This window comes from Aegilops tauschii, chromosome 2 (genome assembly GCF_002575655.3).
Source record: "Aegilops tauschii subsp. strangulata cultivar AL8/78 chromosome 2, Aet v6.0, whole genome shotgun sequence".
In the NCBI taxonomy this organism is placed as follows: Eukaryota; Viridiplantae; Streptophyta; class Magnoliopsida; order Poales; family Poaceae; genus Aegilops; species Aegilops tauschii.
Window position 1 is genome coordinate 173,158,100 of NC_053036.3, and position 71,529 is coordinate 173,229,628.

Sequence of the window (71,529 nt, forward strand, 5' to 3'; positions counted from 1 at the left end):
CTGTAAGCCTCTGTAGCCATGAGAAACCAATCTAGACCCCGTTGCGGCACCCTGTCGGAGGGGGGAATCATCATCGGCGGCCATCTTCATCATCCTGGCGCCCACCATGATGAGGAGGAAGTAGTTCACCCTCGGGGCTGAGGGTTTGTACCAGTAGTTGTGTGTTTAATCTCTCTCTCTCTCGTATTCTTGAGATGTCACGATCTTGACGTATCGTGGACTTTGTTAATATAGTTGGATCATATGGTGTTTTCCCCTCTCTATCTTGTTGTGATGAATCGAGTTTTCCCTTTGAGATTTCGTTTTATCGGATTGAATACTTTTATGGATTTGAGAACACTTGATGTATGTCTTGCGTATGAATACTCGTGATGACAATGGGGTATCATATTGATTCACTTGATATGTGTTTTGGCACTCAACTTGCGGATTCCCGAGGTGACATTGGGGTAATCTATGCATAGGGGTTGATGCACGTTCTTGTCTTTGTTTCTCCGGTAGAAATCTTGGGTCACTCTTTGAAGTTCTTTGTGTTGGATTGAATATTATGAATCTGAATTTGCTTTGGTGTTATTTTAGTACGAACTCTTGGTTAGATCGATCGGAAAGAATAGCTTGGTGTTATTTAGTACGAACTCTAGGATAGATTGATCAGAAAGAATAGTTTTGAGGTGGTTTCGTACCCTACAAACGATTCCGTCTTTTGTTCTCTGCTAGATAAGAACTTTGGAGTGATTCTTCATCGCACTTTGAGGGATGGTTATATGATCCAATTATATTAGTATTGTTGAGAGATTGCACTAGCGAAAGTACGGACCATATGCCTCATTTCCAAGCATTGCAATATAGTTTGTGCTCACTTTTATCATTCATTACCTTGCTGTTTTTATTTATTCAGATTATAAAAATATATTTCTACCATCCATATTACACTTTTATCACCATCTCTTCGCCGAACTAGTGCACCTATACAATTTGCCATTGTATTGGGTGTGTTGGGGACACAAGAGATTTCTTGTATTTGGTTGCAGTGTTGTTTGAGATAGACCATCTTCATCCTACACCTCCCACGGATTGATAAACCTTAGGTCATCCACTTGAGGGAAAATTTCTACTGTCCTACAAAACTCTGTGCTTGGAGGCCCAACACGGGTCTACAATAATAAAGTTGCGTAGTAGACGTCAGAGCCCTACCCAACAATTTTTCTCGAGGATTCGTCCTCGTCCGACGACTCGGGCGTGGAGTCCATGCTCGAGCGCCATCGGTAGTAGATGGTGGTGGTGGTCCTGACCGTGAAGGAGGTCAAGGATCGAACCCGCAAGAGACAGCGAGGATCGACCGCCGGCCGTCTTTGCACCCCTCGCAACCGCATTCTCGAGAACGAGATGTTGATGTAGGACTACTTCGCGGACAATCCTACCTATCCGCCACACCTCTTCCGGAGAAGGTATCGAATGAGCGGACCCCTCTTCGTAAAAATTATGCAAGCTTGCGAGGCCAATTCTCGGTTTTTTACTTAAAGGTGAAACGTCGCGGGCTTGTTGGGTTTTAGTGCATATCAAAAAGTCTCCGCAGCCATGCGGATGATTGCATATGGAATTCCAGCTGACTATGCCGACGAGTATCTTCGCATTGGCAATGATACTATAATTGAGTCTGTGCGCAGGTTCGCCAAAGTGATCATCCGCGTCTTTGGTCCTGTCTATTTTCGTGCACCCAACGAGAAGACACCAAAAACTTGATGGCAGCAAATGAGAAACGAGGTTGGCCTCCATGCTAGGAAGTATTGACTGCATGCATTGGACTTGGAAAAACTGCCCGAAGGCATGGCACGGGCAGTATTGTGGCAAGTCTCGTGATGCAACAATTGTTCTAGAGGCCGTTGCATCTCAGGATTTATGGATTTCGCATTGCTTTTTTGGTATGCCGGGTACTCTCAACGATATCAATGTGTTGCAACGGTCTCATTTGTTTGCTAGATTTGCTAGTGGTGATGCTCTTGCTTGCAACTTCACGGTGAATGGGCATGAGTACACAAAAGGGTACTATCTTGCAGATGGTATTTACCCTTCTTGGTGTACATTTGTGAAGAGCATCAAAAAGCCCAAAACTAGAAAGCATATTGAATTTGCAAAGGTACAAGAGGCTGCCCGAAAAGATATTTAAAGAGCCTTCTGGGTTTTGCAGTCTAGATTTGCCATTGTTCGTGGTCCTGCTCGTTTTTGGGACAAGCCAACCTTGAAGAACATCATGACATGTTGTGTGATTCGTCACAACATGATCATCGAAGATGAGAGGGACGTGAACTTGGAGTTCTTCTATCACTAATGTCGGTAGCCGTGTCAAACCAGCCAGAGACCCTGATCGCATACAAGCATTCCTTCAGACATACCGACAAATTGAAGATGCAAACACCCACCATCAGCTTCAGGAGGATCTCATTGAGCACCATTGGCATAGGCATGGTCAAAGGAATTGAGCACAATTGACAAAGGCACCGACCAATTTTACATTCAATTCATTTAATTCTTGTGTGATCGGTATCATTGTTGTAATCTAGACAATTGTTGTATTGAATTATTAGTTTACTTCGGTGTTTGAATAATTATTGTAATTTGGATTCATAACATTCACATTTTATGTTATTTAAAATCATATTTATGTGTGACATTTGAGCTATGTGTCAATTTCAGAAAATGTGTTTTGCAGGCTCGCGCGGGCTGCGGTGGAACAGACCCCGCTCATACGTCCATTTTGCATCATGTTTTCCTACTGTTATTTATGATGTTTTATGCATAATAATGCTTTTTGGAGTAATTCTAATGCCTTTTCTCTCATAATTTGCAAGGTACACACAAAGAGAGAGAATTCCGGCAGCTGGAAATCTGGACCTGGAAAAGCTACGTTAGGCTACCTATTCTGCACAACTCCAAACAAGCTGAAACTTCACAGAGAATTTTTATGGAATATTTGATGAATATTGGAGCAAATAAGTACCAGGGGAGGCCCACCAGGTGGGCACAACCCACCTGGGCGCGCCAGGGAGCCCAGGCGCGCCCTGGTGGGTTGTGCTCACCCAGACCCACCTCCAGTGCCCATCTTCTGGTATATAAGTCATTTTGACCTAAAAAAGGAGAGGACTTTCGGGATGGAGCGCCGCCGTCTTGAGGCGGAACTTGCGCAGGAGCACTTTTGCCCTCCGGCGGAGCGATTCCGCCGGGGGAACTTCCCTCCCGGAGGGGGAAATCATCGTCATCATCATCACCAACAACTCTCCCATCTTGGGGAGGGCTATCTCCATCAACATCTTCAACATCACCATCTCATCTCAAACCCTAGTTCATCTCTTGTGTTCAATCTTGTTACCGGAACTATAGGTTGGTGCTTGTGGGTGACTAGTAGTGTTGATTACATCTTGTAGTTGATTACTATATGGTTTATTTGGTGGAAGATTATATGTTTAGATCCAATATGCTATTTAATACCCCTCTGATCTTGAGCATGATTATCATTTGTGAGTAGTTACTTTTGTTCTTGAGGTCACGGGACAAATCATGTTGCAAGTAATCATGTGAAATTGATATGTGTTTGATATTTTGATAGTATGTGTGTTGTGATTCCCTTAGTGGTGTCATGTGAACGTCGACTACATGACACTTCACCATATTTGCTCCTAAGGGAATGCATTGTGGAGTAGCAATTAGATGATGGGTTGCGAGAGTGACAGAAGCTTAAACCCTAGTTTATGCGTTATTCCGTAATGGACCGATTGGATCCAAAAGTTTAATGGTATGGTTAGAATTTATTCTTAATACTTTTCTCGCAGTTGCGGATGCTTGTGGGAGGGTTAATCATAAGTAGGAGGTTTTTTCAAGTAAGAACGGCACCTAAGCACCGGTCCACCCACATATCAGATTATCAAAGTAGCGAGCACAAATCGAATCAACATGATGAAAGTGACTAGATGAAATTCCTATGTACCCTCAAGAACGCTTTGTTTATTATAAGAGACCATTTTGGCATGTCCTTTGCCTCAAAGGATTGGGCTACCTTGCTGCACTTTTGTTACTATTATCATTACTTGCTCGTTAAAAATTATCTTGCTATCAAACTACTCTGCTACTTATAATTTCAGCACTTGCCGACATTACCTTGCTGAAAACCACTTGTCATTTCCTTCTGCTCCTTGCTGGGTCCGACACTCGTACTTATCGAAAAGATCTACAATTAATCCCCTATACTTGTGGGTCATCAGCAAAGAGCAACGAGTCGGTGGCCGGCGCCTCCGCGTCCGCCGCCATCACCAAGGAGAAGTAGAACATGGGAGTCCGCCACCGCTTGGGTCCCATGAAGGCCACCGCCTAGGCGACACCGGCGTACACAGCCGTTGCCTTGCCCGGTTCTTCTCTTTCGAGGACCTCTGTCGATCCCACATGGGCTTCACGGAAGCGGAGGTGTCGCCTTCCCCTCCCGCTGAAGCATCAGCCGGGGATTCCACTCCGATGAGTGGCGGGGAAGCGAGTCGTCCTTTGCGCTGAAGCATATAACTCCGGGGCTCCCGACAGTCCGATGATCGGGATGCCATACATGAGGAAGACAAAGGGATCCGCAGGCGGCGATTTAGACTAGGTATTAATTATACCTTCAGAGCCGGACTAGCATCGTTGATGTAAATGCACTGAAATCCGTCATGTTTATATGAAAATTTGGCTTTTTACATGAAATCCGTCATGTTTGCATGAAATCCAGCCGTGTTTGCACGAATTTCGTCCGGTTGGTTTGAGTTCTTGTGAAAATGTATGCGGTTAGTGTTGGCTGGCTACCTCCCGCATCCGTGTCCGCGGACTGCCCCCCCCCCCCCCCCCAAGATGCGGGAGGTTTTTCACGGGTTGCCATTGGAGACGCCCTAACCCCCAAACCGTCGTCGCTTCCCCGCCTGGCCAGTAAGTTGCTCGGACCCGTCCTCCGCCGCGATTCACCCAAGCTGACTGGATCTTGCGCCAAACCTTTGTGGGAGGAAATGGGCTGGAGCATGGCGACAATGACTGCCTTCTCCATGGCTCCCCGACCGCGCCACTTCCAGCAGTCTCGTGTCTCCTTCATCCTCTGCACCCTCTATGTAGCCGCTCCTCATGTTCAAAATCTGACGGTGGAGCTTAGATCCGGTTGGCGTCCTCAAGATCAAAAAAGTGATTTTCCCAAAGTGCCTAAAAAGGTTATTTTTTACTCTGAAGTACCTCAAATCAAAATCTAATACTGCCGGTGCATCGGCGGTGTTCTTGCGATTTCAACTACCACAAGAACATCGACAACGTAGTTCGAATGAGGAAATTAGGAGCATTTTATCAGAGGAGGTCAGAAACAAAAGACGACCTCCAGTACGGCCAAAAATAGTCGTGCCGGTGGTCGTACCAGGTGGAGTCGGCCTGAAAGTAGCCTCTCTAAACGAGATTCTTCACCGATTTCACCTTCGTTTGTTCCCTCATGATCCTTGGCTGATAAGGATAGTTTGGGAGAGTATTTGGCTCATTTTGAGCCCCTAGATGAAGGAGGAGGACCCACATCTATGGAGGGGACTTTAGGAGGCCTCCTATATATGCACCTCCAATCCTAGCAACTGCCACAATCATTTACATCATTCTTCTACACATCCATCCCATCTGCATTGCTACTCCAAGACCACATCCATAGAGAGAAGAAGGGCCAAATCAAGAGGACGAAGAGGAGGCATCGCCACCACGCGCACTGGCTCGAACCATCTCCATCACCGGCGCCGCCTCCATTATCATCGCTACCATGCTTCTCTCCTCCACCGGCTCTGTGCCGGCTTGTAACTTGCATCCCCCTCTATGATGTTTGAGTAGTTGTATTAGTTCTCAAGGATTTGGTTGAACCTTTGCATGATTAGCACTTAATGTTTAATAACCGGTCCAAGTATCTCCTTTATTTTTGTTGTTGATATCCTCATGGTTTTGTTGAGAGCGCTCACTCAACATTAGCCCCTTGTGGACTCGGGGGAATTAATATTGGTGTGAAGGTGGGATGCGGAGGTCGGTAGTGACAATACTTGTCTCCCTACCTTCACAGATCATTGCAACAGGGAGTAACGGATAACCCTAAAGCTTTATGTCGTGTTCAGGAGGAAACCCTTAATCATCGTTGTGGTAATTGAAGCGGGGATGCAACGGTGGTGGCACAAGCGATACGTGGCAACCGAAGTGGGATGCTACTTGTGATAGTGTTGGGATTCTCCGAAGAGGAAGGGTGATGTAGTATACTAGCAGATGTTATTTCCCTCAGTTAAGAACCAAGATTTATCTAACCAGAAGGAGATGACACACAAACAAACGTAAGCTGTAGCTACACAGACACAAAGCAAATGTTTGCACCCAACGAAGGCAAGAGGGTTGTCAATACCCTTGTTTTCCCCAATTGCAAGGATATGATAGTGATACATATGTAAATAAAATAAAATGACATCAAAACAACGAGCAATTTTAGGTTTTTAATAATAATGGAGAATGGACTCGGGGGCCATAGGTTCATTAAGGACTGTTGGGAAACGTTGCATGGAAAACAAAAATATTCTACGCACACGCAAGATCTATCCATGGAGATGCATAGCAACGAGGGGGAGAGTGTGTCTACGTACACTCATAGACCGTAAGTGGAAGCGTTTGTCAACGCGGTTGATGTAGTCGAACTTCTTCGCGATCCAACCGATCGAGTACCGAACATACGGCACCTCCGCGTTCAACACACGTTCAGCTTGGTGACGTCCTCGCCTTCTTGATCCATCAAGACGGCGAAGTAGTGGATGAGTTCTGGCAGGGCGACGGCATGGTGACGGTGGTGGTGATGCTATCTCTGCAAGGCTTCGCCTAAGCACTACGAAAATATTACCGAGGGACTAAACTGTGGAGGGGGCGCTGCACACGGCTAAGCAATTATCGTGGTTATGTGTGGCGCCCCCTCCCATATATATATATATATATATATATATATATATATATATATAGGTGGGGGGAGAGGGGAGAGGCCAAGAGGTGTCCCAAGTAGGACCGAAACCGACTTGGGCTCCTGCCCTTGCCCCCCCCCCCCTCCATATTTGCTTCCAGGAGAAAGGAAAGGGGGGAGAGAACGGAAGGGGGAGGCCGAATCCCCCCATTTCCTTTCCTCCCCTAGGTCGGCTGCCATAGGGAGGGGCGTGGAAGCCCCTTGTGGGCTGGTGTGCTCCCCTCTTTTGGCCCATATGGCCCATATACTTCATGGGGTTGCTCGGAACCCCTTCTGGTGATCCGATAACTACCCGGTGCACTCCGAAACTCTTCCGGAGTCCGAATATCATCGTCCTATATATCAATCTTTACCTCCGGACCATTCCAGAGCTCCTCGTCATGTCCGTGATCTCATCCGGGACTCCGAACAACATTCGGACACCAAATCATATAACTCATATAACACTATATCATCAACGAACGTTAAGCGTGCGGACCCTACGGGTTCATGAACTATGTAGACATGACCGAGACACCTCTCCGGTCAATAACCAATAGCGGAACCTGGATGCCCATACTGGCTCCTACATATTCTATGAAGATCTTTATTAGTCGAACCTTATGACAACATACGTAATTCCCTTTGTCCATAGGTATGTTACTTGCCCGAGATTCGATCGTCAGTATCTTCATACCTAGTTCCATCTCGTTACGGGCAAGTCTCTTTACTCGTTCCGTAATACATCATCTTGCAACTAACTCCTTAGTCACTTTGCTTACAAGCTTCTTATGATGTGTATTACCGAGAGGGCCCAGAGATACCTCTCCGATACACGGAGTGACAAATCCCAATCTCGATCAATGCCAACTCAACAGACACCTTTGGTGATACCTGTAGAGCCTCTTTGTAATCACCTAGTTACGTTGTGATGTTTGATAGCACACAAGGCATACCTCCGGTATCCGGGAGTTGCATGATCTCATAGTCGAAGGAATATGTATTTGACATTAACAAAGCAATAGCAATAAACTTGAACAATCATATGCTAAGCTAACGGATGGGTCTTGTCCATCACATCATTCTCCTAATGATGTGATCCCGTTATCAAATGACAACTCATGTCTATGGTTAGGAAACCTTAACCATCTTTTGATCAATGACTAGTCTAGTAGAGGCTCACTAGGGACACGGTATTTGTTTATGTATCCACACATGTATTTAAGTTTTAGGTCAATAAAATTCTAGCATGAATAATAAACCTTTATCATGATTAAGGAAATATAATAATAACCATTTTATTATTGCCTCTAGGGCATATTTCCATCAGTCTCCCACTTGCACTAGAGTCAATAATCTAGTTCACGTTGCCATGTGATTAACACCCATAGTTCACATCGCCATGTGACGAACACCCAAAGAGTTTACTAGAGTCAATAATATAGTTCACATCGCCGTGTGGTTAACACCCAAAGAGTATCAAGGTGTGATCATGTTTTGCTTGTGAGAGAAGTTTAGTCAACGGGTCTGCCACATTCAGATCCGTATGTATTTTGCAAATTTCTATGTCTACAATGCTCTGCATGGAGCTACTCTAGCTAATTGCTCCCACTTTCAATATGTATCCAAATAAAGGCTCAAAGTCAGCCGAATCAGTGTCAAAGCTTGCATCAACGTAACCCTTTACGACGAACTCTTTATCACCTCCATAACAGAGAAATATCTCCTTAGTCCTTCTTAGGTAACTAAGGATAATTTTGACCGTTGTCTAGTGATCTACTCCTGGATCACTATTGTACCCCCTTGCCAAAGTCATGTCAAGGTACACAATAGGTGTGGTACATAGCATGGCATACTTTATAGAACCTATGGCCGAGGCATAGGGATGACTTTCATTCTCTCTCTATCTTCAGTCGTGGTCGGGGTTTGAGTCTTACTCAACTTCACACCTTGTAACACAGGCAAGAACCCTTTCTTTGACTGATCCATTTTGAACTTCTTCAAAACCTTGTCAAGGTATGTGCTTTGTGAAAGTCCTATTAAGCGTCTCGATCTATTCCTATAGGTCTTGATGCCCAATATATAAGCAGCTTCACCGAGGTCTTTCATTGAAAAATTCTTATTCAAGTATCCTTTTATGCTATCCAGAAATTCTATATCATTTTCAATCAACAATATGTCATCCACATATAATATTAGAAATGCTACAGAGCTCCCACTCACTTTCTTGTAAATATAGGCTTCACCGTAAGTTAGTATAAAACCATATGCTTTGATCACCTCATCAAAGCGTATATTCCAACTCCGAGATGCTTGCACCAGTCCATAGATGGGTCGCTGGAGCTTGCACACTTTGTTAGCACCTTTAGGATCGACAAAACCTTCTAGTTGCATCATATACAACTCTTCTTTAAGAAATCCATTAAGGAATGCAGTTTTGACATCCATTTGCCAGATTTCATAATTATAAAATGCGGCAATTGCTAACATGATTCGGATAGACTTAAGCATCGCTATGGGTGAGAAGGCCTCATCGTAGTCAACCCCTTGAACTTGTCGAAAACCTTTTGCGACAACTCGAGCTTTGTAGATAGTAACATTACCATCAGCGTCAGTCTTCTTCTTGAAGATCCATTTATTCTCAATGGCTTGCCGATCATCGGGCAAGTCCACCAAAGTACATACTTTGTTCTCATAGATGGATCCTATCTCAGATTTCATGGGCTCAAGCCATTTATTGGAATCTGGGCTCATCATAGCTTCTTCATAGTTCGTAGGTTCGCCATGGTCTAATAACATGACTTCCAGGACAAGATTACCGTACCACTCTGGTGCAGATCGTGCTCTGGTCGACCTACGAAGTTCTATAGTGACTTGATCTGAAGTTTCACGGTCGTCATCATTAGCTTCCTTTCTAGTTGGTGTAGGCATCACGGGAACGGTCTTTTCTGATATGCTACTTTCCAATTCGAGAGAAGGTACAGTTACCTCATCAAGTTCTACTTTCCTCCCACTCACTTCTTTCGAGAGAAACTCCTTCTCCAGAAATGACCTATTCTTGGCAACAAAGATATTGCCTTCGGATCTGTGGTAGAAGGTGTACCAATAGTTTCCTTAGGGTATCCTATGAAGACACACTTCTCCGGTTTAGGTTCGAGCTTATCTGGCTGAAGCCTTTTGACATAAGCATCACATCCCCAAACTTTAAGAAACGACAGCTTAGGTTTCTTGCCAAACCATAGTACATACGGCGCCGCCTCCACAAATTTAGATGGTGCCCTATTTAACATGAATGCGGCTGTCTCTAATGCATAATTCCAAAACGATAGTGGTAAATCGGTAAGAGGCATCATAGAACGCACCATATCTAATAAAGTACGGTTACGACGTTCGGACACACCATTACGCTGTGGTGTTCCAGGTGGCGTGAGTTGTGAAGTAATTCCACATTGTTTTAAATGAAGGCCAAACTCGTACCTCAAATATTCGCCTCCTTGAACAGATCGTAGAAACTTTATTTTCTTGTTACAATGATTCTTCACTTCACAATGAAATTCTTTGAACTTTTCAAATGTTTCAGGCTTGTGTTTCATTCATTCGTCATCGTTCTCTTGCGTCTGCCATGGCCTGCGTGAGTTCCGGGTCGAGAGATTGCCACCAGGGAGAGGCGAGCCTGGAAGCGGAAGCACGAGAGATGTCCCGCCTCGCCGCGAAAGCAGCCAACATGTCCTGTCGCGCGGTCGTAGCAGCAGAGAGGTCCCGCCGCGCCGTCGATGCAGCAGACTGGTCCGGCCGCGCCTCGGAAGCAGAAGAGATGTCCCGCCGCGCCGCGAATGCAACAGAGATGTCCTCCCGCGCCGCGGCGGCCTGGGAAAATGCCTTGCGGGCAGGCGAGGACTCTTACAGGCGCATGTGTGCCCTCGTCCTTAGGCAGATGGATCAGATCTCCAGGTGGGCGAGGTTGCAGGATGACCTGAAAGCCTCGTTTGAACAGTCTACCGGCGTCATCCGGCAACTAAATGAGAGCAATGCGAAGCTCCAGGCCTAGCGCGACCTATTGAGGGCGAAGATCGTTGGAAGTGCGGAGCAGCAGGAGCAGACCACTGCCTTGTTGAAGAGGACCGAGGTCATCGTCGAGAAACTTATGGACGAGAATGCCATGCTGGTGGAGGAATCCGTGGATGCTCTCAAGCAGCATCTTGAGGACAAGAAATAGCTCATCGCCGCTCGCCGCGGAGACTAGTTCCCACGGCCTGCAGCAACGCATCAACAAAGTAGAGATCAGCGAGCCAGATCGTTGTCTTCTTTCTTCTTTTGCCCCTGTGTATTTCGGGCGTTGCCGCATGTGGCTTTTTTTTAATTATGTTCCTAAATATGTAAGACAATTATTATCCACTGTCATCGTCCTTATATTCATCATGCTTGTTATAAGTCGCAGTCGATGCTATATAGGTCCGTCAATCTTACATCAAGATCCGTGCAAAACTTTCTTTTCAGAGTTTCATTCTCTCTTAAATCTCAGTCCAGTGAGACATATAGCCACGCCATAGAACAGGTGCTCGAGCGCCATTAATGGAGACGTTGGGAGGGAGGTGCGCGGCGGGTAGCGGTCAAAGGGCTCTCCTCCCGATGAGCACGCGCAGGGGTCTGATCGCACGCCTCCCTTACTCAAATAGCTACCCTGCACGGCACCTCCTAGCCAATGAAAAAGGGGACGCATGGTGGCACGTAATTGGTAAGTAGAACGCCCACGGTTTCAATAATACTTGTGTTTCCGATTTGTAACGTGACAACACTTGTTCCAAAATGACTTTGTTGATTGTTAATGTGTGCGCCTTGGCAAATCGGACAGAAAAATTTGTTGGGGAATGTAGTAATTTCAAAAAAATTCCTACGCACACACAGGATCATGGTGATGCATAGCAACGAGAGGGGAGAGTGTTGTCCATGTACCCTCGTAGACCGAAAGCGGAAGCGTTAGCACAACGCGGTTGATGTAGTCGTACGTCTTCACGATCCGACCGATCAAGTACCGAACGCACAACACCTCCGAGTTCAGCACACGTTCAGCTCGATGACGTCCCTCGAACTCCAATCTAGCCGAGCTTTGAGGGAGAGTTCCGTCAGCACGACGGCGTGGTGACGATGATGATGTTCTACCGACGCAGGGCTTCGCCTAAGCACCGCTACTATATTATCGAGCTGGATTATGGTGGAGGGGGCACCGCACACGGCTAAGAGATCAAGAGATCAATTGTTGTGTCTATGGGGTGCCCCCTGCCCCCGTACATAAAGGATCAAGGGAGGGAGAGGCGGCCGACCAGGAGGAGGCACGCCAGGAGGAGGCACGCCAGGAGGAGTCCTACTCCCACCGGGAGTAGGACTCCCTCCTTTTCTAGTTGGAGTAGGAGAAGGGGGAAGGAGGAGGGAGAGAGGAAGGAAAGGGGGGCGCAGCCTGCCCTGGCCGCCCCTCCTCTTCTCCACTAAGGCCCATGTAGGCCCATTAAACCCCCGGGGGGTTCCGGTAACCCCCGGTACTCCGGTAAAATCCCGATTTCACCCAGAACACTTCCGATATCCAAATATAGGCTTCCAATATATCAATCTTTATGTCTCGACCACTTCGAGACTCCTCGTCATGTCCGTGATCACATCTGGGACTCCGAACTATCTTCGGTACATCAAAACACATAAACTCAATATAACCGTCATCAAACTTTAAGCGTGCGGACCCTACGGGTTCGAGAACTATGTAGACATAACCGAGACACGTCTCCGGTCAATAACCAATAGCGGAACCTGGATGCTCATATTGGCTCCCACATATTCTACGAAGATCTTTATCGGTCAGACCGCATAACAACATACGTTGTTCCCTTTGTCATCGGTATGTTACTTGCCCGAGATTCGATCATCGGTATCTCAATACCTAGTTCAATCTCGTTACCGGCAAGTCTCTTTACTCGTTCTGTAATACATCATTCCGCAACTAACTCATTAGTTGCAATGCTTGCAAGGCTTATAGTGATGTGTATTACCGAGTGGGCCCAGAGATACCTCTCCGACAATCGGAGTGACAAATCCTAATCTCGAAATACGCCAACCCAACAAGTACCTTGTGAGACACCTGTAGAGCACCTTTATAATCACCCAGTTACGTTGTGATGTTTGATAACACACAAAGTGTTCCTCCGGTAAACGGGAGTTGCATAATCTCATAGTCATAGGAACATGTATAAGTCATGAAGAAAGCAATAGCAGAATACTAAACGATCGTGTGCTAAGCTAACGGAATGGGTCAAGTCAATCACATCATTCTCCCAATGATGTGATCCCGTTAATCAAATGACAACTCATGTCAATGGCTAGGAAACATAACCATCTTTGATCAACGAGCTAGTCAAGTAGAGGCATACTAGTGACACTCTGTTTGTCTACGTATTCACACAAGTATTATGTTTCCGGTTAATACAATTCTAGCATGAATAATAAACATTTATCATGATATAAGGAAATAAATAATAACTTTATTATTGCCTCTAGGGCATATTTCCTTCAAAATTACCACAACATGTTGGTGCCATGTCATGACACCATGCCAAGTTTCATGATTTTCAGGCATGTTTTGGATTTACAGCAATTAAAAATCCAAGTTTCTCAATCTTTCCGGCCGAGCCACGACGCCCAGATGTTTGAATTTCATTCCTATCTCTTGCATGGGACCTATAAATTCACCCAAGGACACACATGTGGTTTTTTCAAACAACTTTGGTGCACTGGAGCTTGTGCTTGTAGTTCAAATTTGAATTATGCACATTAAATGCGCAGAGACTCAATTAATGTATAAAAAAGGCCAAACGAACCCGGAATAATTCCAAAATTTAGCACGATACTTCTATTTGGTCTAATCTGCCTGTGTAAAAAAATTAAGGCGGGAGAAGGCAATGTACGTATGTCATTTCGCACGCGGAGGTGACACGTTCCCTCTCGGAACCACGAGCCTTCTTGACGGAAGCTCCGGTTTGCAAGAAGCTTACACCAAAGCTTGTCCCAATTCGGCCAAAAAAAATACCACTGCATGTTGGTGCCATGTCATGACACCATGTAAAGTTTCATGATTTTCAGGCGTGTTTTGGATTTAGAGGAATTAGAAAACCAAGTTTCTCAATCTTTTCGGGCGAGCCACGATGCCTAGATGTTTGAATTTCATTCCCATCTCTTGCATGGGACCTATAAATTCACTCAAGGACACACACGTGGTTTTTCAAACAACTTTGGTGCACTGGAGCCTGTGCTTGTAGTTCAAATTTGAATTATGCACATTAAATGCGCAGAAACTCAATTAATGTATAAGAAAGGCCAAACGAACCCGGAATAATTCCAAAATTTAGCATGATACTTCTATTTGGTCTAATTTGCCTGCGTAAAAAAATTAAGCCGGGAGAAGGCAGTGTACGTATGTCGTTTCGCACACGGAGGTGGCACGTTCCCTCTCGGAACCATGAGCCTTCTCGAGGGAAGCTCCGGTTTGCAAGAAGCTTACACCAAAGCTTGTCCCAATTCGGCCAAAAAAATTACCGCAACATGTTGGTGCCATGTCATGACACCATGTAAAGTTTCATGATTTTCAGGCGTGTTTTGGATTTAGAGGAATTAAAAAACCAAGTTTCTCAATCTTTTCGGGCGAGCCACGATGCCTAGACGTTTGAATTTCATTCCCATCTCTTGCATGGGACCTATAAATTCACCCAAGGACACACATGTGGTTTTTCAAACAACTTTGGTGCACTGGAGCCTGTGCTTGTAGTTCAGATTTGAATTATGCAAATTAAATGTACAGAAACTCAATTAATGTATAAAAAAGGCCAAACGAACCCGGAATAGTTTTAAAATTTAGCACGATACTTCTATTTGGTCTAATCTGCCTTTGTAAAAAACTTAAGCCGGGAGAAGACAGTGTACGTATGTCGTTTCGCACACGGAGGTGGCACGTTCCCTGTCGGAACCACGAGCCTTCTTGAGGGGAAGCTCCGGTTTGCAAGAAGCTTACACCGAAGCTTGTCCCAATTCGGCCAAAAAAAATACGGCAGCACGTTGGTGCCATGTCATGACACCATGCCAAGTTTCATGATTTTCAGGCGTGTTTTGGATTTACAGCAATTAAAAAACCAAGTTTCTCAATCTTTCCGGCCGAGCCACGACGCCCAGATGTTTGAATTTCACTCCCATCTCTTGCATGGGACCTAGAAATTCACCCAAGGACACACATGTGATTTTTTAAACAACTTTGGTGCACTGGAGCCTGTGCTTGTAGTTCAAATTTGAATTATGCACATTAAATGCACAGAAACTCAATTAATGTATAAAAAGGCCAAACGAACCCGGAATAATTCCAAAATTTAGCACGATACTTCTATTTGGTCTAATCTGCCTGTGTAAAAAAATTAAGGCGGGAGAAGGCAGTATACGTATCTCGTTTCGCACATGGAGGTGACATGTTCCCTATCGGAACCACGAGCTTTCTTGAGGGAAGCTCCGGTTTGCAAGAAGCTTACACCAAAGCTTGTCCCAATTTGGCCAAAAAAATCTACCGAAGCATGTTGGTGCCATGTCATGACACCATGCCAAGTTTCATGATTTTCACGCATGTTTTGGATATACAGGAATTAAAAAACCAAGTTTCTCAATTTTTCCGGGCGAGCTACAACGCCCAGATGTTTGAATTTCATTCCCATCTCTTGCATGGGACCTATAAATTCACCCAAGGACACACAAGTGATTTTTCAAACAATTTTGGTGCACTGGAGCATGTGCTTGTAGTTCAAATTTGAATTATGCACATTAAATGCCTATAAACTCAATTAATGCATAAAAATGCCAAACGAACCCGGAATAATTCCAAAATTTAGCACGATACTTCTATTTGGTCTAATCTGCCTATGTAAAAAAAGTAAGGCGGGAGAAGGTAGTATATGTATCTCGTTTCACACACGGAGGTGACATGTTCCCTCTCGTAACCACGAGCCTTCTTGAGGGAAGCTCTGGTTTGCAAGAAGCTTACACCAAAGCTTGTCCCAACTCGGCCAAAAAATTTACCACAGCATTTTGGTGCCATGTCATGACACCATGCCAAGTTTCACGATTTTCAGGCGTGTTTTGGATTTACAGGAATTAAAAATCCAAGTCTCTCAATCTTTCCGGGCGAGCCACGATGCCCAGATGTTTGAATTTCATTCTCATCTCTTGCATGGGACCTATAAATTCACCCAAGGACACACATGTGATTTTTCAAACAACTTTGGTGCACTGAAGCATGTGCTTGTAGTTCAAATTTAAATTATGCACATTAATTGCCAAAAAATCAATTAATGCATAAAAATGCCAAACGAACCTGGAATAATTCCAAAATTTAGCACGATACTTCTATTTGGTCTAATCTGCATGTGTAAAAAAATTAAGGCGGGAGAAGGCAATATACGTATCTCGTTTCGCACACGGAGGTGACACGTTCCCTCTCGGAACCATGAGCCTTCTTGAGAGAAGCTCCGGTTTGCAAGAAGCTTACACCAAAGCTTGTCCCATTTCGGCCAAAAAAATTACCGCAGCATGTTGGTGCCATGTCATGAAACCATGCCAAGTTTCATGATTTTCAGGCGTGTTTTGGATTTACAGGAATTAAAAAACCAAGTTTCTCGATCTTTCTGGCCGAGCCACGACGCCCAGATGTTTGAATTTCATTCCTATTTCTTGCATGGGACCTATAAATTCACCCAAAGACACACATGTGATTTTTCAACCAACTTTGGTGCACTGGAGCATGTGCTTGTAGTTCAAATTTGAATTATGCACATTAAATGCCTAGAAACTCAATTAATGCATAAAAATGCCAAACGAACCCGGAATAATTCCAAAGTTAAACACGACACTCATGTACTAGTTGCATGTTCACTGTACGTAAATGTTCTAGCAATTCAAACACCATCCTTTCCCTCCGTAACACCATTTTGTCTTTCAAAACATAATGAAAAAATCAGGTATACCACAAACAGTTTACTAGAAAGAATTGTGTGGGATGCCATATAAAATATCTTGGCGCACCGTCTTGTCCGGCTTTCGCAGGAAGCTTCGTCGTCTACAGTCCACCGCCCCGCTTGAACCACATTTGCGCGCCAGTTTCTCGCGGCACCGAATGAAATTTTTTTGCCACCGCGGAAATATCTATCTCCCCGCCCCCTCCCTCCTACCAAAAGCCACATTTCCACTGTTCCTCCTTGCTTTCCAAGTTCAAAGCTTCACTGCTGCTTACTGGCGACTCAGCCTCCTCGCCGGCGACCCTTCTTCTTGCAGCGTTGCCTCCTCGCTGGCTACCCTTCTTCTTGCAGCGCCGCCTCCTCGCCGGCGACCCTTCTTCTTGCAGCACCGCCTCCTCGCCGGCGACCCTACTTCTTGCTGCGTGGCCTCCTCGCCGCCGACCCTTCTTCTTGCTGCGCGGCCTCGTCGATATGGTCAGGTAATCCACACCCCACCCACACCATCCTCCTCCTTTCCCATCCCACATGCCCCGACCGATGGAGCGACACCTTCCACCGAAATCACTGCCCCCCTCCTCCAATTAAGCGCCGCCCATAGCCATTTTGCATGTAGTATAACGTGGAGCTCAGTAGCATGCGACCGCACGCGCGAACGAGGTTGCTATGGCTGCCATGCGTGTCGACCGCCAGATCTTGGAGGAGCACCTCGTCTTCGAGGCCACCGTCGACACCGCCATGCGGCTGTCTACTTTAAAATACAGTTCGTGATGTTTTCTCGAGGTCATCGCCAGTGCCTTCTAGTGATTTGTCCTCTGTAATGTTAATATGCAATCTGATGTTCAGTTAATAGTTTGGTCCTCTGAAATGTAATGTTCAGTTAACACTTTGGTCCAACAATTGCTACATTTCGTAGTACTGTTCTCAACCATTCATTGTTTTGTTAACTGTCTTATCTTCTAGTACATGTTTCTATTCTGCAATGTCGTGCTCAGTTAACTATTTTGGTTCATTTGGTCTGCTGTCCATTTAACTGTTTGGTTCAGTTCTGCAATTTGATTTTCATTTGTTGTGGGTACAATTTTGTATTGTTATGCACGTGACACCAATCGAATTTGGTTGTACTCAATACATATTCTACTGATAGTATGACAACTCTCAGTTAACCTGATCAAGATCTTCCTTATGTGTGTTGCAGGGAAACAATGGGAGACACTGCGGTTTACCATCGAGGTTTGTTCAAGCAGGGTCCTTTGGCTAATAGCACATTATTGTGCAGTTGTAGGAATCATTCTAATATTTAGGTTTCTTACAATTTGGTTTGCACATGTAGGTCCTGCTGTCAGAGGCTTAGACCCACTGTTCGACCCATTTTGCATATGGGGAAATGAGATGTCCATGAATATCAGTCAAGTCAAGAAACTCAGAAAGATTGTTAGGATGAAGAAACTTGCGACGAATAACAACAAGATCTTTGTTTGCACAATGAAGAAGACATCAGTCAACTATAGGATGGTACCAACTCTTTTACCTTGTTTTTACCCCTTGCGCCATTTCAAAATTTACAACAGCAATTTATGCATAGCTTTGTTTTTTCAGTACTTTTCAAAGCAGTTCACCGATGATTACCTCTCAAACCACCTGCATGGTCAAGAGGCGAGGAAGGTATTCATTCAACACCCATGGTATAATATTGAAGTCTTGCTGAAGAGGACGAAGGTTGGGCGGGCAATTATCCATAGCCACTGGCCTAAAGTTGCAAGGACATTCAACATCACTGAAGGCTCAATATTTGCCTTCCGCTTCTGCAGTTTCCCAGATGAGATTCATCCGTCTATTTACCGTGTATGATGCTACTTTCTAAAGGTTTTTTATGCTGCATGTGAAACTTGGTGTTGTTGTGTAATGGCGTAACTGAGTGCCGAAGCTATCTGATGTAATTCGATTATGAAATCCTGGTTGCTTTTATACGGATATGAAATATCTGGCGTGTTTTATAAGAAATATCAGTTTGATTAGTACATGGATTATCAATAATAGGCTAATTACACTGTTTATTGGGGTTTTCTATTGCAAACGGTTACTTAGACAGCACCGTGGGCGATGAACTCAAACAACCTGCACGGTTTCTAGAAAGTAGGCGTGTTCGATCAACTAACAATCACACACGGCTTCCAGGAGCGAACTGTTTGCGTTAGGCCACATTGCACAAACGTTTTCACAAAGAACTGTGTGGGATGTACATACCTACGGAAATGATTTTTTGGGATTCACCGTGTGGGATGTACATACCTACGGAAATGATTTCTGGGATTCACTGTGTGGGATGTACATACCTACGGAAATGATTTATGGGATTCACCATGTGGGATGTACATACCTACGGAAATGATTTCTGGGATTCACCATGTGGGATGTACATATCTACGGAAGTGAGTGTGGGCGATAGGGGGGTCCTTCCCACACGACCCAGAAATCGTCGGGGATAGGCCCTCCTGGGACCCAGGCTGGGGTCGTGTGCGATCGGGCGAGGCATCGAAACCCAATCATTTCCGTAGGTATGTACATCCCACACGGTAATCCGAGAAAATCATTTCCGTAGGTATGTACATCCCACACGGTGAATCCCAGAAATCATTTTCGTAGGTATGTACATCCCACATGGTGAATCCCAGAAATCATTTTCGTAGGTATGTACATCGCACACAGTGAATCCCAGAAATCATTTCCGTAGGTATGTACATCCCACATGGTGAATCCCAGAAATCATTTCCGTAGGTATGTACATTCCAAATGCCAGTGAACCCAATAATTTGGTATGTACTTCCGACAGTTTGTTTAGCACGTCGCTGTACCAGTGAATGCAATACGTGCCTTGCAACTCCTCATGTCACAGAGTAAGGACACCACAAGATTGAACCCACTACTATGCACCACTCCATCTGAAGATATAATCATCTAATTGGCCAAAGAAGACTCGTAGATCGAAAAGCATACATAGCTATACAATCACACATAGATAAATCTCAGAAAAAGACTCAAATACTTTCAATGGATAATCTGATCATAAACCCACAATTCATCGGATCCCAACAAACGCACCCCAAAAGTTACATCGAATAGATCTCCGAAGAGATCATTGTACTGAAGATCAAAGAGAGAGAAAGCCATCTAGCTACTGCTATGGACCCGTAGGTCCCCTAGAAACTACTCACACATCATCATGGAGGCAGTAAGGTTGACGAAGATTGCCTCCACAATGGTTTCCCCCTCCGTCATAGTATCAACGAAGGCCTTCAGATGGGATGGTGGAAGAACAGAGACTTGCGGCAGCGGAAGAATTGTTTCGGCTCTCGCTCTGGGGTTTTTTGAATCTTTCTGAATTTATAGAGTTGGAATTAGGGCAAACGGAGCCACGATGGGCCCACAAGCACACATGGCGCACCCTCCCGGGGCACGCCACCTAAGCTTGTGCCCTCCTCAATCATCGTCTGGTGCCTCCCCTAACCTTCTAGGGTCTCGTATGGTTCAAAAAAAATCACCGTAAAATTTCATCATGTTTGGACTTTATTTGGTATGTTTTTTGTACGAAAACAAAGAAGTAGGCAAAAAAACATGAACTGACACTAGACACCGAGTTAATAGGTTAGTCCATAAAAATAATATAAAATGACATATAAAGCATACAAGATTGATGATATATAGCATGAAACAATCAAAAATTATAGATACGTTGGAAAAGTATCATGGGGATGCGTGATACAAACGCGAAATAATTTTGAGTGGATTAGTGATACGAACGTAGAGCTATGCTTTCACATGTGTTGTCAGCGTCATATGTGTGGTAATGAATCTAGATCCCTTGAGAGCGTTTACTGCTCAAACACCGCTTCACTTAGTTTAGTTCCCTTTTACTTGTCTTTTATCTTTTCATCAGTAGTTTAGTAAACACTCCCTTTTTATTTGTCTTCCTAGCAACCTAGTGAAGTATTCAGACTTCGGTTTGTGTGTGCACGAAACTGTGTAAGTGACAAAGTAGTTGTGGGGTTTATGGTGCCTTCCTACTCGCTTCTTGTGGGATCGATAAACCTTACTTATGGCGAAATTTCTACAAAAACCTTGTGCACTTGTAGGGCATCACTAAGCTAACTCTTACTAACGCGTGCCTCTCGGCCATTCCTACTTTCGCTATGCGCGTTTTCATTCTGGGAGAGGGGGTTCATGCGAAATTTGATAAAGTTCATGCTTGATTTTTCTGGGACGCTGGCGCTAAAAAACATAAGTACCACATGGTCAGATAGGTTGATCTATGTAGACCTAGAAAACCAAAGAGGTCTCGGAATTTCCAACTCTAGACAGATGAACCTAGCCCTAGTTACTAAGTGGTTTTGAAAAATCTCGCAAAACGACAACGAGTTGTGGGATCTTATTCTTAAAGTCAAATCTTCCCGAACATACTCCTTTGCGTGCAATGTTGAGGCCACACAAATATGGAATGAGATCCAGAGATGTAAGGAGATATTTAATTTAGGAGCCAAATTCTTGATAGGGAATGAGAAGGGCACTGAATTTTGGCTGCCGAAATGGATTGCGGACAAATCCCTATTTACGATGTATCCTTCTCTGTTTGTAATCGCCACAGAACCTCATGAGCTATTTAGCGATGATTTTTTCCTCTGGTTCGACCATCATCGTTGTTTGTGATCTCTATGGACGGCGGAAGCTAATTCCTTGGACAATATGAGTTCTTTGATCGAACATGAATCGCTCAGCCCGAACCGAGACATGATCACCTCGGAGCTGGAGGCCTCGGGTGGCTTCTTGGTCAAGTTTGCTTATGCCAAGCTGGTGCGAGGGCCCAGAGTTTGTTTTGCCAAACCTTCATGGGCCACACGTGTGCCCCTTGAAGTTTGTATCTTCCTTTGACAAGCTGCCTTGGACCACCTCCCCTTGGCTCTGAACCTCCAAAAACGTCACGGGTCGGGCAACGGCAGCTGCGCTCTATGTGGGTCCTTGGAGGACATTAATCACATCCTTTTCCAATGCGTCCTTGCTAGATTTGGAGCTACGTCCCGGAATGTTTTGGACAAACTTGGCACCCGAATTCGATGGTGCTAGCGCTTGTGCTCTTGCGTAACGTTCGTGGCCAACATGGTCGCCTAGCCTGGAGAACGTTTAGTGCTTTAGCCTGGACGCTATAAACTACCCGTAACAAACTTGCCATTAAGGGAACCATTCATGCTCACCCCGCTGATTATATCTTCAATTTTTTTCCAGCAATGGTGCCCCTCTAAGGAAGAGGAAGGACAACGAAGCGGAGGCCACCATCCTTAACAAGATCAAACACCTTCATGTTGTTCACAAGAGCTCTTGAGCTTGCCATGGTTGTTTCATTTCTATTTTAGCGATTTTTTTGAGTCACAAGTTGTATCCAACGCTTTTATTCAGTTATGTAACCTATAACTCTCTGCTACTCTAGCCGATGTTGGCTTTATTAATTTATTAAAAACGGATGTTTCTTGTATCAATTTTCTAAAAAACAATAACAGTGGTGCGGCGCAAAACAATAATTCAGATATTAATAATCGAAGATATACTAACACCCTAAAAACCCGAGGATAAACATGACTCAGACACGCACATCTCAAATATCATCACAAAAACGAGGAAGTTGACTATCGAAGGCGTGTCGAGGCAGGTGGCTAGTGCGCGCGTGTGCTGGTGTCATCTTCATGGTTCCTTTTCCATTTCCATATTTGTGGACCAGAGCAAAATGGTAGCGCTATTCCAACTGACGTGGTTTACACTGGTCGGTGCAATTGCAAGTGTGAATGCAACGAGTACTATATAATAAACAAATGCTCCTTTCTTGGTTTGTAATCGTGGTCTGTCGTGCCGTGGTTAGGCCAGCAGACCCTCACAGCACCGTCATTACCGCACCACACACAAAAATATAATCTCGTGAACAAAAACAAGTTTTTTTTTCAACAGAAAAAACTACTCAGAGAGAGAGAGAGAGAGAGGGGAAACGCGAGCGAGGAAGGTCAAGCCGGGAGGAGACGCACAGATCCCTCCCTCTCCTCTGCACATCTCTCCTCCCTCCCCCACGACGCGGCAAAAACAGGGAGGAGAGAGAGCGAGAGAGGGAGCCCGAGCCCGAATCCCTGCGATCCCCCCTCCCGGTCTGAGGATCCGGCGATCAGCCATGAACGAGAAGGCCTCCGTCTCCAAGGAGCTCAACGCCAGGCACAAGAAGGTCCGTCTCGTCGCCACTGTTCCCCTCTCCCCCTCTCGACACCACCATCATTAGATCGGAGCCGCACGCTGCTGCTTCGAATGGACCGGGAATCAAAACAGAACCGACGGGACGCGCAGCTCCTCTTTTCGGGCGGGATTCGGGATCCGCGACGGCGTGGATCTGCGATTGGTTTTGCGGTTCCTGACAAGGAGCAGATCCGAGGTTCGCTTCGCCGCGCTCTGATGACCGGGATATCGAGGAACCGGACGCGGTTGCTGGTTTTTGCGTTAGGCAGCTCCGTCAGACGGCCTCGTCGAAGCCGGTTGAGATATGGGAATCGCCATTCGGCCGTTTGGCTGTAAATTTCATCGCTCCGTTACGGATTTCCGTCTCCTGGGTGGGATTACAGAGAAGGCGCAATGCTTGCTCATATGCTGCTTCATAGTATCTGTTGCTCATATTCCCCGGGCGACAAAACTTGAGTAATACCCTCCCGTTGGATAGAGTAGGAGCAGGAGCACTCTATTATGTATGTCTACGGTGTAGTAGCACTCTAGTATGTTAGTATGTCTACGGTGCTGAATAAGGACAAGCATGGCGTAGATTCCAATCAAATACCACTTCAATTTTGTGCCTCCTATATTTGTGTTGCGTATTGTGGAACAGAAGGTTTATAACATCGTGTCAGCAATCTCACCGGCTATCTTTGATGTCACGTGAGCTAAAAGGAAGCGACAGCATATGTGCTTATGTTGCAATCACACTCTTCTGTTACTCATGTTTGTCGCGTAGCGTTTATGACCCATTGTCATTCTTTGTCTACATTTATTTCCAGATATTGGAAGGCCTTCTGCGGTTGCCGGAGAACAGAGAATGTGCAGACTGCAAGTCAAAGTGAGTGGTCCTATGCAATTGGTTATTTTTAACGTATCTATTGATGGGTCGGACAAAATTTATGTTATCGATAGATTTGACATGGCCTATTTTGGTAGGCAGCTGTTTGATTCATGAATTGGACATTTTAGTGGTCAGTTCTGTTTGTTGATCTGTGTTATGTTATAGAGTTAATGCTATAGTAGTTATTTTATGCCTTACCTTGTGTTTCAAGATTTAATATCTGAAGTTTGGCCTATATTATGCATGTGGGAATAGGTTTATCGCGCGGATGTATCATTAGTGCTTGTATCTAGACATGTGCAACTGCAATCTGTGGAGAAAGATGTTGAAATGACATTGTTCAGTTATAGTTGCCTTTTAGGCTAGTCTTTTCCCTCTATCTCCGTTCACATGTGCAGATGCTTTGAGTTCCATTTATATGCATTCATTGCGGATCGACACTTATGCTCACAATTCTTGTTCTACTCAACAATTGCTAACACTTTGCTCATGCTGCAGGGGTCCTCGATGGGCAAGTGTCAATATTGGGATCTTCGTATGCATGCAGTGTTCTGGAATTCATAGAAGCCTTGGGGTACACATATCAAAGGTCAGTGACTAATCATTTGCATCAGTTAACTGCTTCTTTTTCCGACTCCACTCTCGCCGGAAAAGCTTTGTCCTTCATTGAGTTGTTCTGACAAAACTTAGTAGAAGCCGCAATGGTGATGTCTGGCTTGAGGTGAACCACTTTCAGGACAATCTGGGCATGCTAGGGTTCTTTATCAAACGTTTTAAACTCATTGCCTGCTAATAGGTAAACGGAGTTGATGTAAACGTATCATAATACAACCCAATAAAGTGGTCATCATGTGCCACAACTCAGTTTCAGTGGATTAGCTTAGCCCCATCATACCACATATTGTAGGCCATTCTCTTTTTCTTTGATTTTGAGCATTAATATGCTTATGTTTCTTTAGGTTATTATTTCCTTTACTTTGGTCTTGTGGCATTTCAGTACAATTTTGTTGAGCAGAAACCAAAAGTGTACTTACCAGGAGAGAACATCAACAGTTCTTGAGCTGTTCCTTATGTTCAATTCTTTACATCATATGTTTTCTTCCTTTCATCTTGTCTGCTGTATTATGTACATTTAAGAGATTAGGCAGCATTCAGTTTTTTTTTTTCATTCTTACAAAACATTTCTTCCTGATGCAGGTAAGGTCTGCTACTCTGGATACATGGTTGCCAGAGCAAGTTGCATTTATTCAATGTATGGATTACTCTCTCCTGGAATTTCTAAATGCAAACTTTCGTTAACGAAACCATGATTTCACTTAATGCGATAATTGTATTCATGTTCTTGCAGCAATGGGAAATGAAAAGGCAAATGGCTATTGGGAAGCAGAGCTGCCCCCTAATTATGACAGGGTTGGGATAGAAAACTTCATCCGTGCAAAGTATGATTCATTCCTGCTCTTTCTATCTAGCATAACGTGTTCTCTGTACTTTTCATATAATGTAAGTAACATCATGTCTGAAATATAGATACGAGGACAAGAGGTGGATACCGAGGAATGGAACATCAAAACTGCCCTCTGGTGCTCGAGATGAGAAGAGCTCTGAATCTCAGGCCAGTCATGCTAACAGGGGTGGGCACGCTCAAAAACCTTCTTTTGAGCAACACCGTGTTTCACCAGCTGCTACGAAAAGAACTGTTCCAGTGGCTTCTAGGATGCACACACAAGTAACTCTTTTGTACTACCACAAGCTTTTACTATGCAACTATTAATTCGTTGGCACCTGGCCTTGATGGCCTTGGTATTTATTTTTCTAATGATGAAATGTTAATAATTCATGTTGCAAAATTCTTGTTACTATGTATGTTAAAAAAAATCCGGGTTATTATCTGTTGCAAGTTTCTTAATTAATATCAACAGTCTAAATATGTAATCTTAAATGAAGAAAGACCTGTAAGCTCTTATATAGGGTTTGTTATATGCATTTGATCACATCTACTTCAAGTAATCTCGGGGTCTCTGCTTAGTTTTTTTCATAGTTAAAAAAGGCGCGCCTAAGGCCTTGTACAATGGGAGATGCTTAGAAAAATAAACCGAGATTTTCTGAAGCACCGGTGCCTATTTCTACAGGAGAGACGCTTAGTTAAGCGTCTACCCTGTACAAATAAGCACCGGTGCTTAAGGAAAGTCTGGTTTATTTCTCTAAGCACCTCCCATTGTACAAAGCCTAAGCGAGCGCTTAAGCGCGCCTAGGCTCTAGGCGTTGGCAAAACGCATTGCGCATAACTACGCGTAATCTGTGCATAACTGCGCATAAGCATGCGCTTTGGTCAGTAAAGCGCAAGGCGGTGGCAAAACGCACAATTAACGCCTAGCGCTTTTTTGAACTATGTTTTTTTTTAATTCACTGTATCCTATTGAACAAAGTTTTCTTCTGCTGATAACCTTGAGTTTTTATCTGGAAAATAGGCATCACCTCAGCCAAAAGCAGAACTACCAGTTCCCAAGGTTGCTTCGCCTCCTCAGCCAGCAAAATCTCCTGCTAAAGTTGATGTGACACCCCCAAAAGTTCATCAGCCATCGGTTGCACCCCCTCCTAAAGTTGACTATGCCATTGACCTCTTTAACATGTTATCAATGGACGGAACAACTGAGAAAGAATCAGAGTCATCTTCCAACGACGATAGTGCTTGGGATGGCTTCCAGTGTAAGCTCTTATGAGTAACTTTTTGAGTGAAATTATTCTCTTGTCATGAGCACTGCATCGTGTTTATTTTGTACACTTAGTGGAGATACCATGTTTTTGGATTGCCATGTCAATTTGTTTTGCATTCCTCATGGATATTAAAATTATTCAGCTGCAGAACCAGCACCTAACTCCGAGAAAAAGGGTACTGCTAAGCCAGTAGAAAGTAAGGTCCAGTCTACATCGGGAATCGAAGACTTATTTAAAGACTCGCCAGCTGTGGCAGCGTCTTCAGCTCCAGTTGCTTCCAAATCAAACCCACAGACGGATATCATGAGTCTGTTTGAGAAGGTCAGCACATGCACTCCTCGCACTACTTGTATGTTTATTTGAAATGGCTCTGACCACAAGAGCACATGTAGGCTTTACCTAAAGAAATGTTTTTTTTTGCAGTCGAATATGGTATCACCATTTGCTATCCATCAGCAGCAGCTTGCTTTTATGACCCAGCAACAAGCTTTACTGATGGCTGCTCTTAAATCTGGAAATGCACCCCAAATGGCTCCGGGGAATGCACCCCAAATGGTTCCGGGAAATGCCAGTGTGCTAAATACCAATGGTTCTAATGCCCCTAATGGAAGCTTGCCTTCCCATAGCTGGCCAAATCTAGGTTATCAAAACCCTGCGTCTATTCCAGCAGCAGCACCACAGAATGGTGTCGCCAAGGTGACGACTTGTAGATAATATTTAGATATATGTGCATTAGAATGTTAGTTATATTGTTTGTTTCATCTGTTTTTCTATTCGGTCTACTGTTTGGCAGGCTGTGAACAACAATCAGGACTTCTTTTCTGGGAACTTCGGTTTTGGTTCGCCCGGGTAAGTTTTGTTATCTTTTAAGAGTTTGTGACCGTTCCATACTTCAGCGTTCCCTCTTATATTTCTTTACAGAGGGAGTACTAGATATGAAAGCAGGTTTTACATTTTGTTTTCTGATGCCACCTGTGGGTTTGCAGCATGCCAGCAAATGGGGCCACAACGGCAGGTGCTAACAAGAGCGCATCCACCCCTACCTCTTCTACCTTGCCATCTCAATCAGGCAAAGAGTATGATTTTTCCTCATTAACTCAAGGAATGTTCTCGAAGCGATGAATGGCTTGCGATACTTGGAAATGGATGAGAGAGGCCTCCATTGGGCGCAGATTTAGGGAGAACGTTGGGGGGCGCTTGTACACTGTTTTACCGAGGCAGCTTTGCCAATTGTGGATACATAGTTACATCACCTTGTGGGCCAACAAGTGCGGATATGGCAGAAAACTGCTCATGTTGTTTCCTACAGCTGAATAGTCTCATTGTTACAGTGATGCCAAAAACTTCAAACAGAGGATTCCCTTGTGGGCCTGTTGAACCTTTTCTCTTGTTCAGGGTGTAGTTGCAATACCAAATATCGATTACTTTGTATTGTATGCCAATAATTTTATTCTGTTGTGTTTGTATTGTTGTGACTTGCCCTTTAAATGCACTGAAGACTGAACGCTTGTTTATTGGTATCCTCTTTTTTTAAACTACTGGCATCTGTTGGTTACTACGGTCGGGCTGCACACGACACAAGATTTAAACGGTTCTCCTTGTCTAAGTTGGCATAAACAAGCTTTAAACGGTTGTTTATTGGTATCCTCTTTTTTTAAACTACTGGCATCTGTTGGTTACTACGGTCGGGCTGCACACGACACAAGATTTAAACGGTTCTCCTTGTCTAAGTTGGCATAAACAAGCTTTAAACGGTTCTTCATTACATGCTTCATTTCTGCCAAAAATAATCAACTGTTGGTACACAAACAAACATATCACTATACTTGTGATAGACCGATGGCATAAACTTTGGTATCAACGATACATGATACAGCTACAAAATTGCTGAAACATGTTGGGACGTAACTATCCGCCAGACAGAGACATGTTGTACCGCAAACATCAACGCAGCAATTGGGTACCAGATGCGCTGCCCTGGCCAACCTCCCGTGTCCCAACAGCGACACGCCGGCAAGCCTGAAGCAATATTTCGAAGATCACATCGCCGTTGTTATCCCATTCCAAAATGGGGTTGCAATTAGTCATCGGTAAGATGGTCACTCACTCAGTGAACTGGAGTACATACCAGTCAAGGCGGCGACAGGGCTTTGATTCGCCAGGAGGAGGTTTCACCGGCGGCAGGCTGATGCGCTCTCAGCATTTTCGTGTAATGCTCAAGGGTATGGGCATTCTCGTCCATCTTGTCGGTAGACATTGTATCCTCGGCCAGCTTCACTGCGGCCATCTGCGACACCTCAAAATTATCTCCAGCCAGCTGCACCTGACGGGCGATATCTTCTTTCCCCAGCTGTGTTAGAACTACAAGTAGGCTTCTAAGCTCTTTTTGCGCACCAGTGGCCAGAGACATCCCCTTGAGATGCTCCACGAGTGCCATCTCCTCCCCAGGACTGCGGAAACAGTGCTTCTAGTGAGTCGACAAGATAGACAGACAAACAAGCGGAAACAGTACAAAACAGGGCTTTGAGTGCAATAATCTGATAACCGGAAAAAAAAAACGAGTCACCTACCTTCCAGCTCGTATCTTGCCAGCTTTCTTTTGACGCCTTGACCCTCGTGACTTGCTGGCGCTGCTAGATATGACAGAAGCGCTCGATTCCTTCGTTGACCTGTCCACACAGCATTTGAAAATCACATTAAATAAGGAAGACGGAATTGGAACATTTACACAAGGACTTAGGAACTTAAAACGGCAGAATTACAAACCTTGTCGTGTATGCACTCATTTCGCTGAAGCTAGAGCTGACTTCTGAAATGTTGTCGTCTTTGACATCCATAAATCGGTCCTCTGACTGTAGTTTAGCTGCGAGAGATAATCTCCTCTGCCGCACAGCGACATAGCGTGCTAGATATTTACCCACCTTCAGCAATCCTTCCTGATACTCAGATATCAGCAATGCAGCGCACTCCAGAGCTGCATCTTTAACAGTATCAACAAGATCCTGCCTGCTGTGCATATAAGCCACTCTAAGAGCCTCTTCCCATTCTCTTGCCATGATGTAGCAGCCTACACCTCTATCAACATCTGAACAATACTCCAGTGCGATTTTGGCGGCATCTCCTGGCTTCCCGAGTGCTTGGAACTCATCACATAGCTCCTGTGCTAGTTGAAGAATTTCTTCCTTTGTGAAGTTCAGAAGGCCTGTAACAGTGAACACACCTCTCCAGTCCCCACAGGCATGATAAGCTTTCAAAGATTTCTGATATGATGAGCAGCATTGATAAGTTATTGCAGCTTCTCCAAAGCATTTCTCTTCAAAAAGATGGTCGCCCCATGCCTCAAGAATTTGATGTCTTTTATCTGGGTCACTAAATAACTGGAGGCCCAGTGGGAACAGCTGAGGGTTAGAATTAAGGAGTTCCATGCAGTCCGCATGATACTCATTACCAGCAGACACAATGTTTCTGAGAGCACTCTCATATCTTGCAAGTTTCAAATCTATTGTGTACCTCATAATAGCAGGAGGCAGGCATTCAAGACCCTTAAGAAAAGGAAGGAACTCCTTTGGATCTTTTTGGGAATTTAAAGCAACTATAGCAGCAAGATTCAGATCATACAGTCCCAAAGCAGCATTAAAAACAGCTTCTGGTTCTGTTAACCAAAGCAAGTGCTTCAAAGACTCTTCAGCAGATGGGTAAAGCTTCCGTCGGCCATCATCAACCCCATGAAGTTCCAGTTCTCGAATGACTTTAATTCTATTCAATGCTTCTTCCAACAATGGAGGTTCGCTACGCGCCAAAGTGGTCAGTATGCATAGTTCTCTTGATGAGCTTTCTTCTATTTGTTCCTCAAGGGCTTTTCTGATTGCCATCAGTACAGATGTTACTTTGTTCTCTGACAAGGCGCCATGCAGATTTTCACTATCCATTGAGCTCGAGCACTGCTCAGGGAATGATATGTACGCCTCATACAATTTGCCGCTGACATTCTCATTCTTAATTGAGCAAACAAATTCAGTGATGTGGCTAAGGTTATTGACTTCGTTAACAAAATCTGCTGCTGACTTGATAAAAGCTTTCCATCCACAGTAATCAACCAACATATTGAAATCTATTCGATGACGTCTTACCATGTCCATTGCATCTTTAAAACGCCTCTGGACCAGTGCCTGGACAATTGCAACAAGGACCAGCTTTCTAGGGTACATACACTCTAAGTTACCACGGGTTGTTTGAATTATGACAGCCGCTTCATCACCATGGAGAACACCAACCAATTTTGCCCCTTTTTCCCACACAGTGATATGCTCTTTGCTTGGCTTTGCTCGAGGATGGTTGTTAACATGGCTATCAATTGTCACTTGGCCGTTTTTTAGGAAAATCTCATTGACGTCCACAATGAACAAAAGATCCTGCTTAGTAGTCACAAGCAAGTGGGTCACAACCTGCTCAGTAGCTCCGTAAGAACTGGAATAGAATGTGAAGCTGCTGCAGTTGTTGCTCAATAACCTTTTGCCCAGGTGCAGCTTACTGCTGTCATCAAGTCCAAGCAGAAGGGTTCGAACCACACCATTTTCATGGCATGGAACGGCAGTCATTGAAGGACATGATGTTGGAAAATCATAATCAGGACAAAGTTCACCGCTTTGTATCGGTGCAGTCATTCTCAACTCTGAACAGTATTCAACAATCTTTCCTCCACTTAACTGGATAAAGGCTGAACCTCCTTTTGCTGGGTTTCGGGAGACTCCAATAACAGGACCCTCCAGAGGCATTCTCTTTGATACTCTAGCTTGCCAACCAGATGAACTCACTGAACCTGGCAAACAGTCCTCAGAACATACAAGTTTAATCTCATTGACAAAGAACAGTGAATCATGTTTTTCTTCTAAGTTGCCAGCTTCACTGGACCTCATAGGTGTTGAAGAACAGTAATCACTGAAGCGACAGATACCAATTAAGGTACGTGTATCTATCCATGTGAGGTGCATAGAGTTATTCAAACTGAAGTCACAATGGCAAGGGTCAACAGTTATCCCATTGCCTTCAAACTTTTCCCATGTATCTGTTGCCGGAAGTTCCACAACACATAAGCTGCCATTTGAAAGATAAGCAGTCAAATGGTTCTTTGAGTTCTTGGATACAAAACAAACCTCATTCACGGCACAAGGAAATGCAAGAAAGAACAGAGACATAGGGGGTGGCATGAGGCCCAAATGTAGCGGAGTTATAAGGATACGGGGGCCATCAATAACTAATGCAACTGAAGTTTCACTGACAGCAGTAGTCCATGCAAACCTGTGTGCAATGACCTCACCTCCCAGTGTCCAACAAATGAGATGCAGCGGTTTTGTCGGGTCCCAAGAGAACTTCACCCCCTCATTCTTTGTGTAGCGCAGTTCTTGTTTCAAATACCAGTGATTGTTGCTGCAGGACCATATTTTAATAACATCATACTGGCCACAAGAAACTAGAGCAGCTAGGAGTTCAGAGTTGCAGTTCCATTTTAATGCTTGGATGACAACCTCTGCTGGTTCTTCAATAGAAAAGTGGCTTCTTTCTAAGCCATTCTTCTCATAGAATACAATGAGAGGACACTTTCCCTCTGTTTTCCTGTCATGGGCAGTGACAACCTTTGCTCCGCTCGGCATCCAGTCTAATGATTGCCCCATGAAATTCCTGGTGTCTGAAGAAGAATGAACCTTTCCAGATTCACGTTCCCAAATAGTAAGTTTTTTAGGGCTACCATCAAAGCCCCCAAGGGTAGCAAAATGTTTTCCATCACCCCTCCAAGAGACACAACTTTGGATCTGACCATCAGAAGTATTGATCTCGCATGCAGAAGCACTCTGGGAACAATCATGTTAGAATAGAGAAGACATAAAATCACTTTTTTTATATATATTATAACATTCATCATAGCAACATGCAATGACTAAAACTTAAGCAGTAGATAATATATACTACACTCCTAATCCATGGAGATCAACGGGAGATGTGTTCTAACAGTAATGAATTAAATGCGGTGTGTTTTAAGACTTAAAAAGGCACTGGGATCTGACACTAGAAAATCCTCTTGCAATATGTTTCCCCAACTCACACCATTCTACCATGAGACCTACTAAAACAAACACACTAAAAAACCACACCACATTGCTCTACTGGGTCAAATCCCTGCATCCATTATAATCACACTGAATACACCATATCTTTAGCTAGATCAGATAAGCAAAACTTACTTGAGGGTCAATAGAAGTCTCAAACAGCACTTCCCAATCATGTGTCATGACGAGCAGTTGCCCCAATCCGGTTGTTACAGAGAGAAGGGCCCCATCAGGACTAGATGCAATGGTCTTGACACCACCCTCCAATCTTCCTACAACTTCGGTTGTTCTTTCCTCCACATTATACAATAAGAGACACCCGTCCGCTGAACCAAGGAGTAGAGACTCCTTCTCCATTAGATAATCCATGGCAACTATGAAATCTCCAGGCTCAAGAAGAACCTCCTCCACATCTGAATCTAGAGTGGTTTTACTCCATTGCAGAGGTTGCTGTGGAAAAGAAAGCATGGCAATCAATAAGACAGGAATACACACTCTCTAACATACAAACACATTTTCTATTGAAAGATCTTTTCACACATACTGACGAGTTTTTTAAAATGAAATATACTAATGAACTAGTGTAGCATTACCATGGTCAATTGAATATAAACTCTGTTTGAAGTGTAAACACTTTCCAAAATTTAAGCAGGAACCCGCAGTCGCAATAGAATGAAATGGAATTCATGAGTTGAGGATCCGTACCTGGGTGGAGGCGAGGAGATTAACGGAATAGAGGAAGTTGGCGGAGGAGACGAAGAAGGCACGGTGGCGCTCGGCGTCGATGGCGGATACGACAAGGGTCTCGCCGTCGAGATGGAGCTGGAGCTCCTGCACGATCCTGGTCACAAGCTTCAGATTCTTCATATCGCCGCCTTTCCCCTTAAGGCGCCCGCGGCGGCGCCGAACGAGGACGGTGAGGACAAGGGACCTCCGGTCGCGGCAAAGGGCGTCGGCAAACGAGGGCGGCGATCTTGGTCGGGAGGGGGAGGTGGTGCGGGGACACGAGCAAGAGAGGAGACCGGAGCGACCCGGGGGGGGGGGGGGGGGGGGGGGGGCTGGGTGGGAAGCTCGCCGGAGTGACGAGGCGCGGCGGACGGCGGGACGGATGCGCGGGTGTCTAGGGTTTGGGGTTTTTGGCAAAAGCGTTTAGGGTGCGATAAGAGGAATGGGCCCGCTTTGATCAAGACTGTCCGTGCACAATCCAAGGGCCACGGTTTAACATTGGGCAAACCACCTCAAAATTTTGGGCTTTTATCATTTATGCCGATAGTTGTGTCTCACTATTCAATTTTGCTATTAGAAGTTACAACTGCTAAAAAATGCCATCGTTTTGTAAGATGCTTGCTCAAAAATGTCATTAGATATCTAAAAATGCCAACATTTCATTACATGTTTGCTCAAAAATGCCATTAGACATCGTTATTGTCAGGTCAAACCCGTAGACCATGTTATATGAAAAAATATCTCAAGACCCACATGTCAGCTCTCTATCTCAAAATGGTAGGTGTGGGTCCCACTTGTCAGGAGTAAGGAACCGAATAATTTTAGAGAAAAATAAGAACGTTGTTGGGATCAAGTCGGACTCATCCTTTATTGTAGTGAGATAGAGGAAGGGCTCACATGTTCGTCCATAGGTATTTTCGTCATTATAACATGGTAAACGAGATTTGAGGTGACAATAATGGTATCTAGTGGCATTTTTTAGCATGCGGCTAATGAATTGATGGCATTTTTTAGCAGTTGAAATTCCTAATGGCAAAACAAAGTAGTGGGACATAACCAGTGGCATAATGATAAAACCCCCAAAAATTTACAATTTGAGAAAGGGAAGAAAGTCTATTTTTCATCCTCGGGCTGGAAGAGAGGTGGGTGCAGCTCTGTGTCTAGCCCATGGGCCTCCTTCAATAAGCTCATCGTGTTCATAGTTTTGGTGGAGGCATGGTTACTTGTCCTCTTACTTTGAAGCCATCGTGGAGTTGGTTGAAGGGGAGGAGAAGCGATGAACTGGACTTAGCGGTTTGGGTAGGTGTTTGTTCTTAGTGGCGTCTAAGGTGAGACTACAACGTTTACAATGGCGGTGGAAAACTGGCTCTCACTGTTGCCGTTGATTTTGCTGGTCGAAGGGCATGCGCTTCTCTTCCCCCTGACCTAGTGCCAAGATGGGATATAGTTCTCGCTGCATCAAGTCTTTGCCTACTTCTTCGGGCTGCGACAGGACATACATTTACAGAGGCCGTGGTGTAGCAAGTGGCAGCGTCTAGTTTAGACCTGATTGTGTTTTTTGTTTTCTGTTGGGATCCTCCTTGCAAAAAGTTGGGATCAATCTATAATTTAATTTTCTTGATGGGTCCTATTGTAAACTTTTGTGTGCTAGCTATTTATGATTAATGCAATTTCTGGGCTTTCAGGACACATCTCTTGTTTAAAGCAACTAGCCCGCTTTGATCCAGTTGCATGCTTTTCTCTTACCTTTCATGTTGTTTTTCTAGTTTATTGGACATTACTAAAGCATGAGAAGAAATGAAGAATCATAAAGATACGAGACACATCTTTTACAACTAAGGTTAGATTTTGTTTTTGATATGCAAGTGATTCTATTAAGAGGAATGATTGAGATGAAGCGCTCGACACCTTGTAAGAACATGTCCTGCACATTCAAGTTGATCACATGTAGACCTCATGACATGCTTTCTCATTCTTGCTTCATGATGGGGTTGCACCAAGGACTCTCTCTCTCTCTCTCTCTCTTTCGGTGCAGTTGGTTCCACCGACTAGCATTGATCGGTCCCGATTCAAGTGAGCTGGGATTTTTAGCCACGTGGTGTCCACATTAACATGAGATGGAAAAATCGCAGGAGTGAGCTATTATAAGATTTTATGTCATGCTAATACAATAGCCTCACCAATTTATTTAAAGGATACATAAATAAACGATACGACGCAAAAGACTATCTTCTCATGCAGCTATTGGCCAATGGTTTTCGGAGCAGCAATAGCTACCCCTCTCTAGGCACCGACAGTCAATGCTAGTCAATGGCAAATCTAGTGAGGGTGCTATAGCAACACCTTCAAAGTTGTAAAACAAATTTTACTATATACTTAACACCAATTATTTAACAAGTTGATGCTATGTTCCGACTATTTGTTGAGATTATGATGATTTTTAGACTAAATTATATAGTATTGACATGACATCCTTGGAGCTGAGATTATAGGTCCATGTGCTACTAGAACACTATCCATGCTTCTATAGCTTAGGTTCGAGACTGCGTCGCACGACTACGACAAAGGCACATATAGACACCACACCGCATGAAGCCAAAGCGTTGACGGCCACTCACTTCTGAACAATCCGCCCGATCCGGTAAATAATTGACGGACAGACCATGTACTTTTGTTGACACTGCCGCGAGTGAAGAGCATATTCTAACATGAGAAAGCACTAGCAACTCACTGCGGCACATGAACTAGCTAAGAATGGTCGCATATGTTTGTTGAATGATAGCATCGGCTATAGAACACTAATGTACCGCCCGATGTGGCTGCTCAGTTTTGCTTTGCCCTCAAAAACTCTTTGCTGAGACAATCTAGGAAGACAGAAGGTTCACGGGCGCTAGAGGGGAGAGAAACGGGAGAAAACACACATGCGTGTAGTATTTTTTTATAGTACTCCCTCTGTTCTGAATTATATGTCTTAGATTTGTCTCTCCTCTAGGCAATGCAAATACTACATTGCTATGCGATTTTTTTTTGCGAGGGTAAAAGGATTTTATTCCAAATTTATAGGGTTACAATCGAGTCGCGCAAGTTCCTCCACACAAGGTGGGCTCCTACCTAGCCATACGACAGTAGTACTCTCCGTACGACTATACAAAGCCAACCGATCTGCTACCCTATTCTGATCACGTTTAATTTTCGAAGAAATAAACTCCCTTTCACCCATGAGAAGTTGGATCTCAGCAACTAGATGTCCATAAGCGGAACGAGAAAGACCGTCTCCTTTCAACGCCGGGAGTGCTTCTGAGGAGTCTGACTGAAGACAGGCAACTCAGAGTGTTGAATAGCCAAGGCCATACCTTGCATTAAGGCATGTATCTCAGCCTCCATAGCATCATTGCAGTTGAAGATGCATCTGTAGGCTGCAAAAATAACGCTACCATTAGTTCGTCGTAGGATCATACCCGCAGTAGCCGACCCGTCTGAGTTAGAATAAGCGCCATCAACTGATAAGGCGACCCAACCCACTGGTGGTCTCGACCAAGGTTGAGGGATAACTACAGCTCGCTGTATCACCAGGGCCTCCTCCCTCAACTGCATCTTTCCTTTCATAATTTCTTCAGTGGTAAACTTCCTTGACATTATGGTGCAAAGAAGACATATAGCTCTGGAGATACTCCGCTGTCACATCAGCGGATGTAACAGCCTTGCCGTGAGCCAAGTCTGACCGCAGAGACCAAATCCTCCAGATTAACATTATGGTGCAATCCCGCATGTGATCATGGCAGTTAAGCAGAATATTTAGTCACTACTGCAGGATGCTGCTAACGCGACACTACGATCAGAGACCCTTTGACGAAACTGTGTGCGATACATTAATCGCAAACGATGATGTAAAAAAACAGTCAAAAAAGGTGCAAAACGTTTGTGATGGATGATACATCAAACATGGTTCAGATTTTAGTTGCGTGTGCGATGAGGGGCATACGGTTGATCTGTACGAACTGTTTGCAATGAGACAGAACAACAGAAACGGGCAACCAGATCAAGGTGTGTGCGATATACGGCATACAGTTCACTCCGATGAACCATTTTGCGATGATTGAGGTGAACACAAACGATTCGGCGTAACAATATGTGTGTGATACCCGACAAACAGGTCGATAATTAGAATTGTGTGCGATCATTATAGACAACCCATACGGTCTTTTTTGTGAATTATGTGCTCGTCAGGGCACACACTTCAACAAACCAACCTGTGGGCGATAATGTAGAAGATCTCTGTCGAATAGATATTACTAACCGTCTGCGATGAGATTGACAGGATAAACAGAGATATATACAATCTGCTTAACTTAGTCCTTCTTCTTCTTGTTGTTGTTGTTGGATGGCCCCGCGACATCGTCTTGGCGAGGACGCTTCTTGCCGCTGACCGTTGGCTTTTCGTCGCCGCCGCCGTCATCATCGTCGTTGCTGTCGTCGTCCTCCTCCTCGTTCGACCATTCCTCCTCATCAACATCGTCGTCCTCTTCTTCGTCCTCCGACGGCTCCTCGTCCGCCTGGTTGTCGTTTGACGACTCCGGAGGCGGTGTCCCTTCCATAAACCGGATATAATCGAGGTCTGGGCTTGACGCCGGACTCTTGGAAGACGAGCGGGATGATTCCGATGTTGACCTATCATCGGGCGCCAGACTGCTGGCCGAACTCTTGTCCTCGCTGTCGCTCGACATGGCTACAAAGTGTGTGCCAGTGTGTAGCGCGGCTTGCCGGGGATGATGAAGATGGTGGACACTTAAGCGGGGTATGCAGAGAAGAGGAACTGCCAATTGAAGCGGGGATTGAAGTATTATCTAACCGTTGATATAATCAACCGCAATTATTTGTACCCAGTCGCTCCAAATTCCCGGGGTTGCACAGGACTCCTATTGGCTATTTGGCTGGTTTCCTTTTTCAGGACAAAAACAAGGAACGATTTTTGGGATTATGCACCGGTACCGGTACGAACGGAGTAGGATAGTTGGCAAGCAATACATTGAGCTCTTCTTATTGATAAAGCCAGTAATAATCAAACTAGAAAGGAAAAGAAAAAGACAAAGAAAAATATCTGCATGAATCTTCGCGTAACATCAATGGCATAGGACCTAGCTGTGCATTACTTAGAGCACATCTAGATGTGCTTTAGCAATATTGTCAAACAAACCCCTAATCATCATTGCAAACAGCGCATAGAACATGGCTAATGCGACAACCACAACTACACATGCTAGTTCCTTCTTTTCTCTTGCTTTCATCTTGTCACAGCCCTAGCTCAGCCCCTGTTGTCTTTGCTTGATCTTCATGTCATCATGTCTAAATTCAAATGAAATTTGAACTGAGGAATTTTCAAAGCCTCAGAAACCTTTTAAAAATGATCAACATTAAAATCTTCTTAAAGAAGCCCAAGAAAATGTTCCTGTTAAACCTTGAAAAATATTGGCAAGAATAAAATTCAAACCAATATTTTTGGTGGCTTTAAAATATTTATTTTGGGCCTTTGAATTAAATCAATGACATATTTGAGTTGGACTTATTTCTGTTATATAAGAGATAAAGTTCAAATAAATTTTGTAAGTTTGCATGTGGCCTTGGACAAGTTTCCTGAGCTCACATAAAAATTTACAGAAAGTTCTAAATGATTTGATGCTTCAAATCAAATCTAACAAACTACAGAAAATATAAAACATAAAAGGAATGTTAGAGAGAGGAGAAAACCTTACCTGGCGCTTACCTGCTGGCGCAGCCCACCTGGCAGCCCACCTGGCCGGCCCAGCCTAGCGCCGCTGCCAGTCATCTTCCACCTCTCGCCAGTAGGACGAGAGGCGTGTGGCCGCCATGCGCGCCCACGCACCCCGGCCACCTCCTGCTTTCCGGCCGCTTCCCCCTCATCGCCCTGGGCCTCCCTCGCGATGCCACGCAGCCCCGACCGCTCTCTCACTCTCTCCCGTGCCTCTCCCCTCCTCTGCTCTCCCTCCCTCTCACGCCCGAACGCGCCGCTGCCGCCGACGAGAACCACCGTGGCCACCGTCCACCCCTCGCCTTGCCGAAGCATCCAGAAGGACTGGCGTCGCCTCCTTCATCGTCTACACCAGTCCGTTCGACCGCGGGAGCACCGCAGCGACATTTCTGCCTCGTCTTCAACCTCGGGCACCCGAGCTCGCCTCCGGTCGATTCGGCGCCCCCAGGACCTCCCCGGGCTCGCTGACCTCCTCTTCGGCATCGCCGTGAGCCCCTGCTCCCAACCCCTCTCTCCCCTCTGTCGATTTCCAACTCTAGCCCCTTTGGCCACCCCGACCGAAGCTCGTCGCCGTTGCGCTTAGTCGCTGCCGTGGCTAGAGCTCACCTCCGCCGCGTCTGAGAGCGTCACCGTCCTCAACACGTCTGCAGGAGCACCTAACCCCCCACCGGTCGACCTGCCGTGCACCACAACGCCGGTTCCGAGCGCAACCGAACTCCGGCCGCCGCCTGCCATCGTTGCAGCCGTCGTTTCCGGCCTCCTCTTGCCCAACCGCCTACTCCGTTGGATGCGCGCAAGCGCCAGCAACCCGTAGCCGCAAACCGCTCGTCGATTCGTGCCCTATAGCGCGAACCTGAAGCCCTCTGCCGTGCTGCGTGCTCGCCGGCGACTAACCTCGGCGGCAGCCGACGTGGCATCGTCATTAGTTCTAATGACGGGGCTAACTAACGTCCTCTGTCACTGACAAATGGGCCCCACGCCCTTAATTAATCACAGGTTTATCCCCCTGCTTAGATTAAGCTAATGCCCGTGGCCCCACAGGTCAGTTTGACCTAGCCATGTCAGCATTGACCCGGTCCCACCTGTCATCCACCCAAACCAGCCTGAGACACTGACGTATGGGTCCCACAGGTCAGGTTTGACCTGGCCGACCCAGTTGACCTGCTGACGTCACACCTATGTCATGCTGATGCAGTAAAGCATTTTCTGGATTTAAGTTTATCCAAGAAATTCCAGAAAATAGTGCTAACTTCTAAAAATCATAAAAATTCAACCATAGCTCAGAATGAAATAAGTTATATATGAAAAATTATCAGAAAAATCCAATCTATCCATCTGTACTGGTTTCATGCATGTTTAAACAAGTTAACTTGCTGTTTAGTGCAAAACATGATAAAGCACTATTTAAGATCACAAATGAGTTTGAACTTTGAATCTTTGGTTCAAAATAGCTCAAACCCATCTGGTTGTAGTTGCATTAGCCCAACACACTCATTTTACCATGTCATGGTCATGCATCATATTGTGCATTGCATTGATTGTGTTTCTTTCTCTATTGCCGGTATTTGTTCCCTCTCGATAGACATATTCCGACGATGAGTTCGATGACACCGATGAAGAGCTATTCTATCTTCAGAAGTGCCAGGCAAGCAAAACCCCCTTGTTCATTCCGATATAATCCCACCCTCTCGCTCCTGCTCTCTTTTACTGCATTAGGACAACAACGATTCAACTGTTACATGCTGCGGTAGTTGAACCCCTTTTTCCTCTGCATGACCTGTCATTGCCACAGTAGATAGATGAAACCACTAGCATGAGTAGGAGTTGTTTGAGCCCTGATGTGCCTACTCATTCATGCTTGTTTGTCGTGCCTGCTATTGCTTAGAGTTGTGTCAGGTCTGATTCATCGGGGATGAATCGGAGGTGTGTGAACATGTCCTACTGTTGAGAGCTAAGTGTGTGAACACGATTTGGTAAAGGTAGCGGTGAGAGGCCATGTAGGAGTACATGGTGGGTTGTCTCATTGAAACCGTCCTCAGGAACTGAGTTCTGTGTTTGTGATCCATGAACAGTTACTACCACACATTGGGATCCTTAATTGACTCTCTCGGCTTCTTAACCACCCTTGTCCTCTGTCCAGGAGTTGCAAGTAGTTTCTGGTGTTTGTAGTATGCTGGAGGCCGTGCGCAGCGCTGACCCGAGGGGTGGGCTGTGATGCGGTAGGCACGTGGCCGGGTATGCCGGGCGCCCGTTTGGTGTCGCGGAACCCTGTACACATCGTTCGGGGCCGTATGTGGAAACCTCGGCCGGACTCCCTGTGGATGGAACCTGAATAGGCGATAAACCTGGACTAGAGACTTGAGTGTTTAGGTAGGCCGTGTCCGACACCCTCGCTGGGCTTCCGCTTGAAGGTTGCCGAGTACATGTCGTGTAAACGGCGATAAGTGGTGAGAGCGTGTGTGAAGAAGTACACCCCTGCAGGGTTAACATCATCTATTCGAATAGCCGTGTCCGCAGTAAAGGACTTCTGGGTTGCCTATAATAGTTCATAGACAAGTGAAAGTGGATACTCTAAAACTCGCAAGATAAGCGTGAGTGCTATGGATGGCCTTCTCGTAGGGAGACGGGAGCAAATCCATAGTGGTGTATTGATTGGTGAATATGTGGAATCGTGTGAGCCACCTCAAAAGAGTTACTTGCAGTCGTAGTTCAGGATAGCCACCGAGTCAAAGCTGGCTTGCTGCAGTTAAACTCCACTACCCCCTTTGTTGATACCGATGCATATGTAGTTAGTTCTGATGTAAGCCTTGTTGGGTACATTTGTACTCACGTTTGCCTATTTTATGTTTTGCAGAGAGACGTCAGTCTCGCTAGTAGTTCTGTGTGGACTTCGACGTTTAGCTTGATACCTCAGCTACGATCTTGTGCCCTCGGCAGGATCTGGTAGATAGTCAGGCTTCTCAGCCTTTTTCATTTGTAGATGTCTGTACCCAGACATGTTAAGCTTCCGCATGTGCTTTGACTTGTATGCTCTGAATGTTGGGTCATGAGACCCATGTTTGTAATATCTCGCTCCTCGGAGCCTAATGAATAAATACTTTGAGTCATAGAGTCTTGTTGTGATGCCATGTTGTATTTACACATATCGAGCATATTGTGTGTATGATTGAAATGCTTGGTATGTGTGGGATCCGACAACCTAGTTGTTTATCCTTGGTAGCCTCTCTTATGGGGAAATGTAGTCTTGTGCTTCCATGAGCCATATTAGTCCGCTACAGCCTGGTTCACCGGAGTCCTGCTAGCCCAGCACTACTGCTCCAGTACACTTGACTGGCCGGCATGTGATTCACTTCGTTCCTGTGTCTGTCCCTTCGGGGAAATGTCACGCGGTGACATCCGGAGTCCTGCCTAGCCTGCTACAGCCCGGTTCACCGGAGTCCTGTTAGCCCAGTGCTACAGCCTGGATTCGCACGCTGCTGACCGACATGCTCGATGTTGATTCATGTATGCCTGTCCCCCTAAGTTAGTGCCACTTTGGGTTCACGACTAGTCATGTCGGCTCGGGTTCTCTGTCATATGGATGCTAGCGACATTATCATATACGTGAGCCAAAAGGCGCAAACGGTCCCGGGCCATGGTAAGGCGACACCGTGGGAATACCGTGCGTGAGGCCGCAAAGTGATATGAGGTGTTACCGGTTAGATCGATGTGACTTGGAATCGGGGTCCTGACACATCTGTTGCCTGTGATTGATTCTTTCTTGCTTCATCGTACTGATTGTACATTCCAGATCAACTAGTTTCTTCTTTAGCTTTACGTTATCTTCTGCAAGCTTGGTGATAACACTCCGAGCCCTGCCATGCCATTCTTCATCCAGCCAGTTAACAAAGGCACAAGCCTCATATCCCTGCCAATGTTAAATAGTATTCTGGATGAGCGGTGGCATTAACTGAAGTAAAATGATGAACTTAATTAGCACTAACCTCTAAGGGGCAACTGAGAAACCGCCTACCAATGTCAAATCCCTCCGTGCATACACGTCGAGCGGGAGTGTGCCCGTGCACACAACTCAGCTTTTGGTACTTCTCGGTGGCGCAAAACTCGGAGTCGAACTCATGTTGCGGGAGTCTAGAGTCATGCTCTGGATCCGGCGGCAGATCACTTTCCTGGGGGGGTCATTCAGGATGGATTCAGCAAGGAGCTATACTTTGTACATGCTAAAATAGATCGGGATAGATTGGAACCTGACAGGACGATTCGGATCCGTAGTACACCTGCCTTTTGATGACCTTAGGCAAGTGCTCGGCGGCGACCGCCGTCGTGGCGGCGATACGAGCAGGAGCATCCGCACCGAAACCATCAGCACCACTCGTCCGCATTCCCCCAATGTTAGCGCCACACGAGGGAATTTGGAGGCTATGTAGGGATTTGGGGGAAATGGGGAAACTGTGGAGATAAGCTAACGGTCGGGAACTACTTATGGCACTATATGTTGTATACGGCACACTGTTTATACATGTCGTTTGTGTGTTAGGTATTACAACGTCACACACGATTTCCGCACCAAACCGTGTGAGAAGACAACGTAGGTTAGACACGGTTGCCGTTACATAACCGTATGTGATGTACTACCCTGTCCATATAATTGAGTTACGGTGAGATACCGTCTAAACAACCGCTTTGCAGATATCCGTAAAAAAACAGCCGCTCTGTGTATAGAGATGGCGGCGGCGGCCTAGGCAGCGGCTACCGGAGAAGAGGTCAATCCTCGGTCGGTGGGCAGTGGTGGCGCCATAGGAGGACAATCCTCGGTCTGCGGCGGGAGATAGGAGGAGCTCAACCATCGAGGTCGGCGGCAGCGTGACTCGAGCACATCCATCGTGGTCGATGGCGGGATAGTGGAGGTCGAACTTCAGGCGGCAGCCACACTAAGCTTTGCTCCTCGACCCTGCTGTTTCGGCGTGCCGCCGCATCGCGCTTGCTTGTGTGCTGGGTGGAGGTCGCCGCGCGGCTAATTAATTAAGGTATTCTTTTCGTGAGTGGCTTAATTAAGGTATTCAATTCCTAAGGGTAGTGTTGTACTAGTACTCTGCGTGTAAATTGACTGGCCATTAATTTTTGTCATTGCACGTCTGGATAACAACATGGAGCACCCTCAGTAATTATTAAAATAAAACGTTGTGATTTATGCACGCATCTTTGGGCAGTAGTAAATCCGTGTATTAATGTTGTTGTTTTGTTTTAATTTACCATTCGTGTGCTGCAGATGGGACGATCTCGATGGATGAAGAATTAGAAAACCGCAGATTTTATCAGTGGCGTGACAGAGTTCATGAATTTGGCTGAAAGTACAAAGAGGAGAATTGGTGATGCGGGTTACATCCTGTGTTCATGTATTGATTGTGCCAATACAGAGTCACATGAAGTTGCAGATGTCCAGATGCACTTAGTCTCTAGGGGATTCATGGATGGATATACACGTTGGACCAGACACGGTGAAGAGGAGGTCATGGATGAAGATACCCAGGGCAGTGAGATGCCAAACCCCGATCAGTGTGACATGGATGTTGAATCTAACATCGGGGAAGAGGCGTCAAGCTACCAATGGAACACCGGAAAGCCGAAACGCCCACTGGAAAACCAAGACGTCGACGCAGATGACGATGATCTTGATATGCCAGATTTTGCTGCTATGATTGCAGATTTCGAGGGCCCAGAAAAGGATATGATTGGGTACAAGGATCTGCCAACCATTGATGCGGAATCCAAGAAAGAATTGTATCCAGGTTGCGAAAATAAATATTCCAGGTTGAGTGCCACCCTGGCGCTTCTCAGATTTAAAGCAGCAAACGGTCTATCAAACAAGGGCTTCACAGAGATGTTAGTTATTTTCAAAGAAATTCTTCCGAAAGATAATGTGCTCCCCAGAAGCACGAATGAAGCAAAGAAAATTGTTTGCCCATTGGAATTTGAAGTACAGAAGATACACGCTTGTGTGAATGATTGTATATTGTACCATGGTGAGTACAAAGATTTGTGTGCATGTCCCACATGCAAGCATGCACGATACAAGCGCAGGAGAGCAAAGGACAAGTATAAATTGGACGACGAGATCAAGACAGGAATCTCGTTCAAGGTTGTTTGGTATTTGCCTTTAATTCCAAGGTTGAGGCGTTTGTTTGCAAACCCTAGAGAGGCAAAGAGGTTGCGGTGGCATCATGATGAGCGAATTGCGGATAGGTTTATGAGGCACCCGAAAGATGGGGCTCAGTGGGAATTAATCGACAACAAGTTTGAAAAAATTTCCAAGGATCCTAGAAGTATAAGGCTCGGGGAGTGTACTGACGGGATGAATCCTTTTGGCTATACGAGCACCAATCACATCACATGGCCGGTGCTTCTGTGCATATATAACCTAGCTCCTTGGTTGTGTATGAAGAAAAAATACATTATGATGTCAATGATTATCCAAGGCCCGAAGCAACCTGGAAATGACATCGACATTTACTTTCAGCTACTGGTAGAAGAACTGCTGACAGTGTGGATAGATGCGCCTGCTGTAAAATGTTATGATGCTTATAGAAAGGAGATTTTTGATCTACATGCGATGCTGGTGCACACCATTCAAGATATGCCGGCATTAGGCAACACATCGGGGCAGAAAACAAAGGGAGATGTAGGGTGTGTCACAGGCATGGATAGGACAGCTAGCAGAAGACTTCCCAACTCGCGCAAAACAGTGTATTTGCGTCATCGTAGGTTCTTGCGGAAAAATCACCCATGCCGAAAGATGAAAGCTGAATTTGATGGTACGATAGAGGCAGGTGCGGGCCCAAGACCCTATGACGGGGAGGTGGTCCACAACATGGCTAAAAAAATAATGTTGTACTTGGCAAGAACCACCCTTTAACGGTGAAACAAACACCCAAGGGTCAAGTGTTTTAGAAGAAATCGGTGTTCTAGAAATTACCTTACTGGGAGATTCTACGTGTACGTCACTGCATCGGTGTCATGCACGTAGAGAAGAACGTATGTGAAAGCATCCTTCGTACTCTGCTCAAGATTAAAGGTAAAAGAAAGGATGGTGACGGTTCACGGCTCGATATGCTTGCTGATCAATCAAAACGCAAGAGTGAAGCAGAAGATGATGACAAATTCATCAAAGCTCGCCAGAGTTACAATTTCAGTACAAAAGAAGCAACACAGCTCTTCACCTATTTGTTGTCAGTTAAGACACCCTCTTCCTACTGCGCAAACATCAGAAGTCTCGTGGATGTGAGCTCAGGTAAAATGAAGTTGGGACACATGAAGTCACATGATTGCCACGTAATGTTGACACAAATCCTCCCGGTGGCCATCAGGAATCTGATGGACAAAGATATAATAAACACACTCATTGACCTCTGTGATTTCTTCAACCAACTATGGCAGAAAGTTGTAAATCCTGAAGAGTTGGATCATATGCAAGATGATATTGCAAGAATATTGTCCAACCTAGAGATGTTTTTCCTACTGTCATTCTTTGATGTCATGGTCCATCTCACTGTGCACCTTGTCGACGAGATAAAGTATTGTGGTCCTGTGTTTCTTCGCAACATGTATCCCTTCGAGCGGTTCATGGGAATACTGAAGCGCTTTTGTCGGAAACGAAACCATCCAGAGGCAAGCATCCTACAAGGTTATACCGCGGAGGAGGTGGTTGAGTTTTGCACCGAATACATGAAACAAAGACCTATAGGTTTGCCCCTCTCTCTCCACGAGGGAAGGCTGAAAGGTAAGCCGGTCCTTGCTGGCACACAAATGGCTGCACTCGAAGAATTGGCAGAGAAAGCCCATTTGACGGTACTGCTTAACAGCCCAGTTCTCATCGCTTATGCTGAAGAACACTTGGCGGAGATACGCCAAAGCTTCTCACCAATGGTGCCTTCATTAGATGTGGAGATGAAGGAGCACACTAAGAACTACGCCGAATGGTTGAAGAATCGTTTGGCACAAGGATCCATCGATGACATTGCTACGTGGTTGGCACAAAAGCCATCACCTACGGTGTTGACGTACCAAGCATATGACATAAATGGATACACATTCTACACTGAGGAGCATGATCAGAAGACCTCATATCAGAACAGCTCTGTTTGAATAGAATGCATGACTATAAATGAAGCTGATAAAAGGGCATACTATGGAACCATCAGAGAGATTTGGGAGCTTGACTATGTGAAAGTTAAGGTGGCATTATTCAGGTGCGCATGGATCCCTCTTGGTCAGGTAAGGATTGATGAGTACAGGAAGACCTGTGTTAACAGGACAACGATGGCATATCACGCGGACCCATTCATTCTTGCCAGCGATGCTACCCAGATTTTCTTTGTGGAAGACCCCTTGCATAAGAACGGCCATTTAGCGATGCATGGGAATAGAAGGGTACTGGGTGTCAACGATGTTGCCGATGAGGACGAGTACGATTAATTTGATGAGTTGCCAGCCAAGGGATCACGCACCCGTGTAACAGAGCAGCGTAAAATCATCAAAAACCCCAAGTTCATTCGGGGTCAACTTAATGATCCCAGTTCCCCCATGTACATGGGAATTAAGCCGTAAGGCTAGTCTTTATGCCTACCCTGCAACTTAATTCGTTCAATTTAGAACTGTCGCGTGTACTGAATTTGTGAGTTATGCCCGGTTTTCTGTTGATGTAAGAAGCATTAATATGTTGACCTTGATATGCTGTCAGCTCAGGCAATGAATATGAACTTTTTTTGTTATTATTATTATTATTATATCATAGAGGCAGCACACTCAATTGATCTCACTACAGTATGTGTGAACAAAAATATGCAATCTGGTTTGCAAATAGCACACGGTTCGTTGATGAAAGCCGTGTGCCGACCAAACCCCGCCACCCCGCCCACGATCTGAGTCGTGCTTTCTGATTGGCCAGAACCCAAACCCCACGGATCGTACGTCTGCACCGTTGGATGCTCCCAGATCGAACGGTGATCCTCATCCCTTTCGACGGCACATGCAGTTCCGGTTGTAATTTTATTTTTATGCACAAAATGCACGTTAATCTCAAAAAATGTCTTAAATATAGCTAACGATGCCTAAAATGCGCCAGAAAATCAAACCCATGGTATAATGGTGATTGCGTACTGTGGAAATTTTATGAGGCCAAACGATGAAGTCACCGGCCACAGGAGTTTGAATTGACACGTCTCCTTTTGGAAAACCATGATCCTTCATGTGAGATGCTCCGGTTTGGAAGGAGCGGTCATCAAAACTTGTGCCAAACTTTACCAATTTTTTTCCACGGGGTCGTGAGAGCACGCCACAGGCACACATCAATTTTGATGATGTCCGGAATCTATCTGAATTTCCTGTAATTAAAATACCAACTAGGCCTATGCCAGTGGCCGCACCTCTCGGCCGAAATGTTTGAAACTTCTCCCCGCTTCTCGAACAAACAGATGAAAACTCACAAAGCGACGCACAAATGATCTGTACACCTTTGCTAGGCTGATAGTAAGGGGGTATCATAGCTAGTATCATGCATGCCAACTAGGCAATTTTGATGAGCTGTCATAGAATTAATTAAACGAAGAAAGAGAGGGTTAAGTATCATATCATGAAACCGTATCATAATAAATGCTATGCCACTATGTGTCATGCATGACAATATAAATAAAGTACTACATATGATACTATGCATTAGAGCAAGTACACAATAGAGTGACATAACTAGCCACAATGGGTAGTAACATAGAATGTTACTAGTCTATGTTACTACCTCTATAGTGGGGAGTAACATATGTGTAGTAACATGCAACACTTCATTTATTAGGCTATAGACTCATCTTGCCTTGAGATGTGTGATGTTACTCGTACTACTAGTAAGACTACCCACAGTGGGAGTAACATAGGTAGTATAACATCACACATATCTAGATAAAATAGATGATGTGGCAAGCAATAAATGAAGAAATGGAGGAAAGTGGTAACATAGCTAGTTACTAGTAGTATGAGTAACATCATACATATCAAGGCAAAATGAGTCTACAGCCTAATAAATGAAGTGTTGCATGTTACCACACATATGTTACTCCCCACTATAGAGGTAGTAACATAGACTAGTAACATGTGCATGTTACTAGTCTATGTTACTACCCATTGTGGCTAGTCTAACTAGCTATGTTACCACTTTTCTCTCTTTTCATTTATTGCTTGCCACATCATCTATTTTATCTAGATACATGTGATGTTACTACCTATGTTACTCCCACTGTGGGTAGTCTAAGCATGCTACAAGGAATAGAATAATATATATGTGTTTATTAGTTGGAGGAAAGAGAAGAGAAGCGGGCTCTTGGTTAGTAGAGCCAGCTGCAACACGAGACCCAAGACACTTTGTGAGGATGTAATGTGGGCCAACTATTGATAAACTAGTACGTATTTAAAACTTATTATTGTACATGCCCGCTAAGAGGTTGGCTGTATATGACATGGCAACTTCTTATAGCCGACCCTTGGCTGTATTATTAACCATGCTCTTAGTGAGGTAGCTAGTATATCATAGACGACTAGCTAGTATCAGACTAGCCACAGTGGGAGTAATTTCAGCAGTAACATCGACTCCAACTCAGCAAACTTGCTTATGTGGCAATAAGTTAATGAGGAGAGAGATAGTTTCAGTAACTTAGCTAGTTACTGTAACATCACATGTCCCAATGCAATATGAGTCTATAACCTAATAAATGAAGCTTTGCATGACACAACACTTATGTTACTACCCACTATGAAGGTAGTGACATAGTCTAGGGATATGTGTATGTTACTAGTGTATGTTACTCTCCATTGTGGCCAGTCTCATACTCCCTCCTTTCCGGTTTAGGCTGGTTGTAATGGTAGTATCATAAGCGGTATCATGCATGCCAACTAGACTTTCTGAATGATATGGCACACAATTAAATGAGGAAAGAGAGGATGTGGTATCATATAATGATACCATGTCATATTAAATGTTGTACTACTACTTTGTGTGATGCATGACAATTAATAAGGCAACCTAAGATACTAACTTATGATACTATGCATTACGGAAGTAGTATCATACACTAGCATATGCATGATACTAGTATATGATACTCCCCATTACAACCAGCCTTATAGGGCTCAATTCAAAAATCTCACCAACCAAGGTAGATGGTGAGTGGTGGAATAATTTTTGTAGTTTGCAAAAACACCCAATTAGCTTTTGTTTTCCTCAAAAAATTATGTTTTACAATGTATTAATTGCAATACATGCATGCATATATAAAGCACATGCATTGGTCAACTTTCTCTTAATACTTGCATGCAATGATTTAATGCACCTTGGAATCTGGACATGTGATGGGGAACAACCAAATTGAGCCTTATAAAATAGAAAAACTAAAATTTTGAGATAAGTCTATAAACCGGAAAGGAGGGAGTATATATGCATGATACTAGTATATGATCGGCAATACCTCCGTAATGCGCGCATAGTATCATAAGTTAGTATCTTAGGTTCCTTATTAATTGCCATGCATGACACAAAGTAGTACAACATTTAATATGATACAGTATCATGATATGATACCACACCCTCTCTTTCCTCATTTAACCATGTGCCACATCATCCAAAAAATCTAGTTGGCATGCATCATACCGCTTGATACTCCCATATTACGACCAACCTTATTAGGGTGGCCATAGTGGGGGTATCATAGCCGGTATCATGCACTCGGGAATAGAAAATATGATGATGTGGCAAAGAAGCAGTAACATAGGTAGATACCGTAACATATATATAATAAATGCTATACTACTTTGTGTCATGCATGGCCATAAATACGGTCATCTATGATATATACTACTATATGATACTATATATGCACTATGAAGGTACGTACGTAGTATCATACACTAGTATCATATGCATGATACCATATATATATATATATATATATATATATATATATATATATATATATATATATATATATATAGTGGTGGTATCATAGCCGACGATGTCATGCACTCGGAAATAACAAGTATGCTGATGTGTGCAAAGAATTAAATATATATAAAGAGGGTTAGAGTAACATATAGGTAGATACCGTATCATGTTAAATGCGATGCTAATTTGTGTCATGCATGACAATAAATATGATATATATATGATACTATACTCTATATATCTATAATTAATTAAAGGTAGTATCATACATTAATATCATATATACTGTATATTCATGATACTAGTATATGACACTCTCCACTATACTCGTGATTTCTTACCGTGGAAAAAAATTGGAGGCGAAACGATGAACTCATGTTTTCATTCAAACAAAAATATGATGTTAGGTAATGTAAATGTTTTCAAAGAGCACACGGTTCACTCATGAAAGCCGTGTGTCCACTAAACCATGGCCGATGCACCCCCCACCCCTCACATGTACATGTTTTCAAATAGCCCCTCCCCCAAAAAATGTTTTCAAATAGCACACGGTTCAGACACAAAAGTCGTGTGCCTACCAAACCGTGGCCGATGCCCCCCCTTGCTGCGCGCGTGATCTGAGTCGTGCGTTCTGATTGGCCAGAATCCAAACGCCACGGATCGTATGTCTGCACCGTTGGATGCTCCCAGATCGAACGACAATCCTCATCCCTTTCGATAGGAAATGCAGTCCGGCTAGGAATTGATTTATATGCCAACATGCACGGTAAATGCCAAAAAATGTCTTACATATAGCACACGAGACCTGAAATGCGCCAACAAATCAAACCCTTGGTAAAATTGGGATTGGTTTACGTGGGAAAAATTTAGAGGCGAAACGATGAACTCACGTCTTAATTTCAAAATTAGTACGTCTTCATTTCAAACGAAATTATTTTGTTTGTGCACACGAGCGCTTAGAGGCAACCGTTTGCATAGGCCTTTCCGCGCGCGCGGCGACCGGGGATATTTTTCACCCTTTTCACCTAGGCCGCCAACACCCGGAGTCCCCAACACCCCCCACCGTCCGCCCGCATTTCACTCAACTAGTCCACCCAATCTCCTTCGCCAGCTCCCTCCTCCCCTAGATCCACAGCAGAACCCTCTCCGGCGTCGCCGTGCTCACCCCGGCCGTGTGCCCGCTCTTCGGCGTCAAGCCTACCTCCACTGCCGTTCCCAACACGCGGCGGCCCGCGCCTCGCCGTCTTCGTTTTCTCGCCAGCCACCCTCGAGCATATCGATGCAGTAACCCTCGCCTCTCCTGTGGTCCGGCTGGGTTTGCATTAAGAAGCCTATTAGTTACTGCTCTCCATCGCGGTGAGGCATATTTCCTCGCAATCCCTCTTCCAATTTCGTTCCGTATGTTCCCAAATTGGCTATAAAATAACGGTGAGCGCATATATGTTCATTATCTACCTTCCTTACTACATATAAGTTGTATTTGTTCCAATAAGTTACTGCCTATTTACAGATCGCGGGCGCCCGAGTCACACAAACTTAACAAATTAGCCGTACATTTTCTAAATTATTGCATTTCATGTTTAGAAAGCTTGATGCCAAGTTGTCAGTTTTATGCTTATCCTCCTTTCCTGAGTTTTGCATGTGTTCTCTATAGATGCCGAGTAGCAGCAACAGCACTCATTCAGGTCATGTATCTTCATCTGATTCAGACAACCCTAGGTCTTCAGCAGATTGTGAGGGATCAAGTAGTCTTGAACGGGATAGAGCTGCAGCAATTACCCTTCTAGTCAGGACACGGAGGAACGCTCCAAGGAATCCCACACACCAGCCTAAAGGTGTACATGAAGTAACCGAGATTGATTTAAAGTCCTGGGCTCCAACTAAACCAGATAAAGCACGCATGAGGTTCAGGAGTGTGTGTGGATTTGTTGGCAGGGCAAGGATCAACATTAATCTGTCGGGGTTTCGGAAGGCTGACACAGAAACACGGCGAAGGATAGTCCGGGAGATCATGGATCACTTCAACGCTCCAGAGCAGTGGAGAATGCAGGTGGAACACGCTGCACTGAAGAAGGCTAGGGATGCTTGGAGAAACTGGAAGCACGTGCTGTACAAGAAGTACTTGAGTGAAGGCAAGGACCCAATCCCCTCATACCCCCAAATTACAAAGGCAAACTAGGCAGAATTCAAAAGGGTCAGGGCAACTAAAGAGTTTGCTGAGAAGAGTTTCAAGCAATCGGAACTTCAGAAGAAGAACATACACCCCCACCGTATGGGTGTGGCAGGATACTACGGCATGAAACTGATATGGGAACAGGAGGACAAAGAAGCAGTAGTGGCGGGTGGGAATCCGGCCTTTAGTGAAATCAGGGGTGAACGCGCCAGAGACTACTTGCGGGCATGTGCAAAGAGGCGTGATGACGGAACTTATTACTTTGAAAATGCACGTGACGCCAAACTGTATGAAGTGATGTTAGAGGCTTCCAAGATCCCTGGAAGGTTCTACAGGAACTCAGGGCCATGTGACATTCTGTCCATTGCTCTGGACACAAAAGAGCCCCCTGGCCGTGCAAGGGGTATAGGTGTTAATGTCCCGCACAAGAGGGCTTTCACACTCAGCAAAGAAGAGAGACTCAGGATGAAAAAAGCAAGGAGTGAAATGAAGCAGAATGCATTGTATGAAAGGTTGAAGAAGGAGATTTATCTGGATGTTCGAAAGGATGTTGAGGAGTCAATGATGATGCAGAAGACTCTAACATTGACAGATAGCCAGCAGATGGGAGGGGAGGCGGGCATGGAGGATGCTGCTTATTGCGCGACAACACTGCACAAGAGTAGCTGTGCATCGGCTGACCCCAGTGACACTGAGACTGCAGCTGCTCGTGATGATGCTATGTCTGATCTATCTGGAATGAAAGACAGACTGAAGGGCGTGCTTACACATTATGAAGGTACATTAAAATGTGCAACAGCCTGGGTTTGCACACCCTTCTTGAAAGATGGCCTCTTCTTGGACAATGTGCCATTGAAGCCGGGCTGTGTGAAGTGCTACGTGACTGAAGTAATGCCTGGATTCAATGAATTTGCCCTGAAGAATGTCCTAGGAGACTTTAATGAGCAAAGGGCCTTGGGAGAAACACTGTTACATCACATCCAGTGGCCACGAAAGGAAATAGAGTTCATCGATGAGATTCCTGAAGCCCCGCCAAGAGCAACCACTGTCGCCCCTCAACCAGTGACGCTCTCCTTTCCACAGCAGCTCTCGCGGGCTGATGCATCAACCTGTGATCAGCCGGCCCGACTTTGTGGCGTACAGGCCATGTCATCCTCCGCCCAAAGCAGCCAGTGGCAAGGCCTACAACTGCTGATGACGCACCACCGGTTCAGATGCCGGCCGCTGAAGCAGCGGGGGGGGGGGGGGGGGGGAGACCCAACTGCAGCACATGCTCAGCAGACCAACCTGGTGAACAGACTGCTAAGCAGTCTGATGCTTCGGAACCGCCTGCTAAGCAGTCTGTGGGTCGAGAACCGACTGCTCATCAGTCCGTCGGTCTGCAGGCGCGTGATCAGCATACCAATGCGTCAGCACTTCCTGCTCAGCAAACCAACGCGTTGGCACGGCCTCCTCAGCACACCGACAGGTTGGAACCACCTGCGCAGAAACCCGACATAGCTTCAACTCATGGTCAGCAGTCCGATGCCTCTGCTCCTACAGCCCAGCAGTCCATCACAGCAGCACCACCAGCTCAGCGGTCCGACATAGATAAACCGTCTGCTAAGCAGTCCGTCCAAGCTTCACCGTCTGCTCGGCAGTCTACCTTGCAGCCAACCAAACGTTCTGCCAGAAATGCTTCAAGTACCAAGAAGGAAGTGGCCAAAAAGGCTACACCCCCGACCACGAGGAAGCGCAGCGGGAGAGTGAAGAGGAAAGAGAACGATTGCCTCTTACTGAAAGCACTCATCGCCTAGAACCAAATTAACAACAGCTTGTTCGAATCGGGGAGTAATATTATTTCTGGTGCCATGGATGATGAAGAAGTAGAACTGTTGCTTGCTAAAAGTAAAGCAGACATACTTGAAGCACGCAATTACGTCCATGGCCAGCCATTTCTTGTTGGTGAATACTTTGATGAGTGCAGCTCCAGTTGCCACGAGTTACATGAATATTGCATGGATCAAATGTCAGCATGTCATCATGCTTTGCTAGTCCACTACAATAGAGATCATTTCCGACACGATGCTGGTTCCATCAATGTGAGTTTTGAGGACTTACATCTCTTCTTCAACTTCAACGTGCTCAATGCCACTCTTGTTAGATGCCTGATTTTGTAAGTACTTAACAAACTCTGATCAACTTCTTCATACAAGGCTGTAAATGATAAATAGCTAACTGCATTTTATTCCTCTCAGGGGATTGAACGCGCAGAGAAGAAAAAGGAAGAGTGCGTATTTCATAGATCCTGCATTAGCAAATGGCACAACATTAGATGGTAAGGACCGACGGGACTGGGCCGTTAACACGGTCGCCCGTGTCTTCGAAAGCATGTCCCCTGCAGAATCATTTCTCTGGCCATATCATGAACGGTAAGTCAAGTAAACAACCACGCATACACTGATTGTCTTTCAGATTTCGACATCATTCATAAGTTCATGGCTTTCTTAATATGTAGCAATCACTGGATATTGGTATTCATTGTTCCAAACAAGAACACAGTTTACTACATCGATTCTCTCATAGAGTCAACAAACGCCCAGGATCTGACGCATGTTCAACAATTCTTGGATAGGTATTGAATTCTATTATGTTGAAATTAATTTGCATTCATATCTGGTTCAATTATTGATGTTGCCAAAATTCATCATCATTTGCAGTGTGCTCGCATTGTGGAAAACTAAACCAGGGAACCTGTTCAAGACAGAACAACCTCTGCAACACGAGATCGTTTCTCCGGTAACACACCGAAATCCGTTATTTTCGGAAAATTTATCCAACAGTCTGCAAATACCTTTCCTTACGCTAGTCAAATGTTCAAGCTTATAAATAAACATCTTTCTATTTTGTCCAAAGAAAAATAATACATCTAACACCGGTTAGGTTGTTCCTAACAGGACAAATACATGACTAATTTTGTACAAAAAATTTCAGTGTCCTCAGCAAGAAGCAGAGACCAACCTTTGTGGATACTATGTTTGCAGACACATGATCTCCATCTACAAATCTGCTGATAGTTGTGACGATCCTCGCGAATTAGTACCAGTAAGTCTATCTTAATTAATATCTTCTACTCCACTCATATGGCACATTCTGATCTTAAAAATACTGCAGCTCATCTTAAAACCGAGGATCCCTGAACCGCTCCCGGCTGGTGAATTGCTGATGGTTCGGAGATTTATCAGCGACTTCTTCCTGGATCACTACATCAATCCCACTGGTGATAATGAAGATTTCAGCATGCGTTCTCCTGAAACATTGAGTAAGAGTTAGCCGCTAAACATATAACACATGGATCCATTGTTTTCCATCTGATGAGGTCTTCGTATTTCGTACACTATGATTAATTATGTAATGCATATATGTGTGGACAAATCATTGGAATTTAGCTACCATATGTTCAATTGCAATTGTTACGAAATCTGATGAATGTTCTTGCTGTGGACACTATTTGTTCAATTGAATATTGTGGCGAATTTGCTTTTTGCGTGCCAATTCAAAATGGGATTTTTTTATTTGTTCAATTGAATATTGTGGCGAATTTGCTTTTTGCGTGCCGATTCAAAATGGGATATTTTTGTTTTAACCTGGCAATTGCTCCGCACATGGTTCAACTAAATGAGTGTGTGCGATCCACATCAGAAAGCATACGTCAATCGTAGCGGAACCGTCGGTGATACACAGCAGATCGCAAACAACTTGCAGCGCTACTACGTGTGCGTAGGGTCTCCGGAACCGTTTGTGATATCGCGTTATCGCACACGAGAACTGGGAGTAAACTGTGCCCAATGCAAAATACAATCTCAGTCGTAATTTTTTCAGGAAACGTGTGGGATCCCAAACGAAAAGCACACGTCACTCTTGCGGCAACCGTCGGTGATACCCAACAAATCACAAATGGTCTGCAGCACTTGTATGTGTGCGAAGGGGCTCATGAACCGTTTGTGATATAACATTATCACAGACGGTAATTGTTGGCAAACGTGTGCGATGGAGTCTAGCATGGCAGGCAGGTTACGCAGAAAACTCATGTGCGATGGGGCACAAATCGCACACAGTTCATATGTTGGCCTGTGTGCCTTACATACTGTTTCCCAAATGGTTCGTTACGACAGACCGTATGGTTTCACTGCGTCATTAGAAACACTTAATCACCGATACCACACGTGCGAAAGAATTTAGTGTGTGCTGCATCGCATACGATTACATTTTGGAAGGCCTATGGATCACTGCTCCATATCCCTGACGGTTTCTGGGTCGTGTGGGAAGGACACCCTATCGCACACACTCACTTGGCGACGGTCCCAAAAGCCGTCGCGGAAAGGGGTTAAAAACCGTTTGTATAGCACCGACGAGTACCAGTGAGTAGCCATTCATTGCCTGAATCTTGCAGTAGTCCCTGATCGGGGAGGTCCCATACCTGGCGCATCTTCGTCCACACCTAACGAGCATGCACGCAAGACACTAAGGCATGGAAGCTCGTTTCTTTCTCCGTACCACAAAGCCGGCATGTATCACGCGTCGAGATGTGTCAATATTTCTTGCATCCGTTCGTCGTGAGTGCATCGGACACAACTTTCCATGCAAGAATCCGCATCTTTAGGGGAACCTTGGCCTCCCAGACTTGTCGCCAGATCAGCCGCTGGCCCCCCGGGGAGGCAAATTTGACAATTTTGACCTGTGGACGAAATCAAATCACAGAATGAACTGCCCATAAAACTATTTCACGCGGCTGACCTTTTTGTGTGGCGCCCGACACGCAGGCGCCACACCCTACGGTGCAGCGCCTAGCTTTGGGGTGTTGCACTTCTGTCCACCGTGGCAGCCCCTGGGCCCGCACCCAGCAGTGCAGCGCCTCCGAGCTAGGTGCCACACATGTAATGTGCAGCGCCTAGCCTTAGGCGTTGCACTGTCTGTTACTAGTTGGTTGCCTCCCTCCCCCCTCCCCCACCCCACACACCCCAACCCCCATAGCATCCGACCCGAGATTTGCCCCCTCTACCCCTCTCTCGCCCTCTCAAATCCTCTCCCAAATCTTGCAAATTTGAAGATTTTGTCCGTGGATTTCGAACTCAAACCCTCCCTCAAGGTAATCTTCTTTGATCCCCTTGTTTTGATCCAAGTAATGTTAACAAATTGCTCATTTGTTGCTAGTTTGGGGAAACCCTAGTTTTGTATGGATCTAGAGATTTGCATGGAGATGTGAGATGTTTGTTTGCCAATTTCCTATGATTAGGCTTGTTAGTATGTTAGGGTTATTCTTATGGGTGTTCTTATGTTGGTGCTAGGGTTAGGGTTATTGTTTCATATATATTTTAGGGTTTGTATTCCGTGTTAATCCTTGGATTAGTACTCATGGAAGCAATGTTACGTTGTGTTGTTTGAATGCTTATAGGGATGGCAAGAACATGTGTGTTTGTTCATCATGGGGACAAATACGCCTTCTTGAAAGCAATATTGAACTGGACCCGGATGAGCTTGACATGGTGTTTGATAGTAGTCCTAGCTATGCGGGGCTCTTGCAACAAGTGAGGAAAGATTTGAATTGGATGGACCCTAGTGATATCGTTGAGTTGGTGGGAAGGCATAATGTACGTTCTGGAATGCACATCCGTTGGAAAACAATGCGTGTCAACTCGGAGCAATGTTGGGTTCCATACAAGGAGACGGTGGCCGAATCACTAGACAAGGCTCTTGAGTTATTTGCAACGAAGAAGGTTGATTCAAGTTTGCATTTGGACTTGAACCGGAACCCCTCCCCTTTGGTTGCTAGTAGCCCTCCACCCTTGAAGCGAGATGAAATTGTTGAACCTCTTTTGACCCAAGAAGTGAGGCCAACATTGAGCCCGTTTCCAAACAACCAAAATGAAGCTTTGCAAGAGGAGAATGATGAGTATGCGGACGATGACAATGAAGTTGATCTCCATGACAACAACGTGGGTGATCTCGACAAATATCATTTGCAAGAGACAATGGACCATTCCATCCCTTATTCCCGTGGCTATGCATCAGATTCGGATGACGAAGGTCCCGATGAACAAGTTGATGAGGAGGGGTTCACGGTGAAGGAGGCCGAAGCTTTCGAGAAGGTATTCGGTCGGGATCATCAGACTGCATTGTTCAAGGATGTTAGTCTCGCGGATGAAGCTATGGTAGATGGTGGCCAAGGTATATCTCTTGGGGTTAGCCCAAGATCTCACCGTGATTTGGATGATGGCAAGAACAGGATTGCTAAAGGGTCTAAGTTCGAAACCTTCTTGGAATTGAATATGTGGCTCGACAACTACTCGGTTACGCATTATCGTCCACACAAGGTGGTGAACTCGGACTTCAATGTGCGCTACACGGTTGCATGTGCATGTGAAGATGAAATATGTCCGTGGATTGTGCGTGCAAGACCATGGAAAGGAGGTCCCACTTGGCACGTAGTGAGTTGTGTGCCAACTCACATGTGCCGAGGCAAAAGGGTGGATGGCAAGATTGTGTCCCAAGACCACAGACAACTCACGTCCGAGTTCATCGCTTACAGGCTCTCCAACTCAATATCCACACTTCCAACAATGAGCGTCCAACATGTCATTGACCTTGTGAAAGCCATCTTTCATTACAAGGTGAAGTACGGCAAGGCCTGGAAGGTGAAGCAAGCCGCATTTAAGATGTTGTATGGTACTTGGGAGGAAGCATACAACCAAATCCCTAGGTTGTTGTTAGCCATGGCCGCCACAAACCTGGGCATGGTTCATGTGGTCGAGCCTCATGGGGAAAAAACAATGGTCCATGAAGGATGGAAAGTCCGAGTATTTGGCCGTGCATTTTGGCCGTTCGAGCAATGCGTGAGGGCTTTCGAACACTGTAGGCCGGTCATCACCATTGATGGCACGTTCTTGACCGGACAATACAAGGGCACCTTGTTGGTTGCGATAGCAAGTGATGCCAATAACCGGGTGTTGCCATTGGCATTTTCTTTGGTTGAGGTGGAGAACAATGACAACTGGAGTGGTTTTTGCGTCTTTTGAGGACGAAGGTGTTACCCGCTCAAAGGGAAATTTGTGTCATATCGGATCGGCATCCAGGAATTCTTAACGCGGTGGAGATTGACATTCCCGGGCATGCTCCGTTGCACCATCGATGGTGCATGAGGCACTTTTGTTCGAACTTCTATAGGGCATGTGGCCTTAAGGAGTTGGCCAGTGATCTTCAAGATTGTTGTCTCGCTTTCTCCGACAAGCGGTTCGCCACTTTGTACAACAAATTGCTCGCACACAAAAAACTTGATCCTGGGGGTCAAGACTTTCTCAATAGGCACATTGAATACCGGAACAAGTGGGCACGTGCTTTTGATGAAGATGGCCGGAGATACGGTCAAATGACAAGCAATATGGCCGAATGCTTCAATAGGGTGCTCAAAGGTGCACATGGATTACCACTGACGGCAATAGTTCAATACACATTTGACAAGATGAATGCGTACTTTCTAAAGTACTCGATGGAAACGGATGCACAGATAGCGGGTGAGAACAATCGCAAGTACAAGTACAAGTTCCCACCCAAGGTTGATGAATGGTTGGAATTTCAATCACGGAAGGCGGACTCACAAGAAGCTATACTATATGACAACGAAGAGTGGAAGTACGAAGTGAAAGTGCCAGGAGGAACCACAAACGATGGCCGCCAACATGGAGGTCGGGCTTTCAAGGTGTCGTTAACATGTTGTGATTGCTCTTGCGGGAGGCCATCGTTGCTTCATCTCCCATGTTCACACTTGTATACCGCCGGTCGCGTTAGGAATGTGGACGTCAATCACCCACTCACTGTGAGAGAGTCGGAGTTCTCAATCATGACGGTCAAGAAAACATGGGCTCCATGCTTTCACCCATACTTTGACCAATCACAATGGCCGGAGTACCATCGAGTTCAACTATGGCCGGATTCGGAGTTGAAGGTTGTTAAACGGGGTAGACGTAAGACAAAGCGTCTTAGAGGCTACATGGACGGATGGGGCCATGGTGGCCGCCGCGAAGCGGGCAACGACCAATTCCAAGAGCCTCGTGAGAGCTACCGTTGTGGGGAATGCAAAGGTCATGGCCACAACAAAAGAAAATGTACAAAACCAAGGAAAAGGTCCAAGAAAAATGATGCAAGCACAAGCCAACAAGGAGCTACACAAGGGCGCCAACCAAGTGGTAGCCAACAAGTGCCAAGGCAACCAAGTGGTAGACAACAAGTGCCAAGCCAACCAAGTGGTTAAAGAGGATCTAGGCAACAAAGAGGGCGGCAACTAGGACTTACAAGAGGTTGTGGTGGTGGTAGAGCTCGTGGTGGTGGTCTAGGCCGTGGTGGTGGTAGAGCTCATGGTGGTGGTGGTGGCCGTGGTTATGGTCTTGGCCTTGGTGATGGACTTGGTCGTGGTGGTGGCCAAGGGCAAGGTCGTTATAGAGGAATGTTTGGATACCTCGATGGACCATTTCCGTATGTTGCTCACTAAACTATAATGTTTCATATGTTCTTGTTTTTCATATGTTTTTGTTGTCCTTATTCACTAATATGTTGCAATGTACATGTTCTTCCATTTGTTCTTATTGTCATCACTAACTATTATATTTCACTCATTGTAGGTATGGCGGCTTCTCAACCAACAAACCAACAATGAAGGAGGATGGCGAAGATGAGATGGCGGGATGGTGGGAGAAGGCTGTGAAGAAGCTGAGAGAGGAGGATGCAGCCGCACTAAAGAAGAAGAAGGAAGAGGAGCTCGAAGAGAAGAGGAAAGAAAGAGAGAGAATGGACCATGAGTGTCGCGCTAGGGAGCATGAGTTGAAGAGGAAATGTGAGGAGGCACAGAGGAAGCGTCTCAAGGATTTTGAAGAAAGAACCTTGAAAGTTTGGGCATTTGAAGCTGAAAAAAAGATAGGGAGAACAAGATATCCATGGGGAGGGTGGTTAAGGAGGCTCACCGCATAAGGAAAAGGGAGGAGGAATAGGAAGAAGAGAGGAAGAAGAAGAAGGGAAAGGGGCCTTGCTCTACGCAATAGAGCTATGTCATCTTCAACTTGCTTGTGGATGATGACCATGTTATCCTCTAAACTATGCTCTTCGATTTGGTTGTGAACTACTATGTGTCATGAACTACTATGTCTCCTCCTCGATTTGGTTTTGAACTACTATGTGTCGTGAAGTACTATGTATTTCCTCCTCGATTTGGTTGTATGAACTACTCCTGAAGTTGAAGTACTATGTGTTATGAACTACTATGTGTCGTGAAGTACTTTGTGCATATGTTGTCTTCACAGTTGTTTGCTTGCTATGTATCAATCCTACTGCACATCATCATACTGTGTGCATATGCTATCTTCACAATTCTATGTTTGCCAAAAAAATCGCTAAGTCCAAGTGCAACGCCTAGCTCAGAGGCGCTACACTGTACAGTGTGGCGCCTCCAGGCTAGGCGCCACAGCAACCTGTAACTGGCAAACCTTCTGTTGCTCTCTGGATAGCTCTTCACAGGTGTGCAGCGCCTCCGAGCTAGGCGTTGCACTGCTTCGTGTGACGCCTAGCTTGGAGGTGTTGCATGCCTGGGAAGAGCTATCCAGAGAGCAACAGAAAGTTTGCAAGTTACAGGTGGTGTAGCGCCTAGCTTGGAGGCGCCACACCGAGCAGTGCAACGCCCCCGTGCTAGGCGCTGCACTGCTAGGTGTGGCGCCTCCAAGTTAGGCGCCACACCAGCCTGTAACTGGAAAACTTTATGTTGCTCTCTGGATAGCTCTATACAACCGTGCAACGCCTCAGAGCTAGGCGTTGCACTGCACTGTGTGGCGCCTATCTCGGAGGCGTTGCACGCCTGTGTAGAGCTATCCAGAGAGCAACAGAAAGTTTGCATCCATTTTGGGGAATAATCGCTAAGTGTTGGTGTGGCGCCTAGCTTGGAGGCGCCACATTGTACAGTGCAGCGCCTAGCTTGGGGGCGTTGCACTGCTTGGTGTGGCGCCTCCAGGCTAGGCGCCACACCAGCCTGTAATTTGCTAATTTTCTGTTGCTCTCTGGATAGCTCTATACAGCCGTGCAACGCCTCAGAGCTAGGCGTTGCACGGCACTGTGTGGTGCCTATCTCGGAGGCGTTGCACGCCTGTGTAGAGCTATCCAGAGAGCAACAAAAAGTTTGCATCCAGTTTGGGGCCAAAAATTCGCTAAGTGTTGGTGTGGCGCCTAAGCGCTGCACTATACAGTGTGGCGCCTCCCTGCTAGGCGCCACACCAACACTTAGTGTTTTTTTGTCCCTCAAACTGGGTCATTTCAGGCACATTTTTAGGCACATATACTTGCATCACAGAATAAACAGTAATGATCTTCATTATGACATTTTCAACACCTCTTCAACTTCAACAAAGACAACATTTCTTAGAGTGACCATCACTTCAAGTTCAACATTACTAAGACATACAATCACTTCAAGTTCAACATAAGTAAGAGCTACCACCACTCCAAGTTCAACGACATAAGCAAAACCCCCACTAGGCGAGTTACATAACAAATAGAGGAGGACGACTAGTTCCTTGTGCGCTTTTTGGCTCCTCCCCCCTCCTGCTGGCTATCTTCTTCGCCTTCCTAGGAAGAGCAACACACTCCGGCTCCGGTTCCTCCACGTCATCCACATAGTCATCCAAAGCCGCCATCCGCTAGGTGCTGACCGTCCTTTTGCCTCTTTGGCTGAAGTCTTCGGGTGTGTATTTATTGATTCCCTTCCTAGGCTTTAACTCGTATGCTGACCGAACTTGATAGGTCCCCAAGGTCATATCATCAACGACCTATTACAAAAACAAAAGATATGGAAAAGACCGTGCGTGAGGATAAAGTTACCAATGCATCAATAATTGAATATATGCTCATGCCATACCTCTTGGGTGACCACACCCACATCCTCATCCTCCAAAGGATCACCATGACCAGAAGTGGGATCTGATGGTGTTGCCGACCTAGACCGTTCTGGTGATACATAATCGGGGTCACGGTAACCGACAAGGTTTGATAGCCGCCTTGGCGCTGCAACATGTACAAGTGAATGAGATATCGAACGTAGCAACACATGTTAAGTGGTAGTTTAAAGGAGATGTGAACCTTAATGAATGCTCGAAGTGCACCTTCCCCATCGCTTTTCCCAACCGGGGTTGTCTCCAGAATAGTCTCGGTCTCATCAGTTGCTTTCTTGATCTGGGCACGCTATAAAAAGAAACGTCATTAACGTGTTAGGCAAGCGAAGATGTGAATAGTGCGAATGGAAAAGCAAAAAGGGGGAATACCACAAAGTTCATCATTGGATCTGAAGGGACTAAGGTGCCTTCCCTGACTAATTTGTTGTACTGGTGCTGGGTTAGCTGATCGAAAACGGTGGGATCTTCCAAAATCTCCTTAGCATACGCCGGCTTGCATACCTCCACACGGGTACTTGCAAGAAACCATGTGAGATAGTTGTTGAACGCGATCGGGCAGTGCTCACGAAGCTGGGCTCGTTTTCCAGCCTTAGCTTGCTCCACACTAAGCGCGAACTGTACGACATACTTCCTGTGATGCTTGGCCTAATCCTTGACCTTCCGCTGCCTTCTCCTATCCAACCTGCGAGTTAGAAACAGAATATTAGCACCATCGAAACTGCCGAGAAGCTGCTAAGTGCTCAAGGTTAATCATATCTTACGCATGTAGCAACTTGTCCTTGTCCTCCCACTCCGGCGGGTGTGGCTGGAACAGACCAAACTGGCGGTACACCCGATGTGGCAGGTGAAGCTCAACCGCCCATTTGCATATGAGTGGGCACCGCATATGCCAAAGATCCCTATCCCTAGTGCACATCGGATTCAGCCTGAACTCTAGAGGGTTACCAAAACTATCCCCTCTTCCATATGGCTCCCATTCCACCTGCAAAATAGCATAGAATGCAAAATTGATTTCGAGTTACGATAGAAGCATGAGAATCACTTATGCAATGTCGAGTCACCGGCTCAGCCGTGATCGTGTCCAGCTCGCTCTTGTACAACTTGTACATGACCGAGGAATCATCCGTCGTCTCATTTAACACATCCCACTTGTAAGCCCAAGTGGGGAGCCGTAGTGGGTCGTCTTTGTCGTCCCAATCCTCGTACTTCACGGTCTTCGGTCGTCCAACCGGCAATCGCTCCCAGCTCCATATGGAAAGTGCGAGCATACAACCACCAATACCTCCAGATGGCCTACAACAGGCGTCGTCCAACTGCACATAAAAGAGAACATGGTTGAATTAACAAGAAGATCGCATTGATAATGTAGCAATGAAGTGAAAAAGAAACAACGTTATACCTGTCTATACAAGTAAGCCAGTGTCGCCGAACCCCAACTCCATTTGCTATCGAAGATGGTCAACGCCTTCAGCCACATCCATGGAGCATTCTTGCATGTGCCATCAGCAAACATAGTCCTGGATATAATGTACCACATGTAGACATGAGCATATGTCTTCACCTCATCCTCATTAACTTCCTCAGGGAAAGTACCAAAGTTCCATGCAATCCACGTGAAAGGAGCACCGGTTGCGACTCTTTCCTTCTTCTTGTCTTCTGCTTCTGGTTCTCGAGGCTTCGGAGGAACCATACCGATAAGGGCATGCATTTGCTCGCGCCACCCATCAGAATCGGTGTTCATACATAGAGGATTCCCCTCGACAGGAAGACCGGCGATCATAGCAATATCCTGGAGCGTCACGGTCATCTCCCCAGTCCGAAGATGGAAACTGTGTGTCTCCGGCCTCCAACGATCAATAAGCGCGATGATTGTTGCAGCATTGTGGGGTGGCGTCGACCGGCTGACCAACTGAATGAAAGGGAGAAGTCCTGTCTCCCTTACATACGGTGTGTATCGCTCATCATAGCGCATCCCCCCAAGGTTGACCCCGTGAGACCGAAACTTCAGAGGTTGAAGTTCCTTACAAAAAAACAAATCATAAAATTACATATGGGGCATTTGTGTTTGAAATAAACACGAAATTCATAATACCGGCCACTTTCATTATTACCCGCTGCTCCACCGACATAGCGTACGACCGGTGTTGATGGTCCCAGTGATCATCGAGAAGCCAAACCAACCTAACAATTTCAAACAAAGCTTTCTTGTCAACATGATTATCTTTTGAATACAAATAAACTGAAGTACGCCTACTATATGCAAAATTCAAAGCACATGTATCCAAAGCATTCTTGTCAATACAAATATAATTTCAATACAAATAAACAAAACTAGGCCTACTTCATGCAAGATTCAATACAAATATCTTTTCCATAGAAATAACATGTCAACCTATGTATCTAAACCATATCTTTTCAATAATATCAACTAAACTAGGGTTGCAAAATTAGGTATCTAATACATGCAAGATTATAATACATGCAACATTCTAATCTAACAAGGGTTCCCCAAATCTCATCCATGCAAGATTCAAACAAGGGTTCCCCAAAATCTTCAAAATAGCATACATTCTATGGATAGAAAGAAAGGGATGGGAGGAGAGTACCTTCTAGAATGGATTGGTGAAGGAATCCACGGACCAAATCGTCAGATCTGAAGGATTTGGGAGAGGGGAGGGGGAGAGGGCCGCCGCCGCGGCTTCTTCTATAACTGGTGCAATGGGGTGGGTGAGGAAGGAGAGGGCCGCGGCGGCTGCATGTAAGTCACAGTGCAGCGCCTGAGGGCTAGGCGCTGCATATTACATGTGTGGCGCCTAGCTCGGAGGCGCTGCACTGCTGGATGCGGGCCCAGGAGCTGCCACGATGGACAGAGGTGCAACATCCCAGAGCTAGGCGTTGCACCGTAATGTGTGACGCCTGCGTGTCGGGCGTCACTCAAAAAGGCCACCCGTGTGAAATAGTTTTAGGTGCAGTTCATTTTGTGATTTGATTTTGTCTAGAGGTCAAAATTGTCAAATTTGTCCCCGGAAAGCACATGATGCACCCAACCCCGTATGCATATGGACAGTCGCAAGGCGGTACGCACTCTTCACAGTAAACCTTCCACTCTTTTGGTACGGGGCTCACGTGAGCCAAATCCCAGGTCACTTTTCCTGTTGTTCATTTCCAACTGAGGAAAGAAAAATGGTCTATCTAGGGCACATCTGCCCTAGAAAAAGAAAAAAGAAAAAAAATATCCGCACGAATCTCCGGGTAAAATTAATGAAACAAGACTTAGATGTGCAATAAGTAGGACACATCTAGATATGCTTTAGCAAAACTGAAAGAAAAAAGTACCCCTGGCCCAAACAAGGCCTGAAAATTTGCGATCACCTTTTTTGTATTTATCTTGATTCATATTCACCAAAATTATATGGACAGCCAGTGGACTTGACCAGTGTAAACAGAATATATCACCTTGGTGTAGAGATGACATGAACATTCATTCCTCCATACTGTACATCTACAGGCGCGGCATGCACCATCAACACAGGCACAACACACACAAAACGCATCACCCGTTTCATCATCATCTACTGGGAAGTCATTGCCGCTTGGTGGTCGAACAGGCGACCTTGATATTTAATCGGCCTGAGGCGCCATGGGGCGGTAGGTGGAACTGGACAAGTCGTAAGCTATGAAATGGACTGGAAAAGTTCCAGCAGTCTTAAGAAATCTATTAAAAATGATCTGCACAGTCGATAAGCCCGTCATTTTTATTCCCAGCTCATCTACGCACCACCAAATTGGTATGGCAGCCAGATATACCATCATCCAGCACCTGTTTAAAAGAAAAAAAGTGTGAACGAAACTAAATATTTGCTGGCAGGTGATAAACAGACATTTTCCCAAACAGGTCACTAAACAAATGATACATCTTGGGTAAATTGATAGGGTAAGAACCATAAAGACCTTGGCATAGTATAACAAAATAGTTCTCTTACTACGTTTCGTACTTGTAGCAAGAAAGTGGTTACCTGTCTAGCGGTAATCCAACGTACCAGCACCCATTGTGAAGGGAAAGGTTAGAGAATCTGCATTACAATTAGCACTGTTAAATACATGTTGCAACAAACAAAAAGGGGGAAATCATCTTGATTGAACAAGTACCATCAGCAGAGCCATTGATAAAGTTAGCATGATTGTGCAGACCGTCTGTGATCATACTTTCAACTGGAATTTGAGTACGGTCACAATTAGCACCAATAATAGCAGCTATGTCAGGGGGGCTGTTTTCAAGAAATTGTTCCACTTGACCCATAAGTACGCTCGATTGGCTTTCCATGTACGCAAATGATTCGGCAGAGGTTGCAGCTCTAGCCGCTGCTATACTGAATATTCGACACAATAAAGTGTGACGCTTTGTCTGAGGATCACCATCAAAAGAGTACGCGTAACCACCATTTGAAGATCCTGATCTGGCATCTTTCCTCCACCTTTTCAAGATGTACTGAGGAGGAATGTCCTTGATATTCCTAGTGTCAAGTACCTTCAGCATATGGCGACATGGAATGCCTACAAACTCAAACCTCTTGCAACTACAATGTGACATGGAATTGAGCGAATCATACTTAACAAAATGATCTTTTGGATTGTCCTCGACAGTTATCCTATACTCACAGATTGTGCCCATCTCGCCACAGTTATATAGCATGCAATCCATGTACAATTCAAACTCTCTTTCAAACATTCTATAGGCAGCAGGTGTATACACATTTGCAGCTTGCCTTAATATTCGCATCGAAGGTGGCTTCTTTGTGCTCTGACTGGCACTCACATCAAGTTGCAGTTCTGCAGACCGACGATCACATAATAATTTTTCAAACTGCACAAAGAAACTCAAAAGGTCGAATTCTAGGGATAAATATATTTTAAGCTCACTACTCAAGTTGTCCTTCTGTTGGACGCTTTTCATATCAGCGTAAAATGCCTCACGACCATATGGTAATGCCCATTTCTCCTTAACAGCAAGAAGATCTGCTAGCCATTGATTATCTTTTAGGTCATGATTTTCCAACATTTCTCTCCATGCCATCAAAAACTCAGCCTCATCTTCACAATCAAATAGGCATCTCTTGAAGTTGTATTCTAAAGTTCTTGACCCATGGAATGCTTGACTTAACTGTTGAAGAGCATTTTGGTAAATTTGCCAAACACAAAAACGATGTGCTGTCTCAGGCCAACTTACTGCAACAGCTTCACTTATCACAGCCGATCTATCAGTTAACAATGTCTTGGGATGGGTACTATTCATTGCCATCTTAAAAGTATCAAATAGCCATCTGAAAGCTTCAAAGCTCTCATCATAAAGTAATGCAGTACCAAAGATGACAGTTTGCCTATGATGATTCAGACCTGTAAACAAAGCAATCGGCCTACCATAGCCTTGCACTTCATACCCTGAATCAAGGCATACTACATCACCAAAGTGGGTAAAATCCATGATGGACTTGGAATCTGCCCAAAGAAAATTTGTCAAGTTCCCATCTTCATCAGATTTTACTGCATAGAAGAATGAAGGGTTGTCATGTTGCATCTTTTGTAGGTACTCCAGAGTGGCACCTACATCACCATAGTGAGGAACTTTACACTTGTACCTTTTCCAACTTCTACCTTCTAGACAGTTTGAAGTGGCATCGTCTTTGATAAGATTTTGCTTGCCGTAACAATCGTCTAGTGCTTCATCATACAAATCTACTCCACAATCTTGATAACTTCCAGCCGTTAGTGATGTCATCACAAGATCAGAAGCTGCTGCGGCACCAAGACCGTGATTGTGGAAGGTGACAAACTCAGTGACATTATACTTGCCGTTAGATGCAAGTCTGATGACCATACATGCTGGGCAACCAGTTCGTGTCTCTGGACGAGGCTTCTTTACTCTATTTGCTCCTCTTTTCTTCTCACGGAACCCTTCTTTTGAACAAACAAACATCCTTCTAGTGATAACATTTTCAGCATTTACTGTCATGCTTGCCCTTCTTACGTTAAATCCAATTTTCCCTGCATACATGCTGTAAAATTCATATGCCTCATCTTCATTTTCAAACTCTGGCGTTACCACAGTATCATCCACCAGATTTTCTCTCACAGCCCGTGCTTTACGCCTAATTTTCTTTGCTTTCAACATATGAATCGTAGAAGCTGTTGCCAACTGATGGTTATGGTTTGGTACAAATTCTGTCAAACGGTACTTGCCATTGGGAGTAAGCCTAATGGTCATGCTTGCTGGGCAACCAATTCTTGTTTCAGGCCGTGGGCATTTTGATTCCTTGGCACCCTTCTTCTTCTCCCGAAAACCTTCTCTTGAGCAAACAAATGTCCTCCTAGTGATGATGTTCTTCGATGTTGTCCAGAGTGTTGATCTCCGAACAAAGAAGCCCACCTTCTCCGCATAAATATTGTAGAACTCATAAGCATCATTCTCGTCATCAAATAGCATATTTACTTCCGGCAACATCTTCTCATTGCAGCTATTAATCACAGGAAGAACATCGGCTGCCACCACATCCGCCACTGCTTCCTACCCATGAAGAATGGCAGCACCATGATAAGCTAATAAGGCTTTGTTCTTCCTTAAGACCTAGTGGAAAATAGACAATAGTAGAGAACATACCCCATTTTGTTGTGGATACGCAGGATTCACATGAGGAGGCCAAGATGTGCATGGACGCAGGACTACATGTCCAGGCCAGGACTGTTGTGCTAATCTCAGATCAGTGGTAGGGCCATCTGAAGCAGTAGGCATAGAATTCTGGACTAAGGGAGGTGGCACAAGCGGCGTAGCAATTCGGGGACCCTTCTCCTTCGCACCACCGCCACTGTTGCTGGACATTTTGTTCTACATACATGTATACGCCAGTCACGAGCACTCAAAACCCACTTGATAGACACAATGAAGCTT

At 45.1% G+C, this 71,529-nt stretch overlaps 4 protein-coding genes across 15 annotated transcripts in view; 1 reads left to right on the forward strand and 3 right to left on the reverse strand.

The window, feature by feature from the left end:
- The first annotated feature begins 22,901 nt into the window (after positions 1 to 22,901).
- LOC109735984 (ADP-ribosylation factor GTPase-activating protein AGD5) lies at positions 22,902 to 28,395 on the forward strand. The gene is made up of 11 exons (XM_020295184.3): positions 22,902 to 23,281; positions 24,099 to 24,157; positions 24,659 to 24,749; positions 25,358 to 25,412; positions 25,509 to 25,599; positions 25,688 to 25,886; positions 26,629 to 26,866; positions 27,018 to 27,196; positions 27,299 to 27,571; positions 27,669 to 27,724; positions 27,862 to 28,395. The coding sequence occupies exons 1-11, from the start codon at positions 23,231 to 23,233 to the stop codon at positions 27,995 to 27,997; spliced, it is 1,428 nt and encodes a 475-aa protein (XP_020150773.1). The 5' UTR covers positions 22,902 to 23,230; the 3' UTR covers positions 27,998 to 28,395.
- A 187-nt stretch (positions 28,396 to 28,582) lies between these two features.
- On the reverse strand, positions 28,583 to 34,104 carry LOC109735985 (elongator complex protein 1). 2 transcript variants are annotated; one of them, XM_020295185.4, is made up of 6 exons: positions 33,685 to 34,104; positions 33,115 to 33,429; positions 29,642 to 32,724; positions 29,446 to 29,544; positions 29,004 to 29,325; positions 28,583 to 28,894 (listed from the first exon to the last, which is right to left on the reverse strand). In XM_020295185.4, the coding sequence occupies exons 1-5, from the start codon at positions 33,844 to 33,846 to the stop codon at positions 29,007 to 29,009; spliced, it is 3,978 nt and encodes a 1,325-aa protein (XP_020150774.1). In that variant the 5' UTR covers positions 33,847 to 34,104; the 3' UTR covers positions 28,583 to 28,894; positions 29,004 to 29,006. The 2 variants fall into 2 exon arrangements, with proteins under 2 accessions (XP_020150774.1, XP_020150775.1); XM_020295186.4 differs by having other exon boundaries at positions 28,983 to 29,325; positions 33,685 to 34,087.
- A 31,127-nt stretch (positions 34,105 to 65,231) lies between these two features.
- Positions 65,232 to 66,393, reverse strand: LOC141040861 (serine/threonine-protein phosphatase 7 long form homolog). The gene is made up of 4 exons (XM_073506977.1): positions 66,148 to 66,393; positions 65,648 to 65,899; positions 65,348 to 65,568; positions 65,232 to 65,268 (listed from the first exon to the last, which is right to left on the reverse strand). The coding sequence occupies exons 1-4, from the start codon at positions 66,391 to 66,393 to the stop codon at positions 65,232 to 65,234; spliced, it is 756 nt and encodes a 251-aa protein (XP_073363078.1).
- Positions 66,394 to 67,947: 1,554 nt separating this feature from the next.
- The window catches only part of LOC109735988 (protein FAR1-RELATED SEQUENCE 5), a 5,577-nt gene continuing 1,995 nt past the window's right edge, over positions 67,948 to 71,529 (reverse strand). For 6 of the 11 annotated variants that reach the window (XM_020295192.4, XM_020295187.4, XM_020295189.4 and 3 more), the window contains 4 exons: positions 71,242 to 71,529; positions 68,736 to 71,148; positions 68,603 to 68,659; positions 67,948 to 68,406 (listed from right to left, as the gene is read on the reverse strand). The exon at positions 71,242 to 71,529 is cut by the window's right edge. In XM_020295192.4, the coding sequence (XP_020150781.1) occupies positions 68,607 to 68,659; positions 68,736 to 71,148; positions 71,242 to 71,460 (2,685 nt within the window). In that variant the 5' untranslated portion in view covers positions 71,461 to 71,529 and the 3' untranslated portion in view covers positions 67,948 to 68,406; positions 68,603 to 68,606. The remainder of the gene's footprint in view (positions 68,407 to 68,602; positions 68,660 to 68,735; positions 71,149 to 71,241) is intronic. The other 5 variants (XM_073508283.1, XM_073508282.1, XM_040398581.3 and 2 more) reach the window with 1 other exon arrangement.

What these genes read in the sequence shown, in the direction of transcription:
- LOC109735984 (XM_020295184.3), top strand. Translation starts at nt 23,231, where the DNA reads ATGAACGAGAAGGCCTCCGTCTCCAAGGAGCTCAACGCCAGGCACAAG. An exon ending in CACAGAATGGTGTCGCCAAG is followed by an intron (nt 27,572 to 27,668) that starts GTGACGACTTGT and finishes ACTGTTTGGCAG; the next exon opens with GCTGTGAACAACAATCAGGA. An exon ending in TTCGGTTTTGGTTCGCCCGG is followed by an intron (nt 27,725 to 27,861) that starts GTAAGTTTTGTT and finishes GTGGGTTTGCAG; the next exon opens with CATGCCAGCAAATGGGGCCA.
- LOC109735985 (XM_020295185.4), bottom strand. Translation starts at nt 33,846, where the DNA reads ATGAAGAATCTGAAGCTTGTGACCAGGATCGTGCAGGAGCTCCAGCTC. An exon ending in ATGAGTGCATACACGACAAG is followed by an intron (nt 29,545 to 29,641) that starts GTTTGTAATTCT and finishes CTGTGTGGACAG; the next exon opens with GTCAACGAAGGAATCGAGCG. An exon ending in GGCAAGATACGAGCTGGAAG is followed by an intron (nt 29,326 to 29,445) that starts GTAGGTGACTCG and finishes CTGTTTCCGCAG; the next exon opens with TCCTGGGGAGGAGATGGCAC.
- LOC141040861 (XM_073506977.1), bottom strand. Translation starts at nt 66,393, where the DNA reads ATGACCGTGACGCTCCAGGATATTGCTATGATCGCCGGTCTTCCTGTC. An exon ending in AGGAAGTTAATGAGGATGAG is followed by an intron (nt 65,900 to 66,147) that starts GTGAAGACATAT and finishes TTTTATGTGCAG; the next exon opens with TTGGACGACGCCTGTTGTAG. An exon ending in AAGGACAAGTTGCTACATGC is followed by an intron (nt 65,269 to 65,347) that starts GTAAGATATGAT and finishes TCTAACTCGCAG; the next exon opens with GTTGGATAGGAGAAGGCAGC.